General features: G+C 36.9%; 6 protein-coding genes and 2 long non-coding RNA genes across 13 annotated transcripts; 5 read left to right on the top strand and 3 right to left on the bottom strand.

Moving 5' to 3' along the window:
* Window positions 1-3113: 3113 nt before the first annotated feature.
* LOC110925700 lies at window positions 3114-5540 on the bottom strand. The gene is made up of 4 exons (XR_002584673.2): window positions 5174-5540; window positions 4889-5050; window positions 4029-4131; window positions 3114-3949 (listed from the first exon to the last, which is right to left on the bottom strand). It is a non-coding gene; the product is annotated as an uncharacterized LOC110925700 (long non-coding RNA).
* Window positions 5541-6564: 1024 nt separating this feature from the next.
* Window positions 6565-9424, top strand: LOC110922435 (glutathione S-transferase-like). Its single transcript, XM_022166737.2, has 6 exons — window positions 6565-6811; window positions 7206-8133; window positions 8219-8275; window positions 8459-8544; window positions 8623-8694; window positions 9161-9424. Exons 3-6 carry the CDS (start codon window positions 8248-8250, stop codon window positions 9422-9424), a joined length of 450 nt encoding a protein of 149 aa, XP_022022429.1. The 5' UTR covers window positions 6565-6811; window positions 7206-8133; window positions 8219-8247.
* An 11042-nt stretch (window positions 9425-20466) lies between these two features.
* Window positions 20467-21224, top strand: LOC110921697. Its single transcript, XR_002582544.2, has 2 exons — window positions 20467-20711; window positions 21025-21224. It is a non-coding gene; the product is annotated as an uncharacterized LOC110921697 (long non-coding RNA).
* Window positions 21225-24953: 3729 nt separating this feature from the next.
* LOC110922514 (protein P21) lies at window positions 24954-25831 on the top strand. The gene has a single exon (XM_022166805.2). The coding sequence runs from the start codon at window positions 24979-24981 to the stop codon at window positions 25648-25650; it is 672 nt and encodes a 223-aa protein (XP_022022497.1). The 5' UTR covers window positions 24954-24978; the 3' UTR covers window positions 25651-25831.
* Window positions 25832-32347: 6516 nt separating this feature from the next.
* Window positions 32348-35468, top strand: LOC110921886 (beta-xylosidase/alpha-L-arabinofuranosidase 1). Its single transcript, XM_022166208.2, has 3 exons — window positions 32348-33147; window positions 33237-33855; window positions 34374-35468. Exons 1-3 carry the CDS (start codon window positions 32434-32436, stop codon window positions 35354-35356), a joined length of 2316 nt encoding a protein of 771 aa, XP_022021900.1. The 5' UTR covers window positions 32348-32433; the 3' UTR covers window positions 35357-35468.
* An 834-nt stretch (window positions 35469-36302) lies between these two features.
* LOC110921887 (bZIP transcription factor 16) lies at window positions 36303-40401 on the bottom strand. Of its 5 annotated transcripts, none has more exons than XM_035986677.1 (14): window positions 40148-40401; window positions 39782-39883; window positions 39613-39669; window positions 39440-39514; window positions 39048-39134; window positions 38432-38491; window positions 38208-38359; window positions 38076-38130; window positions 37920-37962; window positions 37752-37840; window positions 37577-37639; window positions 36972-37049; window positions 36683-36808; window positions 36303-36600 (listed from the first exon to the last, which is right to left on the bottom strand). In XM_035986677.1, the coding sequence occupies exons 2-14, from the start codon at window positions 39845-39847 to the stop codon at window positions 36511-36513; spliced, it is 1041 nt and encodes a 346-aa protein (XP_035842570.1). In that variant the 5' UTR covers window positions 39848-39883; window positions 40148-40401; the 3' UTR covers window positions 36303-36510. The 5 variants fall into 5 exon arrangements, with proteins under 5 accessions (XP_035842570.1, XP_035842569.1, XP_022021901.1 ...); XM_035986676.1 differs by having other exon boundaries at window positions 37577-37635; window positions 37745-37840; window positions 40148-40354; XM_022166209.2 differs by having other exon boundaries at window positions 37577-37635; window positions 37745-37840; window positions 39782-39894; window positions 40148-40348.
* A 10518-nt stretch (window positions 40402-50919) lies between these two features.
* On the top strand, window positions 50920-52421 carry LOC110926030. Of its 2 annotated transcripts, XM_022169795.2 has the most exons (3): window positions 50920-51222; window positions 51316-51378; window positions 51909-52421. In XM_022169795.2, the coding sequence occupies exons 1-3, from the start codon at window positions 51210-51212 to the stop codon at window positions 52271-52273; spliced, it is 441 nt and encodes a 146-aa protein (XP_022025487.1). In that variant the 5' UTR covers window positions 50920-51209; the 3' UTR covers window positions 52274-52421. The 2 variants fall into 2 exon arrangements, with proteins under 2 accessions (XP_022025487.1, XP_035842568.1); XM_035986675.1 differs by having other exon boundaries at window positions 50920-51378.
* A 4341-nt stretch (window positions 52422-56762) lies between these two features.
* On the bottom strand, window positions 56763-60225 carry LOC110925632 (protein FAR1-RELATED SEQUENCE 5-like). The gene is made up of 5 exons (XM_022169536.2): window positions 60014-60225; window positions 58912-59707; window positions 58558-58816; window positions 57707-58264; window positions 56763-57548 (listed from the first exon to the last, which is right to left on the bottom strand). Exons 1-5 carry the CDS (start codon window positions 60033-60035, stop codon window positions 56919-56921), a joined length of 2265 nt encoding a protein of 754 aa, XP_022025228.2. The 5' UTR covers window positions 60036-60225; the 3' UTR covers window positions 56763-56918.
* Window positions 60226-60948: the final 723 nt, after the last annotated feature.

Raw genomic sequence — 60948 nt, 5'->3', positions numbered from 1 at the left:
CAAAGACTTCACTTATTAAAGATTGATTAACATTCTTAATAGGAAAATCTTTGTCAGAGTATATTTTATCATCACCAACAAGAGTGTACAGCAAGTTCACACCCTCCGACTCTTGTGCAGACGAGGACTCGATTGCAACAGTCTTAGCGGGTTTTGCAGGAGGATCACATAGAATGTAATTCTCGAGAGGTATGTCCTCATCTTTGACTACCGCATCAGACTTTGCTGGGATGGTATCATCAGATTCATCATCAGAAGAATCAGCATCCTCAATAATGGGAGGACTCTGTTCCTTAGCACACGATGAATTGTTCACATTCTCAGACTCAGATTGCCCCGAGGATGATGTACCAGTTGTGAACCCGAGGCCTACTGCAAAGTCATCAAGACAGAGTGGCACTGTAGGTTCAAAACGGGGCATATCCTCGTCATTAGGCAACTTGGAGTAGTTATGATTTATTGGTGGAGGACATGATTTGTATCCTACACCAATGTACTTTTCATCCTTCTTTTTCTTTTGAACATCAATAATGTGATCCAATACATAGCGGGAATTGGAATAGCTTTCCAATTTCTGCTTGATTGTTTCACATTCACACCTGACTGTGGCTAACTCTACCATCTGTTGTTCAATTGTGTCAATTAAATTATTATTAGCATGTTGTTTTCTCAAAACAGCCTTTTGAAGTTCAGAAACATCATGTTTTAATGACGCAATTGTTGCTTTAAACTCTTTTTCATTTCTTGTTAAAAACAAGTTAGCCTCAGTTTCTTTAGACAGATCAACAATCAATTCTTGATTGTGTTTGTGTGTGATGTCAAAAAGACTTTCCTTTTCTGCATATTCTAGACATTTAGCACATTCAACAACAGCAGAAATAGAATCAGGTTTAGAATCACATACCTGACTGGAATCACTCTCAGGTGTTGGCCTTTCTGCATCAGAATTAATAACCTCCCTTGATGATTCACATTTAGATCCATCCTCGCTCGAACTTGAACTTGAAGTTGTATCACCCTCAACTGAAGTTGAGACATCTTCATCTGAACTTCTGTCATGTTCAGAACTGTCATCATTTCCCGAGGATTCACCATTGCTTGCATCTTTGACAATTTCAGCATACAACGCCGATTTTGTCTGACTACTGTTCTTTGGATCAAGAGATGATGGTTCTACAGTAGAACGATGGTGTTGTAAACCAACTGGGGGTAATGGATTTCCATACAAGTCTGTGGTTGGAGCCGGCTTTACAGGAACTCGTATTGGATTGCCAAACCAATCTGTTGTTATTTCCGGTTCACTTTGCCTTTGATTGGTAACTGATGCCCACATTTCTGCAGTAATTCGAGGTGGTGTGGGAGATTCGGCCCATGATGGAGATAAACTTGTACACGTGTATTTTCCACTGTCTGGAGTCGGTGTACCCAAACATAAGGGAGTGAAACCCGAACTTGTATATGTTCGACTGTCTGGAGCCAGAGTTTCCCACCAATTCGGATTATTCATCTTTGATAAGAAAAATAAATTTTATATCAATAGCTTGAAAGATGATTGACGAAGGATTAAATTATCGAAGGATCAACCGAAGGATCACACGAAAGACAAACACCAAACCGGTCTCGAAGGATGATCTTTCGTAAGTTGATACAAACGAAAAACCGTTTGTAGATCTTGGGCTATTGATATAGAAATTATTGGGCTTTATGATTTTCTAAACGTGGGCGGAGCACAACAAATAATCAAAATTTATTGGTCACTTTGATGGTGGAAATGACGGTGCTATGGGCCGACACGTGGGCAACAAAATACGAAAGATCGGCGAGTTGGCAACAAAATAATCTGATATGATCAATTTGGGCGGTGCACAAAAATCAATAAAATGGCGGTGTACAACAAACAACCAAAAGGCGGTGCTTTGGGAAGTGAACACACTGATTTAATTGAAGCACATGGGCTGTTGGCCTGTTTTAATTGATAACACAAAGATTTAATTGAAGCACTTGGGCTGTGAAAGGAAATAAAACAACAATGATCCCTTTTGGAATGTGGAATCTGAAACACAATGATCTTTCGTTGACTTTGTTGGAAATTATTTATTTTCTTGTGGGGCGGTGCCTTGGGCCGAGAACACAGACAACAAACAACAAAGTTATTTGTTACTTGGGTGGTGAACACAAACAATAACCAACAACATTAATTGGTCACTTGGGCGGTGCATTGGGCCGTGAACACATTGATTTAATTTAAGCACATGGGCGGTGAACAACAATCAACAAACAACAAATTTATTGGTCTATTGGGGCGGTGAAAAGGTTGATGATTATTGGTCACCTAGGCGGTGCACTACAATCAACAAGATAAAATTCGAATTGTTTATCAAATATCTTTCGAACGTGGGCGGTGAAAAAATATTTGATCCTTCGAATTTGTAGAGGTTTCCCACAAAATATCTTGATCCTTCGAATTTGTAGAGGTTTCCCACAAAATATCTTGATCCTTCGAAAACAACAAGTTGACCTTTCTATTCAAACAAATGACCTTTCGAAAAAGAATGATCTTTCGAATAATAAAAGGATGACCTTTCGAAATCAGGTTTGACCTTTCGAAAACAGGTTTGACCTTTCGAAAACAGGTTTGACCTTTCGAAACAGTTGACTGGAAAAGATGATCCTTCGAAATACGATTTTGATCTTTCGAGGTTCTTAATGATCCTTCGAAGTATGGAGAAAAAGATGAACTTTATCTTTCGAAATATGAAGACGATAAGATCATCAAGAACACAGCGACTGTTAGTTTTCCAGATTTGAAGAAAACTAACCCAAGACTTGAACAAAAACCCGGTTTTAAACAAGGTAAAGAGCCTTGGCTCTGATACCACTTGTAGGTCCCTCTTCGGAGGATGACGAACCTAAACCTTGTTATACAAACCCACTAGCGAGTGCGGAATCCAAGCTAGCAAGCAAACCGGGATGAGACAAGTATAAACACCAACACACAAGGATTCACCGATTAACACCACTGTATTAATACGAATGAAGGTTCCGGTTACAAGCACAATGTTTACAAATCTAACTTGCAAACTCTCTAGTGTGTGTGTGTGTTTTGATAGAATGCTCTCAAACTCTCTCTATGTGTGCATCTATCTAACAAGTCTCTCAAGTCTCTCTAACACATACACTGCATAGGTATTTATATACCCAGCTCCACATGTCCTGTCCGAAGGATCCGATAGATGATCGAAGGATCATCTATCGATGACAAAGTGTTCGAAAGATCTACATATACTTCGAGGGATTGCATATCCTTCGAAGTCCAACATTATCCTTTGTACATATCTTTCGAGGCCATCGAAGGATCTACATTATCCTTCGATGTGCTATCCTTCGACACAGAACATTCACAAACATTTCTAACTGTTGGTCAAGTCAAACCAGGAGGACGGTTGACTTGGTCAACTTACAGGACTGACAAGGACATCGTTTTACATATAGACCGAATACAGACAAAGTACAGACACAAGTGCATCAACAATATGGCGCCCCTCGGGGCGGTGTTGCACAGCGCCATAGGGCGCTATGTGCACAAATGGCGCAATACCCCGTTCAACTACTATGGACTAAGAACAAAGATGCACTTAGCACCTTTTGTTTGACCCATTGTATCGATCAACACCCCGTTTTTTGTGTAAAGAAAATATATTTTTTGTTTGAAAGAGTTTCTCATTTTCGATCACTGCTTCATAAGATGTCCTTTCCATCTACAAAAAATATAAAACTTAAAATCTAAAAAAACTTGGTAAGAACTTTTGTTAGAATGTAATGAAAATGGAAAATCAAGAAAACGGTAAAGACATCTACGGTGTCGAGATATTTGATGCATTGTTGTTGAAGTCTTCATCTTGGACACTCTTAGACAAGATTCGCTTCTTTACCTTCTCCTACATCCATCCTGACTTTTCAAAAAAAAAATTGAAATTCGGTACATAATTCATAATGCTAAACGCTTAAGCTTTGTAACATGTTCTTACCAGTAAAAAAGCTTCTTAGTAAAAAAGCTTCTTTGCTTGGAGAGTGCAACCATTTAAGGTAATAAAAGTGAAGATTATGCCCATAATGATGCCTTGGATTGATCTGCATAAATGCAAGATATATATAATATAAGAAAATTTCGAATCTGCATAATTAGGATGTTGAAGATATCAACTAAGATCCATGTGACCATTTAATAATAAAGATCTTTCTGTGTTTCTCCCTAGTTTTCATAACCTTTTCATAATCTTGCAATTCATCCAACAAATCAATGCATTCATCTATGCAAAGTGACTTTCAAATGCTAATGCTGTCATACTTAAGCAAAACCAAGTATTGAGCTAGTAAGCAAAACCGGACAAAGCAGAATTCTGAGTTTAATATCAGATTTAGTCATGTGAAATGCTATCTATATGATTTTCTTTTAGTTTCCACAACAACATATTCATGTTTTCTCAAATAAGACAAATATGATTTGTGGTCAAATCATAACATTAATCTAAAACTTTTGGGATTTAAAAATGATTGTTTAAAGTCCTTGTTTATTTGTTGGATGACATTCTCTAGCACATCCTCAAACTCATACTCCCTTTGTCTCACGAACAACAATAATTTACCTTACATGTGGGTAAGTAACGATTATTGACTAAAAGCTAGCTTGTCTCTGTGTAATTTACTACAAATTGTGGCCAAATTATTTTCAGGTTTGGAAGTCATGGCTCTCTTTTAGGTATTTCATCAAACAAATTATATCCATGTAAAATTGTAAAACTACTTGTTCAAATGGATAAATCGTATACATATTAATAAACTGAAGTTATGTGCTGATAAAGAAAAGTGAAGTGAAAAAAAGGCATACCTATGACTTAAAATTGGTTTAGATTGCCAATGATATTAAAATAACCAATGAAGAAAGCGCTCTCCTAACAACCCTTGCCAATAACCAAGCATGTCTCGTACGTCTCTGTTTTAGTCCTGCGATGAACATATCTACATCTGGGGCTTCCCTTCAATTTGAGCCCTATAGAAACATTGCAGTTCTAATTGATAAAATTTAGGCACGCAACGAATCCAAATCAAACAAATTAACATCAATGACTAACGATAATCAAACAAAAAATTAGGGAAAATCAAAGGTACGTACCAATCAGCTTCAGATTTGAAGAGAGCGTAGGTGTTGGTAGGGTTTATAGTGGTTGAGGAGCGATGGAGACCTGGAATCATGGGGCAGTGGAATGGGGAAGAAACTATCCACCAAATCCAAAACTGTTATCCTTGATAAACTGCCAATTTTATGTTGTAGGTTTGAAGGAGGGATATAGTGGAGGTGGGGGTTTATAATGGATGGCGGCAGTTGGTTGAAAGATGTGAGCAGAGACGTGGGTGTAAAACCGCTAAGGCTGAAATTACGGGGAGAGTGGGGATGAGGAAGAAACTACATTGAATTGCGAGAACAGTTTTCTCATAATAATAACCAGACGTGGGCAGAAAAACGGGAAGATGCTGGAAACTGTAAACTTCCATGACAGTAGTTATTTTTGGGAGTTTAAGTGGCTGAGATTTAATTTCAGCCAAATCCAATGGTGGATATTGATTCAAGAGTTGGTTAGACTTAATGGGAACCATATATATATAATATATAATACCAACTCTAATATTTAATTAACCAATTAATAAAATAACTAAATAACCATATTACTAATAATTTTCTTTAACAATTAAATATTCATTCCTATATCAAAATTGATCCTTCATGACTCACCGTTGGTAGGTAGCAAATGAAAAGTAAAAACTAAGACGATAGAGTAATATTATACTTAAAACATACTTGGCCTTAGGCAGGATAAAAGAAAGTTTATACCAAATCTAATATGTTTAGCAAAGTTTTGAACATATGTAAGATTTGTTTTTAATGTAAATGTATCGTCTTCACTTGTCTGAAAATATCTTATTTGTTCTATAAAAAACCCTCAAACCAAAAGAAACCTATATATATATTTTAAACATCTTTTGAAAACTAAAGAAACAATTGTTTGCAGCACTAACTTCACCAACCATGAATTCCTAACTTAGAAAACTCATGCTTTGACTATTGGAAGTATTATAACACAGGTGCAGAAAATATTTTCTACATCATTTCTAGATGACTAGATTGGAAATGGAAGGGGCACTAAAATTGGAAAATTTGGAACCATTTTCTACAACTGATTTTTAATAAAAATACAACACAAGATAGATGCATTTGATTTGGTATAATCGATCTTACAAAGATATATGTTTTTTTTGTCCAGGCTATATTTAACATCTGGTTCTAGTAGTAATAATCTATAATCTATAATCTATAATACTATATAAAGCATCTTCCATATACATAATATACATAATGGTAATTTCAAGCACTTTTTTTAAGATGGCATATGAAAAGCCAGTTAAAATCCCTAATTTTTTTTTTTTTACCATTTTCTCCCATTATTGCCCCTCCCCTCTAACACACCGGCCTCCTTCTTTTCCCCATAAAAACTCTTCAATTGCAGATGAAGCGTATGGACTTCCAGCAGTTTCCATTGCCCCCTCTGCTCTATAATAACTATACAGACTATAGAGAAAATAGAGAGGTGGAGAGACAGAGAGATGGAGCCACAGATGGAGAACAGGAGAATATGAGGGATCCAGTCAGTGGTTCCGGCGACCGTTCTACGGCGGCGGCATAGCCACCACCACCACGACAACATCAGCAGCCGATTCTGTTGTTTTTTCCATTCTCTGGGTGCTCCGATTTCAGGTCAGTAGGGTTCCACCATTTGGTTTTGATTAAGGTTGTTGTTGATCGTTGTTTCCGAATTAATACTGCTTTTATTTATGATAATTGATCTGAAACTGTTTTACAGTTAGGGTTAGGGCTCTTAACTTCTACTCTTTTAGTATGAATTCTTTTTTCTGGCTAATTTCAAATCTGGCCGGATTCAACTTGGTTATATATATGTGTGTCTGCAAATATACTTTTGAAGTAAGTTGTTCTTTAACTGATTTATTTTTTTTATGCAAAATTGGTTTCCAGTTGGTTCTTTTATAATTGGGTGTAAAACATGAGGACACATTAACCCAGCAGTGACTTTGGTTTACTACTAGCAAGAAAACTGTCTTTAACTAGAGCACTATTCTACATGGTGATGCAGTGTCTTGGAGCTATCTATGGTGCAGGTGTGGTGAAGGGGTTCCAGGGCAAGCACCAGTACACAGCTTTGGGGGGTGGAGCCAATGTTGTGGCTCATGGTTACACCAAGGGTGATGGTCTTGGTGCTGAGATTGTTGGGACCTTTGTTCTTGTCTACACTGTTTTCTCAGCCACTGATGCCAAAAGAAGTGCCAGAGACTCACATGTCCCTGAACGTGTACTCTTCTTTTTGTCTATTTAATACTTATGTCTTATGCACAGGGCCAGCCCTGGGGGTGGGCGAGCCGCACCCCTGGCCGAGGCCGAATTTCCCCGGGGGCCAAAAATTTTTAATTTTTTGTTATAACCAAGTATTGAGTATTGAGTGAGCCCATAAATATTTTGAAGTGAACTCTTATAACAAAGTAAATGAATGTTCAATCGGGTTTTGTCTTTAAGTATAGTTAAAGAACTTATAAGGTCACAGGTTCAAGTCCTCCTGCTGACATTTTTTTGGTTAAACATTGTACTGCTGCATTTCATACATGGCCTGGAAGTTCCCACCCAACGGAAAACGATCGTTCACGCAGTGTTTCTTCTCGCTTGTGGGTACTTTGGAAAGCACGAAATGCTAAAGTCTTTAATGGTGTAGCCCCATTTGTTTTCAAAATCATGCAGGAGGTAAAGAAGACATCTTTTGACTGGTTAAAACACAGATCAAGAATGAGTGGGGTTGATTTGAAGTAGGTGGTGATCTGTGCCTGCACAACTTAATTATGTGAGGATTGAACTGTTGGGTATTGGAATAGAGTTTGCTATAATTTTGTTGTATGTTTGTAAGTCCCCTAAAGCAACTTGCTTGGGGATTTTTATTCTTTGATTATTAAAGGAATGATCCATTGATAGGAGCTCCTGCTCTTTCCGTGTTCGCATCGCTTTAAACTTGAAAGGTTTCCATTTCTCTGCGTTTTCTCCATTGATGCTTGCTACTAATCATTAGATTCTAATTCTATTATTATTCATCGTAACCAACAGGATTTGATTACGACTACAAGCCGGTAAATATGCTTAAAGGAGAAAAAAAAACCCCTGGTAATTAACCCCTAATTGATGATAATATTAATTACTTGCATGCTCAATTAACAGATATCCAAGCCCTAACTGATGATGATGATATTAATTCATTTTCCCCAAACTTGTATTGGATTGCATGCTCAATTAAGAGAAAATATATTATGTGAACTTAATAATACCTTTTTTTTGGATTGGATTTAGAGTTTCTAAATGTGAATCCTATTGGATATGTGCCTGCATTGGTGGATGGTGACTTAGTCATGGTTGACTCTTTTGCAATCATCATGGTGGGTTATTCATTTACCTTTTTTCTCCTGAAATGATATGGTGTTTACTGCTTTTTTCCATCATGTTCTTACTTACAGTACCTTGAAGAGAAGTATCCTCAGCATCCTTTGCTGCCTCGAGACCATGCGAAAAAGGCAATCATTTACCAGGTCAACTCATTTCGCCTTTTTTATATTTTCATTCTACAGTTATGCAATATTTGATGACAACATCATATAGTTTTGAGATTACTTCTCAATTTACTTCTTTAGGCCTTTCTAACTGTCCCATATAGACCATAGTGCATTTTAAGGTCAAGCTTTTGGTTTCCTATTAATACATCTCCTCTGTACTAAAAGGTAATTTCTCCTTGATGGGGAAGACTATTTGTTTGCTGATTTCTCATATTTTGATAAAGATGGCAGTGGCTATAGCACCTTTGATGAATTCCAACAAGCCTGCAAAGAAATCAAAGTAAATGATGTTCATTTATAATAAATTATAAAAGAAACTGATTAAAATAATGTATGTTTTCACTACCAATATATCATTTACATGATTTAGTATTCATTTTGTGTTAAAAGACACAGACCTTTGAGAATTTGTGTTGAAATCTTTTGTAATGTTGACTTGCAGAACGGCCGTATAGATTATAATGAATTTGTAGCAATGGTGCACAATGGAAGCGCGACATTGACAAAGAAGCAATTGAAGGATGATTTTAGTGCCGGGTTAAGGGAGCCGGTGCCAGTTTCTTGTTTTTTATTTGTTTTCATTGTTTCATATAAATGGCACACAGTAAAAAGTGGATGTACAGAGTTCACATTCATACACGGGGCGCACACATATACACTTATTCACGAGTTTTATAGAATATTTCATAACATTTCTCACTATTAGCCACGGGTATCGGTTACCAATTATTGGATGGGGTGGGAGTGGGTTGGGGTATGTTTGATATGTTGTGGGCTTTGGGTCTTTTGGTTTAGGCTGGAGATATAAGGGAGTGGCAGGTAGTTGACCCGTATAGAATTTCTGCTTGTTTTTGGTGGTTCGTTCTTCTCATCTTCTTATTTGGTAGCTACATTTTCGGTCCTTCAACCCTTTTTAATTCTTTTTAGCATGTTCAAAATGATACACGACCACATTTTAGTCTTTAGAAGCTGTGATATGTATTTCTTGTTTTAGAGTGCTTATGTGTAATGTTAATATTTTAACTTGAAATTTTAAATCAGTGGTACTGTTTCATTTGGTTCAGGTTACTGGTGAAGAGCTAAATCCTTGCTGGTAGAAGGGGCCCAGGGAAGTGTTTAAATCAGTGGTTGAAAGAATATGATTCAACTTGCCTTCCTTCATTGATACAATCAACTATAAATAATACATGTCCAAATCATCTAAATATGAGAAGATATCTATACAATAAATGATACAATCAATAACTTAATTACACAATATTCTATTACACCCCCGCAGTTGAAGCGTTGGGCGGTCTGATGCTGAGAATGGCATGAAAGTCATCAAATAATACCCGGGGAAGACCTTTGGTGAAGATATCTGCTATTTGATGTCGAGACGGGACATGCAAGACTCGAATGCGACCGCGCTGAACCTGTTCACGAACGAAATGTATGTCGAGTTCGATATGTTTGGTGCGCTGGTGTTGCACAGCATTACCAGAAAGACAGATAGCCTCACATTATCACAATAGACCAGAGTAGCTCGAGTGAGCGGATGATGAAGCTTGAGAAGCAGATTACGCAACCAACATATATCAACGACCACATTCGCCACACCTCTGTATTCGGCTTCTGCACTGGAGCGAGAGATGGTGGACTGACGCTTGGAGGACCAGGAGATAATATTGTCACCCATGTAAACACAGTAGCCGGAGGTTGAGCGACGAGTGTCAGGGCATCCAGCCCAATCAGCATCAGTGTAAGCAACTAACGAAAGACTGGGAACGGGTCCGAGGTGAAGACCGTAATCAGCTGTGCCCTGAATATAACGTATGATGCGCTTCAGTGCGTTCCAGTGTTCGAGACGAGGAGCGTGCATATGCATACATATCTGCTGGACTGCATATGAGATTGGGGTGAGTAAAAGTGAGATACTAAAGAGCTCCCGCTAGACTACGGTAGGTGGACGGGTCATCGTGTAAGGGGACCGGAGACAGCGGACAGCCTGGACTGTGTGTCCACTGGCATAGCAACTGGTTTGCAAGAGTCCATAGATGCACGATGAATAATATCTTTAACATAAGCTTGTTGAGACAAAAACATATTGTTGCCGTCCCTGATCACCTGTATGCCCAAAAAATATGAGAGTGGCCCCAAATCCTTCATAGCGAATTCGCCGGACAATGTAGACAATAACCGTGTGCGAAGAGCCTCAGTCGACGTGGTAAGAATGATATCATCGACATAGATAAGTAGGTAGGCGACGTCGCGACCATGATGATAAACAAACAAGGAGTTGTCGGATTTGCTTTGCCGAAACCCTTGCCGAGTAACAAAATCAGTGAACCGCTGATACCAGGCTCGCAGAGCCTGCTTGAGACCGTATAGAGATTTCCTGAGAAGGCATACATGATCAGGAAAGTCGCGGTGTCGAAAACCCATGGGTTGATGCATGTACACGGTTTCCTCCAGATTGTCGTGTAGGAACGCATTAGTAACATCCAACTGGTGAAACAACCAGGACTTAGACAATGCAAGAGAAAGGACCAGACGAATGGTGGCGGGCTTGACAACGGGACTAAATGTTTCGCCAAAGTCAATACCCGTTTGTTGCTTTCGACCATCACAAACCAACCGAGCTTTGTAACGTTCCAAACTACCGTCAGACCTGTATTTATGGTTAAACAACCACATGCTGCGTATAATATTCATGTCAGGTGTCCCTGGGTACAAGCTCCCAGGTCTTGTTTTTAATAAGAGCACTAAATTCATTGGACGTGGCATTATACCACTCTGGTGAGGACAAGGCAACCTGTAGATTTTTAGGAATAGGAGCAACAGTGGAGGTATGAAGATTAAATAATTGTTTGGGTTTAACGATGCCGCTCATGGAGCGGGTTCGAATGGCCCGATTGGTGGGAGGTGGGGGAGGAGGTGGCGGAACAGTTGGGCTGGGCGACAGAGACGGAATGGGCTGCGGCACGGTTGGGCTGGGTGATGAAGACGGGTTGGGAGTAGAGTGGGCTGGTGAGGTGGGATGGGCTAAGTGGTCTGGGCCGGTGGTAGTAGGAGGTTGTGTTGGGGCGGACGAGGGGAAGGAAGGAGGAGTGAAAGGAGTTGGGCCAGAAGGTGGGCTGTGGTTAGAGATGTTGGTAGAGGGTGGATTGGTGGGGGATCGATTGGGTTTGGGCTGTTGAAGATATTCCCAAACAATGGGATTTATGGTGGGGTTTAGGAAATCGTATGTGGGTGGTTTAGTCGGGGATTGAATGGTATATGGGAAGATAGATTCTTCAAAGTGTACGTGGCGGGAAATGATAAGTTGATGAGAAGTGAGATCGAGACATCGATAGCCTCGGTGATTTGAGGGATACCCAAGAAATATGCAGGGGTGAGAACGAAAATCTAGTTTGTTTATGGTAGTGGGACGCGTTAGCGGGTAGCAAAGGCACCCGAAAACATGAAGGTGGGCATATTCAGGGATGCATTTGTAAAGCATCGTGGTGGGGTTTTTAAATTGGTGAGACTTGTTGGGTAGGATGTTAAGGAGATAGGTGGCGGTTTCGAGAGCGTGATGCCATAAATTGGGCGGTAGAGAAGCTTGGGCCAGAAGGGTACGAACCATGTTATTTATGGTGCGGATTTTGCGTTCCGCCTTACCATTTTGGGAGGAGGTGAAGCGGAATTGCATGCCATTTTGATTGCAAAAATTATAAAAATTTTGGTTTGCATATTCTTTTCCATTGTCGCATTGAAACTGTTTGATTTTACGGTCAAATTGAGTGTGAATCAAATTATGTAGGGTGGAGAAGGTATGAAAAACTTGTGATTTTGTAGCTAGTGGAAAGGACCACCCGTACTAAGTACGGGTGATGTCCAAAGGTCACTGTGAACAATGTCAAACGGTGCACGAGTATAATTAATAGAATCATGAAAAGGCAATTTCACACTTTTACCAAAAACACAAGCTTGACAAAGAGTTTTATTAAATTTTCCATAATCTACAAAAGACGAAAATTTCAAAGACTGTAATAAATCATTGCCAGGGTGGCCCAAGCGTTGATGCCAGCGATCTTGTGAAACAGCAGCAAAAGCGGATGGTTGTGTAGAATTGAGGGGGAGTGGTTGAGTCAGTGGATAAAGATCGCCGGTGCTATTACATCGTAGGATAGGAGCCCGAGTTTTGAGATCTTTCACAAGAAAACCAAAGGGGTCAAATTCAATAGACACTAAGTTATCAGTGGTAAGACGTCGAACAGAAATAAGATTTTTAATAATGTTAGGAGCAAACAAGACATTGTTAAGTTTGAGAGGGGGAAAGGGTGGGGGTAGGACTGACGGGTGGTCCGTAGGACAACCCTTAAATGAGCTAAATACGTGCATATCCCATATTTTACACGGTTATGTATCTTGAATGTGATAACTACGAGTGTTCGCGTGTTTTACAGGTAAATTGCTTAATTCGGTTAAATTGGAACCCGTAGGCTACGGTTGGAAGATCATAGCATCGCATGTGTTATTTTGGAACTTTTATTTTTGGAGGGAATTAAATATATATATATATATATATATGCAGATTTTGGGGGCAGCAAAACAACACACATGTGGGACTAATCTTTTTAATATTATGGCAAACATAAAAGTCAACAAACATCACTCAGGGTATAAGGAGTGGTTAAACACTTTAAAGTGGCAAACCAAAAAACCGACCAATGAGAGCGCGCCATGTCAATTAGGCAAAAGTGTTTAAACTTTGGTGAAAAATGTTGGCAATGGTTTAAACATTTGGTGGAGTGGTAAACTTTTTAAATAAAAAAAAGGAAAAAAGATGTGATTGGTTGAGATTGGAATGGACCCCACCCCACACCCCTCTCTCTCTCTCTCCTCTTCTTCCCTTTGCCGCAGCGGTGTTGGCTCACCGATTTCTCACCATTTTCGGCAAACATGAATGTGGCAAAAGATTGGCAATGGTTTGCCAAAGTTTACCGATCGGTAAACTGGCTTTGCCGAAAGCCACTCCCTATCCCCTCATTCACGTGAATATAGGAAGGAGTCAACATAGAAGACTTTGGAGAACATCATCATATGTCACATGGCTGGAACATTAATTGCTAAAAGGAAGTGGTGACTCATAAATCAATATGAAACATCATCGACACGTGCACATGTGAGGGGGGATTGACTAATTTTGAGGGTGCACGTGAGTTGTTTTTATGTTTTTATAAATCATCGATCAGTAGTGGATTTGAGAGGCACATGACATCAATCACATTAGTTCTTTGATGGCGAACATAAGCAGATCCACACATTCACGCACGCACAGGTGGGCCGGCATCTTCTAGACAAAGTGGGCCGCCATCTTGACTTGGAGTCTTTGGAATGGGCTGCCAATACAAAAGAGGCACACTCACGTGGTTTTGAGGAGCCGACATATACACAAGATAGTGGAAAGGAGATGTAACTTATCACATTTAATGTTTTTTTATGGAATTTTTAAGAGGACATATGAGGGGGTCTCGGTTACGGACTAGGGTCTTGACACACGAATTTGGAGAAAAGATGGGGACTTGGTGGAGGATGGTTGTTCAAGCCATGGATAACTAAACTCTTTATGGTCATCTTTAGTTGAAAGTTTGTAGAGACAATTTTGTGCTTGATTTCATATTTCTAGAATGGTAAATTGAATTTATGTTTTAATTATCATGGTGTGTTCTTATTTGCTTGTAAATTGTTGATGCTTATGATTATTCTATTTTGAAACCATACGTTCTTGGTGCCGTTGGCAATCGAGATATCATGGGTAGAACTAGGATCGGGTAAGGGTCAATTGGTCATCGGGTAACAACCTCACGTTCTAGGAATCTAAGTACTTAGTTCCCTTTCATCACAACAAGTAATTGCACATGAACTATGTCTATGTAGTTCTTTCTAGTGAATGATAGCACAAATGTTGAAGCAAACCGGAAACTAAAGATGGTCATTCGTCTCCAAATTGTTTACAAACTCAACTTTCATTTCACAAATTACTTAGTATTTTTAGTTTTAAAAATCAACCAATCAAACCCACTCTTGAATTCATTTTTCTTTCAATTTAGTTTACTTTAGTGAAGTTAGACATACATCGAGATAGCACATATTCCACAAACTCCCTGTGTTCGATACCCACTTACCGCTATCTATTTAGTTGTTATTGGGATTAAATTTGATTGTGACCACGACATCACGTCAAATTTTGGCGCCGTTGCCGGGGAGTAGTGCGCAACGTGTGTTATCTTGTGTATTAGTTTGAAAAAAAATTAATTAAAAAAAAAACCAAAAAGATTTCTTTTATGTTCATGATTTACACTTGGTAGTTGAGTTGTGTTGTGCAGGATGACAGGGCATTACACAAATTTCAGCTTATTTACGTGTAGATTGTGCGGGGGTCCACGACATCCATGTATTGGTTGCCACGAGGCTCACTACAGGAGGGCACATGGAAAACCGGTGTCTTATGTTTCACAGCTTCCACCTCCATCATACGTTAACGATTATGAATCAGAAATGGAGGATGACTATTATTCATATGGATACGATTGGGATGAGGAAGTTTATTATGAGGCAAGGATGGAGGGTCTATGTTTTTGTTGCGGTCGCGATCACACTTATGATTATGATGTGTGCCCGGTGTATTCGGAAAACCCGAAGTATTGGAATAAAAAGATGATGGAAGCGCGCATCTATAGACCGTATCAGGGATATCGACAATATCATCCCGAAGAATATTCTGAGCCCGAGGGTGTTTATGTTAATGAGACCGATGAGGAGAAAGAGCTTGCTGCATTGGAAGTAACTTTGTCCAAACTCGAGCAATATTTAGCAACACCCAACCTGTCCGATGAAGCCCGAATCAGCTGCTTAGTTTCTAAGTGTCATACTTTAAAATTGAAGATAGAGATAGAAGAACGCCTCTCACCATTACCTGACGATATTAGAGATTATTCTCACATGAAGGAGGAGGTTGTGGAGGATAATACCACACCAATGAGTCCTTTATCTGATGAAGAGTCACTTGTAGATCAGATGATGTGTGCAGATTATGAGGTAGAGCAGGCTGATGGGATGGATATGTGTACCGAACCTCTTCCCATATCAATGATTCAAATTAACAAGTGTGGGGAAGAGGGTTCGAGGAATAAGATGAGAAGGGTGAAACTACCAGACATTAAGGTATATGTCATGAAGTGGACTAGCAAAGTCCGTAGGAGCAGCTTTAACATGCCAAATATACTGACAAATCTATGGAGATGGCATGTAAATTTCCGAGCATTTGTTGGAAATGCTGCAGGTAAGTGTGCATTAAGACCACCATAACGAATATCAGGTATGGTCTGGCTGAAGACCTTTAAACTTAGCGCTCTCGGGAGGCAGCCCGAGGATGTAGAGTATTGTATTTGTGTTTTGTTTTGTTTTGTTTTGCTTTGTTTGGTTTTGTTTTGGTGTTGTGTTTGTGTTTTGGTAGGTTATTACGTTTCAACCCTCGCGGATGCAATAATTCAAGTGTGGGGATGTTTGGCAACATCCCCGTTGAGATATCAGCGAATCCAAGAGATGTTTATGAATCGGTCAGATTACCGCAGCTGCATCACTACCAACACTGCTGATTTACTAATCAGGTTGTGTCTTGTTCTCATTTTGTGCACCTTTGTATATATTCATGTTTAAGTTTACGGTTGGACGGTTGGGTGGTGTTTTGATGTGTTTAGTTTATGGGTTGTGAAGGATTGGTGGTGTTTCTAGTAAAAAAAAAATAATAAAAATAAAAAAAATACAAAAAAAAAAGAAATTTGTGGTTTGAGTGTACAAGCTTGTGGTTGGCGTTAAAGAGTTAAGTGATCAAATCCTCTCAAAACTATACATTGGGGTCAATGTATCCCAAGTGTGGGGATGGGAGGAAATTTTTGAGAAAATTAAAATTTTTGTAAATCCAAGCAAAAAATTGTCAAAAATTTGAAAACTTGATATGGTTCCACTTGACACACCGACACCCATTCCTAGTCTTTTCTTGGTGAGGATTTGAGCCACACATGATTATTATAGATAGTTCCTTGTTTTGAGTGGCGGTGTGTGTATTGTGTTAATAGAACTTGTGTACGAATTTTTGTTGAAACCTAGGATTAGCATGCTTGTGAAAATGATAGGGGACTTTTAGGTAGCCTCGTCTAGATGTGTGAGAGTGTGGGAATTAGGGGTTGGACCTCATACGTTACATATATGAGCTTGGTATTGTGAGGGGTGGGGGTTTGGTCTTTAGAAAGCCATCTTTGAGCCTTATACCATTCGGTTGTGACCCAAACCTACTTCCTACAAAATTTTACCTTTTGAAATGACCCGGTTTAGGAGATTTAGTATGTAGCATTGATGTTCTTGTATATATTGTTGAGTTTGATGTGTTATGAAAAAAAAATGAAAAAAAAAAAGAAAAGAAAAAAAAAAGAGAAAAATATGAGAAAAATACAAAAAGAAGTATTTAGTTGCAATAGTAGCTGAGAACGTTGAAGAAGTTGTGTATATAGTTGATGTTTGCTTTGTTTAGTAGTAGAAATAAAAACCGGGTCAAATCAATTAGCTCTCGCATATATATTCCACCATTTTCCTACCTTTGCACCTAGCCCCGTTACAACCCGTAAGTCCTTTTGATTCATAAGCATGCTAAATACTCAATAGGAGGAGACTTGATTTTTATACAAGCTTATTGTCGCACAAACACACACACGCATTGAGTGGTTTAGCATTATGTGCTAATATTCCTTGTCACCGAGAGTTTTTGTGAGGGGTGTGTCTCGTGGTATGATTGAAGGTTAGTAAAAGGACGATACATTTTAGCTTGGTTTGCATGTTGATCGCTTGTGGTTTTGAAATAGTTTTTGAATGGGTTGCTTGGGACAAGCAACGGGTAAGTGTGGAGATGTGACGGGTGGTCCGTAGGACAACCCTTAAATGAGCTAAATACGTGCATATCCCATATTTTACACGGTTATGTATCTTGAATGTGATAACTACGAGTGTTCGCGTGTTTTACAGGTAAATTGCTTAATTCGGTTAAATTGGAACCCGTAGGCTACGGTTGGAAGATCATAGCATCGCATGTGTTATTTTGGAACTTTTATTTTTGGAGGGAATTAAATATATATATATATATATGCAGATTTTGGGGGCAGCAAAACAACACACATGTGGGACTAATCTTTTTAACATTATGGCAAACATAAAAGTCAACAAACATCACTCATTCACGTGAATATAGGAAGGAGTCAACATAGAAGACTTTGGAGAACATCATCATATGTCACATGGCTGGAACATTAATTGCTAAAAGGAAGTGGTGACTCATAAATCAATATGAAACATCATCGACACGTGCACATGTGAGGGGGGATTGACTAATTTTGAGGGTGCACGTGAGTTGTTTTTATGTTTTTATAAATCATCGATCAGTAGTGGATTTGAGAGGCACATGACATCAATCACATTAGTTCTTTGATGGCGAACATAAGCAGATCCACACATTCACGCACGCACAGGTGGGCCGGCATCTTCTAGACAAAGTGGGCCGCCATCTTGACTTGGAGTCTTTGGAATGGGCTGCCAATACAAAAGAGGCACACTCACGTGGTTTTGAGGAGCCGACATATACACAAGATAGTGGAAAGGAGATGTAACTTATCACATTTAATGTTTTTTTATGGAATTTTTAAGAGGACATATGAGGGGGTCTCGGTTACGGACTAGGGTCTTGACACACGAATTTGGAGAAAAGATGGGGACTTGGTGGAGGATGGTTGTTCAAGCCATGGATAACTAAACTCTTTATGGTCATCTTTAGTTGAAAGTTTGTAGAGACAATTTTGTGCTTGATTTCATATTTCTAGAATGGTAAATTGAATTTATGTTTTAATTATCATGGTGTGTTCTTATTTGCTTGTAAATTGTTGATGCTTATGATTATTCTATTTTGAAACCATACGTTCTTGGTGCCGTTGGCAATCGAGATATCATGGGTAGAACTAGGATCGGGTAAGGGTCAATTGGTCATCGGGTAACAACCTCACGTTCTAGGAATCTAAGTACTTAGTTCCCTTTCATCACAACAAGTAATTGCACATGAACTATGTCTATGTAGTTCTTTCTAGTGAATGATAGCACAAATGTTGAAGCAAACCGGAAACTAAAGATGGTCATTCGTCTCCAAATTGTTTACAAACTCAACTTTCATTTCACAAATTACTTAGTATTTTTAGTTTTAAAAATCAACCAATCAAACCCACTCTTGAATTCATTTTTCTTTCAATTTAGTTTACTTTAGTGAAGTTAGACATACATCGAGATAGCACATATTCCACAAACTCCCTGTGTTCGATACCCACTTACCGCTATCTATTTAGTTGTTATTGGGATTAAATTTGATTGTGACCACGACATCACGTCAAGGACCTGGTTGCCTTGTGCCAAAACAAGGATAGTCATGCCATTACCAACAATAATGTTTTTATTAGTGCACTTATTAAAAGTAGACGGGGAGTATATACGTTGCTCATTAGCCGAGTGAGAGGGGGCTCCAGTATCCATTAAGCCATGATCTGGAGGGTTGAGTGCCAAGGAGTAAAGCGCCTACTCGATGTCGGTTGGAGAGTAACCGGTGTGGTTCGCCTGATCGGGTCGTGGACCAAGGATGCCTTGAGAGGACTGCGAAGTGGGCTTGGAAGGGTATGGGCAAGGGGGTTGGGCTGAATTGTTGTTGTTGAGAAGGCTGGCCCACTTTCTTTACTCTATGGTGTTTAACATAACTTCTTGTTACTCTAAATATTTGAATACATATCATTTTCCTCCGTGTAGATAGGACATCCCTACATATATGCTGAGGAGAACATGGATTGGCAATGAGTTAACCTCCTCATGATACATTATTTCTCCTGGTATGTTATCTATTTGCTGCTCATTAGTTAGGTTGGTGATACTGGTGGACTAGACGATTGAATGACTATATTGGGATGAAAGAAGATCTCCCATGGGTGATAGTGTCTTCATAATTTATTCATATATAAAATGATGATAATTGATGATATTTATAAATGTTTTCCAGTATATGTTTGCGTATATAAAGGTCTTATTTATGATATTTTGTCGGTTGAGACGTGTAGGCCAGTGTTATTTACACTGGGGCAGTGATGAACAGCCATGAAATTTGGTATACCCTTCATACTATCACATGTTATTGTACTTCACAAAGAATCTCAATAATACAAAAGCTACACACACAGTAACATTACACAATATTCCAAATCTATGACACTAAAACAAACAAAAGAACTGCCTTTCAATGGTTTTATCATTTATTTGCAGCATCCAAAGTCACTCAAACTTTTCTCACTCCTACTTCTCAACTAAAACTTCGTCATCTTTGCATTGATCATAAATTTTGACCATTTAAATTTTATCTTCATCTTGGTCGTAATCGCGATTGTCCGTTTCCGTTCCTTGAATTCTTTAATTTTTTTAAAATATCCCATTAAAAATCATGATTTTTGTATGTTCTATGAAAATTTTGACCACTTCTTTGAAGAAAGTTCTGATATGGACTTTCTTTCGGTTTCTTTTTCTTAAGTAACATCCAAGGTATACAAGTTTCAAATATTTATTTATTTATTTTGACTAATTAGAGAGAGACAGAGAGAGACATATATATATATATATATATATATATATATATAGAGAGAGAGAGAGAGAGGGGGAGAAAGAGTGAGAGAGAGAGAGAGAGAGAGAGAGTGAGAATATGAGAGGGTAACCTCCTAAAAAAAGTGGGTCAGCTTCTGATCATGGGTTGATTCTATACCTATTCCCAAAAGGCTAAACCTCATATTCAGTTTTATAGTGTGTTATTCACACATTAAGTATCTCTAAAGGTTGTTGCAGCTATGGAATCTTAAATGTGCAAAGAAGGCATGTTCTCAATAAATTTCTACAATTGAAAGGTAGCTAAATCTAAGAAGCTCGTCTTAACATCAAATGGGCCGTTTGGGTTGTATTCTTTCTTTAACAGGTCAAATGGGCCAAAACAAGATTTAGCTAAAAGGGTAACGGATCTAAGGGGTTGAGAGTAGTCGGATTCAGTTTTTAATCCATGCGACCCCTTAAATTATTTTATTAAACATGTAGGTTACTATTAAAATCAATACATTAACTGAAATGGCCGGTTTCAACTCAACTAATTTTGATCTTGCTACATTTAACAAAGATAATTGATATAGGTGCTGAATATAATTATCTACCTTATTAACATTTCAGGAAATATTCGTGTATTTTGTCGAATCAGGCCCACAATAAACGGCGAGAAATTTAGCCATCAAAGGCCCATTGTTCCGGTAGATTCAAGTGGCATTCTGGTTCATTTTGCCGAGAACAAGAGAAAACTGTATGATTTTGAGATATATGTAGTATGTTCTTTATATTTCAATTGGTGTATCTAATCATGATAATTTGTCCTTGAAAGTTCATTTGTTTTTCTTATATGTTCATGATTTGATCTTTAGTTATGCTATATACTGTAGTGCGTTGTGTATATTACAAACTGGTGCACCTACTCATGTGTATGTTCATGATTAGTACTTATATTATATTGAGTTATGAAAAAGTTAATCAGCTTGTCTTCTAATCCTATGAACTTTTAGCTTTTTTTTTTTTTTTTTTTGACTTTTGGTCTTGATAAATTATAAGGCTAAACAAACAAGAACAGTGTGTTTAATATATTTTTAATGTTTTTTAGGTTTGAATTATGTTTTCGGCCCACATTGTTAACTCCGTCACAACGCGCGGGTTTCCCGCTAGTAATAATATTATATACAAAGTGTCACGTCTATCCTTGAGCATCCATTGTTGTGTTGCAAGTAGCACATGATTGGGCTAGTGAGGGCCAGACGGGTCCCAGGCCTTCCCTTGTTTTTTCGTTTCGTATTGTAAATTTTACCGTTCTTTATACAATATCAAATATTGGATTTTGAGACTCCCTCTTCTAATTTTATCAAAAAACTAAGTTTAAGATCCGCTACATAAACCCATTTATCTGAAGCTGCCTTGATTGTAATAATTCTAAAACATATGGAGATGATGTCAAATATATTATAACACGAATTATAGATATTGATTTCGATGGATGATTAATAGTAACTTTATTTTTATAATAATATATAATTTTTTATTATTTTATTATTTTATTATATAATATATTATAATAGTTTATTATTATATTTACTTTTAATAACATATTTTTTTAAACATATATTTCCTTTACTTTTTTTAATAATTCTTTTTTTTTCTTTTTTGAACATATATTAATTTATCGATTAATTTGATACTTTTTTAATAAGTTACGTTTATAACTTTTTTCTAAAAACTTAAGTACGTAGTTGTGCTTGATTTCTTTGCCTGACATTCCGTTATAAGTTTTGTTAAAACGAGGTTATACTCAAAATAAAGTATTTATTTGGTATCATAAAACGGTAGGATGATAAACTAAATCGTTCTAATGGTTTGACTTTCTAAATAACATGCTTTATTTTCAAATCACGTTTGTTTTATATTATCATTTACTCGATTTCAACACAACGTGCGATATAAAAAAATCAAGTGAAAATTTAAACCTTAACAAATACTCATTTTCAATTACTTTTATTTTATGCAACTCTTCCTTACCAAAATAAAACTCGTAACTTTAAGATACGGAGACTTACTTCACATTTGGAGAGAAGATTTTTTTTATAAGATCATGGGGTATGATGGGGTTTGGGTTGGGGCATTTGTTGACACGTGGAATGGGAGCCCCCCCCCCCTCCACACACACACCGCCTGGTTACGTGTCCCCGGGGTATGGCGGGGCGTGGGTTGGGCTTGGGTTGGGTGTGGCAGATTGTTAAAAAAAATAATACAAAAAGAGCAAGCCAATAAGAGCAAGCCAGCTAGCATGTCCCCCCACTAGGGCTGTAAACGAACCAAACGAACACGAACAAGACATTGTTCGTGTTCGTTTGTTAAAAAATATATGTGTTCGCGAACCGTTTACGAACACTTATCGAACGGGATTTTATGTTTGTGTTCGTTTGTTAAGGAAATGAACTTGTTCGTGTTCGTTTGTGTTTGTTTGTTAATTTTAGGCAACAAATGTTGACGAACACAAATAAGCACGAACTAATGTTCATGAACACAAATGGAAACAAACGAACACAAACAATAGTTCATGAACAGAATATATAATACACTGACACTTATTAGATATTTAATTTGTCAGAATTTGATATATTTAAATAAATATAAAAATTAGAAACACTAATGAACTATCGAACACAAGCGAACACGTTACCGAACGTTCACGAACATAAACGAACGAACGCGACCTCTGTTCATGTTTGTTCATTTAATTAAACGAACAAAATTTCTTGTTCGTGTTCGTTTGATTAATAAACGAACGAACACAAACAAACTTCCCGCCGAACGGTTCACGAACTGTTCACCGGATGTTTGGTTCGTTTACAGCCCTACCCCCCGCCCCACGCCCGGCTTGAAAGCCAAGCCCCAAGGGCCACGCCCCAACCCAAGCCCAACCGGGGTGGTGCCTTGGGCGTTTTCCCCCAACCCACGCCCAAACCCCTGCCCCATACCCCATGGCCTAAAAAGAAAAAGTTTCTTTGTTTCATTTAATATTTGCATTTAATTTTAATGTAAGAGTATATTTGTAAACTTACAAAGATCATTAATTTCTAGTCTTCCTTTTTAATAGCTAACTATATTAAATTTGTAACTCATTTTCAAAATATATATTTTCTCAAAAATAAAAAAAACTATTTAATTTAGAGTACTACAATTTAATTTAGAGTGTAGGACAAATTACTAGACGTATAATAAATTACGAGTTGTGTATGATAAATTTAAATATGTGTAGAATAACTTTTTATGTGTGTAGGCAAAAAAAATTAATGTAGAGAATGATAGTCTTTATGACTAATTAATTAGTTAAAGATAGTAATAAATGAGATAAAGAAAAACTAACTAATATTTTACAATTGTATCATTTGTTCTTTTTATTCTCAATTAAATTTTTTTTTCTCAAATAAACCTCCCGCTGTATAACTAATATGGTTAAGTCATTGTACAAATGAGTCTTAACATACAAAATATTTTTAACATAAATATGCTTCTACAAATAAGTATAATGTATAAACTAATAGGGTTATGTTATTGTACAAATGAAACATATAAAATACTCTTAACGTAAGAAGAATTAAGGAGATATTTTTTTAAAAAAAAATTCTCATCTTACTAAACACGTATTTTAATTTCAAAACTAAAAAAATAAAAAAAATCGTGATTTTACACTAGTAGAGTAATTATGTAATTTTGTAGAGTAATTATAATTACCCTACAATAATTACTCCACTACTGTAAAATCATGATTTTTTTTAACATTTTGCAATTAAACATGATTTATACGTTAAGGGTATTTTGTACGTTAAAACTCATTTGTATTTGATATTTACACAAATCCAATAAACTAAAATGAAACAAGGACCCTTCATTCTTTAATGTAAGTGTACCTAATTGACTCTTTAATATACTTCTAAGGGTGGGCGGGGCGTAATTCGGGGAGTGCCGCGGGGAGGGTTTTCACCGATTAGGTGGGTGGCGCCGTTAAATCGGTGAGGTAGAGAGAGGGTCGAAACCGGTGGGCTGTCACCGATGGAGGAGAGAGGAAAGGTGGTGGGGCCAGCCCACTTTCAACCAATCAAAGCTTTTCTTTGTTTTTTTTTTTTTTAATAAAAAAATAAGGGGAGTTAAGAGGGGAGTGGCGCCATCAAATGGGGGTGTTAGGGGAGTTTAAGAGGGGAGTTGACGTGGCACACGGGGATTGGTTTGGCGTAAGAGAGGGGACTCACCTATTAGGTGAGCACCCCCTTCACCCTAACACTTGTGTAATTGTTTATTATTCATCTGATACTTTTTTTTAAGTATAAAAAGTAATACTGTGCATCAACCAGTTATGTACGACCAAATATTCGTCGGTATATATTGCTTCACGATTAAAGGTTTAACTGATGTTATTTTAGTGCTAATCATTCCTAGTGGGCTAACATATTCCACACAAGTAATTAAATTCTAGATAAACATGATTACATGAAGGCCAAAAATTCTATAACATCTGGGCCTATATAAACCAGGTTTAGTCACACTTAACTCTCACCCAAAACCACAATGACCACCAACACCCTTTCCACTTTCATTCTACTTGCTCTTCTTCTTCTTCACTCCACCAATGCAGCCGTTTTCAATATCCGAAACAACTGTCGGTACACCGTTTGGGCTGGTGCGGTTCCTGGTGGAGGCCGACAACTTAACCCAGGCCAAACATGGTCCTTAAACGTCGCAGCTGGCACAGCAGGAGCACGTATATGGCCCCGAACCGGTTGCAACTTTGATGGCTCAGGGCGTGGCAGGTGCCAAACCGGTGATTGCAACGGTCTCCTCAGATGCCAAAACTATGGAACCCCACCTAACACGTTGGCTGAGTTCGCTCTCAATCAATATCAAAATCTTGATTTCTTTGACATTTCTCTTGTGGACGGATTCAATGTGCCGATGGTATTTAGACCCAACTCTAATGGGTGCAGCCGTGGTATCTCGTGTACCGCGGATATCAATGGGCAGTGCCCGAACCAGTTACGGACTTCTGGTGGGTGCCATAACCCTTGCACCGTGTACAAAACTGATCAGTATTGTTGTAACTCTGGAAATTGTGGACCAACTGATTTATCAAGGTTTTTCAAGACGAGATGTCCTGATGCTTATAGTTATCCTAAGGATGATCAAACTAGCACATTTACATGCCCTGGTGGAACCAACTACGACGTTATATTCTGCCCTTGATCAAAGCCATTTGATAATATAATCAAATTACTGTTCGAGTTATAAGAAACAAGAACCTAAATAAATGTTGTAATGAATAAGTTAAGGTTCCTTATTGTATTACATTGAATGAATCAGTAATACTCTAATGACCTTTTTCTTGTATCTTTCTAATGTAATGTAAAAGTGTGATTTTGTCTTCTAATTGTTCTAATGGGTTGGTGTTAAAAAAAAAAGGATAATGCAAATGCTGGAAGATATCATTTTGGTAATTATCGGACAGCCGCATCCGTTGGTGAGAAACTAAGTTGATAAAAATCGTTGACTAACAATTAAATAGAGGTATGTGACTATATGCCCACTTAAATTGGAATTATAAATGGAGTAATTAAAAATAAGAGAATAGTAATAATGGCTTGAGTAAACAAGTTATTTTTTTAATTTTAACAAGAAATCATAGTAGAAAAAGTAACATTGTCCAAAAAGCTCAAGGTTCAGAGCTCATTCGGATTTAGTTTAATTGGAAAAAGCTCGGTTTGAAATTGAGCCGAGCCAACTCAACTCGGTTAGAAAGAGAGTCTAGCTCGGCTCAGTTCGTATCGAGCTGGATTGGCTCGCTCGTTAGCTCGCCTTGGATTAGTTTACTTTTGGTATATTTTATTTATGTATAAATATAATATATAATAAAAATGGTTATTATTTGTAGGTATTTAGGAGTGCGGTTGAAAATATACGGCATATTTGAGGGTTGATTAAAATGCTAATGAACTTATATCGTATTTTATTGAACTATGAAACATATTTTGTATTTGCTTGTACTTGATTTTTGATATATTCATTTGAACTATTAAATGATATTTTAGACAATTGAATTTTGAAATCTATGTAGTAACTTTTTTTTAAATCGAAGCCAAACCAAGCCAAGATCTAGCTTAGATTTTCAGTTCGGTTTCAAGTCTGAGCTAAGCCCAGCGGACTTGGTGTATAATCGAGCCGAGCCCAAGCTTTCCCTAGCTCGGCTCGGTTCGACTCGTGAACACCCTAGGAAAAAGGTGATTAATTATTGTTATTAATGCTATGAGAAATAACACTAATGATTTAATTTTAAGAGTAAATAACTATTGAGTCCCTAAGTTTTAATCATTTTAACTATATGAGTTTAAATTTAAAATGTTTAACTAACTCAGCTTCTTATTTTTTTAATTGTAACTATTAGAGTCCAATTTGTTATCTCTGTTAGAATTTTTTGTTAAATTTTCATGCAATGGCAAAAATCTACACTATATAATAAAAGAAATCTGTTTTGGACACTTGTCATTCTCTCATTTAATTGATTAAAAGTATTAATAATACTAATAATAATAATAATATTTAATCTAATCTAATACAAATTCTTATTATTAATTCAATAACCTATTGTTAAACTAAAACTTCAATAGAATCTTAAATCCTAGCTAAACAAGTTTCGAAATTCATAATAATATTAATATGTTAGACTAAATATATTATTGATATATATATATATATATATATATATGATATTAGGTGAAGGTTCTTTTTATTGTGAAAACTCGAAAACTAATTAAAAAAAGACAAAAAGACATACAAAAAATTTTTTTTTTATTTTTTTTTGCAAACCAAAATTCGCAGGTTTTTTTTATATAAAAAAAATTTCAAAAAAAAAAAAAAATTGTGTAGTGCACATGTGTAATACTACACATGTGTATGTGTACTAAACATGTGTATTATTACACATGTGCACTACACAAATTTTTTTTTTTTTTTTTTTTTTGAAAAAAAGTTTTTTTTATATATAAAAACCAGCGATTTTTATAAAAAAAATTGAAAAAAAAATTTTTTTTGTGTGTTTTTTAGGCTTTTTTTAATTAGTTTTCGAGTTTTCACAATAAAAGTGGTTTTCATTTGAACCATCCCCTATAATATTATTGATATATATAACTAAAATTATTATCAATAATATTAATAATAGGTTTAGAATCAAATACAAAGATTCAAAAAATAAGAAGTCGTACAAAGGGTATCAAATAGACTCTGATTGACCTCATTCAACCGACATTAGAGCCGTCTTATCGAACTCTACGACATTAATTAATATGTACGAGTTGATAGGTTACATTTATATTAACTCATTTATGTCAATATGGTATGTAAATATCTCTGTCGTTGTTTTGCATTTACAGGAAATATCTATACTATATAGTTTAAATTGTTCAACCCGTGTAATACATGGGGAACTAACCTACTACACCTTTATTAAATAGTGGAAAAGGGTATTTATGTTTTAGTTTTGTAATGGTCAAATGACCGTTTACCAATGTTCACATTCTCACATCACAACCATGGCCATCGGCCATCATCATGGGCCGAGGTTAGCATGGGCCGGGGGTGCCCGGCACTCTAAAAATTTTATATGTATTTAATCGGACAAGATTCGTCCCTGACCACCATCACTAAATTTGATCACATACCGTAATAAAACCACTTGCAGCGATGTTTCACAGTTATCATACAGCTCCCCCTCCACCTAACATATTCCACACAAAGTAACTAAATTCTAGATAGACATGAAGACCAAAAAGTCTATACGACGACTATGCTATCTAAATTGGGACTATATACCACACTTACCATCTCCATCATTTCCACTTTCCTTCTATTTGCTCTTCATCTTCACTCCACCAAGGCAGTCGTTTTATGATAAGTGATAACCAGGTCCTTAAAATAATAAAGATCAAATACTTCCTAATTTGCCTTTGTTAAAGAAGTTCTCAGTGAAAATAAGTTGGTTTCAATTCAACTTAATTAATTAGCATGCAAGCATTAATTACACACTTTAATGTAGACACGTAAGCTTAACACACAAGTGATCTACCATTTTTTTTTTTTTTGAAAAGTGAACTTCATTAAACCACGCATCTGACCCAAACAACGCAAAAGACCAAACAAAATAAAACCCTCGACCCAAACGGGCAAAGAGCAAACACTACAACAATACATATGCATAGGATATTTACTTCATTCCTTCCGACTAATATATTTACAAGACGTGTACTCACAATCTTTGTTAGGGTGATTTATCAAAATAAACCTAATCATCATATACGAGATCTTTACATAGAAATTGAGATGTCATTAAAAGCCATTCCCAAATCATTTGTTTATAATTATAATTAATATAAAATAAAGTATTTCAAAATATTACATAAAAAATTGAGATGTCATTATATCACATTTTCTTTAACCACATATTTTGATATTATATGAATTTTATAAATACATCTATTCCCAATTGATACTATATTGAAGTACAAATTAACCCAACTCATAATTTTGGTAATACCTTCCATTTCAGCAATCATAATCTAATTAATTAAAATATCATAAAGATAAAATAGGAAGTTGGGAATAAATTTAAAATTGTTTTGCAGACGCTATATTAATATTGATGAGAGTTAACTTGTTACAGTATGTAATTTGAGTTTTGTTGGAGATTAATAGAGGGCATAGGGGTAGTGGCGAAACTTGACCCGAATGACAGAGGGGTCGAAAATGTATACCAAAAAATTTCTATAGAACCGGGGGTCGAAAACGTATATACCCAAAAATTTCTGTACGAAAACTACAAATATAACATTACTGAGCGAAAAGTTCGGGGGGTCGGGCGCCCCTCCCACCCCTTCTATAATTCGCCCCTGATAGGGTGTAGGCTGGCACGATAAGAGACGACACGATAAGACACGATACACGAAATCCCATACACGAACATGACACGATAACTTATCGTGTCCTTTTTTCAAACACGAACACGACACGATATACACGAAAATTACCTGTTAACACGACTGTTCGACTGTTATACACGAAAATTACCTGTTAATACGGTAATACCTGTTAACACGAACAAAAACACGAACACGACATGCTATCTGAGAGTTACAGAGGGAGTTTAGGGTTTTATTGTTTTTGAATTGAATGAGGAATGAAAATAGAAAGGAATTAAGGAACCCACACGCACATGGCTGATGAGTTTTATTTAATTTAATTTCTTATCGTGTACTAACGGGTATTAACAGGTAAACATATTAACTTGTTTATACACAAAAATTAACAGGTAATCTCGTGTCTACCTGTTTGGTACACGATACTTGTTAAGGCCATACACGATACCTGTTAACTTCGTGTATTCGTGTAAAATTGACAGTCCTAGGGTGTACTCTAACATCTAGAGTGCTAACAATGACATGGCATGTTAACTAACATTCCAAACCACTCCCTTCTTGTGTTAAAGTGCATTAAATGAGTTATATGTTAACATGCTAACCCAATGTTAAGAGATTGAGTTAATTATTATTTTCTTTTTTAGACAAAAACCCAATGTTAAAGTGCATTAAATGAGTTATGTGTTAACATGTTAAACCATTTCCTTAGAGTGAGACAAAGTGAAATGAGGAAAAAAAAAAGTTGTTGTGTCACTTAGGTGGAGTTAGGTTAAAGTATACCAAAAGGGCTTATATAAACATATCGGCTTAGAAACCCGGGTATTATACGCGTAGAATAAATGAAATATTAAATAAATAGAAGATTTAAAAATTATAAAATAATATTTTAAGATAAAATATGATAAAATAATTAATTGAGAAGTATAATGTTAGTGCATGAAATAGTAGAAGAAGAAAATTTTGTTTTGGACTTAACATAATTATATAATAATAATACATGACGCGAATAGTTAGTTATTTATTATATACAGTTTTTTGATATATAACAAAAAAACTTATATAATCCAACTAAATTGGGTTTGACCCTACATAAACACTGTATTTTGCTTTTAATCATGAAAAGTATTCTCACATATTATATAGTAGTATCTTATATTAGATTACTGTATACTTTATTTTTAAATGGTGGAGATACAATAAGAAGTTTATTTAACTAGGAATGATAGGAAGTGATCTTGATCATCCATTAAGTTAATCAAGTGCTAAGATTAAATCAGGGAAATTGAAAGGAAAAAAAGAGGCGCGTGAGTTTGTTCAAGGGCATTCTAGTCAATCCAAGCCAATAGTTTCTCTCTCCTCCAATCCCCCCCCCCCCAATTTTTTAAACGTTAATAACTCTTTCATACGACATTATTTTTTTATAAAAATTGCACCAAAAAAACGAGCGTTTTTTATCTTTAAAACGAGTATACTATTGCTATATTTTAAAAAAAAATTAAAACCCAGTTGCGTAAAACGCAATAGAAAAACCACCAGTTACGTAAAACGCAATGAAAAAAAAAATCTAAAAAATGACATTTTTCTAAAACGCAATGCACAAAAAACACAAAGAAATGACCTATTTGTAAAACGCAATGGCCAGAAAACACACAAAAATGTCTTATTTGTAAAACGCAATGGCCAGAAAACACATAAAAATGTGTTTTACCTAAAACGCAATGCACCAAAAACACAAAGAAATGACTTATTTGTAAAACGCAATGGCCAGAATACACTTAAAATGTATGTTTTCTAAAACGCAATGGACTGAAAACACATAAAAAAGTGTTTTACCTAAAACGCAATGCACCAAAAACACAAAGAAATGTCTTATATGTAAAACGCAATGGCCAGAAAACACTTAAAAATGACTCATTCTAAAACGCAATGGACTGAAAACACCTAAAAAATGTGTTTTACCTAAAACGCAATGACTAAAAACACTTAAAAATGTGTTTTTTTCTAAAACGCAATAGCCAGAAACCACATAAAACTCTCTTATTTCTAAAACGCAATGGACACATAAAACTGTTTGTCACTGTGAACTGTCTGAATTGTCTACGAATTACTGTCTTCGAAATGAGCAAATTTCTGGAAAATTAATTTTTCTGATGCGTTTTTAGTACAGCAATTTAATCGACCCCAGCCAGGGGCTCTGCCCCTTGGACCCCGCCAGGGGCTGCCGCCCCTGGGACCCCGCTACCGGGGGCTGCCGCCCCCGGACCCCTGCGCGCAAAGATCGTAAAACGCAATGACTAAATCAAAAACCCAGATCGTGAAAATGAAATTAAAGAATTTCTTACATGGATCGAAGCCGATTTCTTCATCAATTGACGAAATTTGAATGATAGAAACACTTATCAACGCTCGAATCGAACGAATCGAGTGATTATCTCCAAAATCACCGGAAAAAACGAGATTTTTTATGAAATTAAACTGGGTTTTCTTCAAAAAAAAAAAGCTGAAGAACACGTTGATCGGGTTCTGAATCATTGATTGGTGATGAAAATCGCACTATAATGTAGTGATTATTGAGAAAGAAAGTGAAGAAATAGTTGAAAATGGTGGGTTTTTGAATTTTCTGGGTTTTGAAAAAGGAAGAAGAAGGAGTTGGATTGACTAAAATACCCTTTCTCTTTATTTTAAAATTTGCCACATGTCATAATCCTATGGCTTCCTATCCTTGCTAGCGAAAATTAACTTTCTATTTGATCTTTTCCCTTATTTTTAATTAATGATTTCCATTAGTTATACAAGTATTTCAAATAATATATGTTTTTATGTCATTTTGGGGTTCCATATAATGTCACTTGTTAAATCTAGTAAACATTAATAAAACGGTTACTAACACTTTGTTCATTTGATTCTTGTGACATGGTTGTTAGGAGGTTTTGCTGCTTTCTGCCTATTTTACGTACACATCTTCTTAGTAAAACGATCATAGATATATCATGTATTATGTATGTTTAAACTTTAAATGAGTTAATCTACTAGATTCAGTATTTAATTACTACTAATTACACTCATGTTTTTTCATCCTCTTCAACACATCTTATCCATGGCCATTGCTCTTCTCCTCTTGATTATATTCTCATGCCAAACCATCGTTTTCGCCGAAAACGAACCCCTTTTCGCATGCAATACCGAAAAAGACCCGAGCTTGAAAAACTACTCATTCTGCAATCCGTCATTGGATGTCAAAACACGAGTAAACGACTTGGTTAAGAGGCTAACATTAGAAGAAAAGATAGGAAACTTGGTGAACAATGCTAGCAGCATCGACCGCCTCGGTATACCAGGATACAAGTGGTGGTCGGAAGCGTTGCATGGCGTTTCTAACGTCGGACCCGCGACTCATTTCTCTAGCTTGGTCCCCGGAGCCACGAGCTTCCCACAAGTCATCCTTACCGCGGCGTCGTTTAATAAAACTTTGTTTAAAGCTATTGGTAAAGTGGTGTCAACTGAAGCTAGAGCTATGTATAATGTTGGGTTAGCGGGGTTAACGTATTGGTCGCCGAATGTGAATATATTTCGTGACCCGCGGTGGGGCCGAGGGCAAGAAACTCCTGGAGAAGATCCGGTTTTAGCGAGTAAATATGTGGCGAATTATGTTCGCGGTTTGCAAGAAAGAGATGATGGAGATAAAGATCGGTTGAAAGTTGCGGCTGCTTGTAAACATTATACGGCGTATGATGTTGATAATTGGGAAGGCATTGATCGATATCACTTCGATGCGAAGGTACGTTTATCGATGCCGAAATTCGTTGCTACGTTCGCCAACTTCCGTCGCTAAAATATATTTTGTTTTTGTGTTTGTTTTGTTAAAAGGTAACAAAGCAAGATATGGAGGATACATATCAACCACCATTCAAGAGTTGTGTTTTGGATGGAAATGTTGCAAGTGTGATGTGTTCGTATAACGAAGTTAACGGCAAACCAACATGTGGGGATCCGGATCTTTTGAAACGGGTTATTCGGGGCGAATGGAAACTAAACGGGTACATAAGTTCCGATTGTGATTCGTTAGACACCATGTTCAACTCGCAGCATTGGGCGAAGACCCCAGAACAAGTCGCGGCAGATGCGTTAAACGCTGGTTTGGACCTTAACTGTGGGAATTGGTTAAGAGACTACACAATGGGTGCTGTACAAGGTGGGCTAGTGGAAGAGTCAGTGGTTGATAAGGCGGTTTCGAACAACTTTGCGACACTTATGAGACTTGGGTTCTTCGATGGTGACCCGAGTAAGCAAATGTATGGGAACCTTGGTCCGAAAGATGTGTGCACCCCGGCTCACCAGGAGCTAGCCCGCGACGCTGCTAGACAAGGAATCGTGTTGCTCAAAAATGTATTTCGCCCTTTGCCACTCTCTCCAACTGCTATTAAATCTCTAGCACTTATTGGCCCTAATGCTAACGCCACAACCACCATGATTGGCAACTATGCAGGTCTATATATATACACATATACATACATATATGCGTCAGAGTGTGTGTTATAACTGAGATCTAGAGTGAATTTCAAGGATTGTCCTTTATCTTTATACCAATTTCAGGCGATGTCCTTTATGTTCAAAATTGACGAGTTTTGTCCTTTATGTTTTCATATCATACACATTTTGTCCTTTAGGCCTAACCCAGTTAGTTTTTTCAGTTAAATTTGGTCATGTGCTTTGCACATGAAGGCATTTTTGTTAATTCAAAGGTAAGTTCAACGACAGATTTACAGCTCAAAGCTTCTGCAACCTTTGAATTGACAAAAATGCCCTCATGTGCAAAGCACATGACCAAATTTAACTGAAAAAACTAACTGGGTTAGGCCTAAAGGACAAAACGTGTATGATATGAAAACATAAAGGACAAAACTCGTCAATTTTGAACATAAAGGACATCGCCTGAAAATGGATATAAAGATAAAGGACAATTCTTGAAATTCACTCTGAGATTTATGATGTTGATTTACTCAGGGGTTCCATGCAAGTATACAACTCCGTTACAAGGGCTATCCGACTCCGTCGTGACTCTCTATCACGCAGGCTGTAGTGACACCAAATGTGCTAATGCGCAACTTAACGAGGCAAGGGAAGTGGCGTCTGCAGCAGACGCTGTGGTTCTAGTGATGGGTACGGATCAATCCATTGAGGCTGAGAGTCGAGATAGAACCAGCATAAGTCTTCCCGGACAACAAAACCGCCTTATTTCAGAAGTGGCGTCTGTATCTAAAGGGCCCGTGATTCTTGTTATAATGTCGGGAGGTGGAATGGATATTCAGTTTGCAAAGGAGAACCCTAAGATCACTAGCATTTTGTGGGTCGGGTTCCCGGGTGAAGCCGGTGGAGCTGCGTTAGCTGATGTCGTTTTCGGACGATATAATCCAGGTGGAAGGCTGCCCATGACATGGTATCCACAGTTTTTCGCAGAAACGGTGAACATGACCAACATGAACATGAGACCAAACCTAACCACTGGCCACCCTGGGTACACCTACCGGTTTTATAAAGGCACAACGGTTTATCCGTTTGAGTACGGGCTAAGCTATTCTATGTTCGCTCAGTGGGTGGTTAGAGCACCAAAGTCGGTCAAACTCTCGCTAGATGAAGATCAAGTTTGTCGTTATCCTGAATGTGAAGTAGTTGAGGTAAGTGATAATAACTGTCGGAATTCGGGATTTGAAGTCGTGATCGGTGTGAAAAACGTCGGGAATATGGCTGGGAGTTACAGTGTGTTGTTGTATTCCTATCCTCGATGGATCCGGAACGTACCTCAAACAGATTTACTGGATTTTGAAAAGGTATTCTTGGCTCCACAACAGGTGACGATGGTTACATTCCATGTGGACGGTTGCAGACATTTGAGCGTCGTTGATGAAGATGGCAACCGGAAGGTTGCTTTGGGGGAGCATCACCTTCAGATTGGCGATGTTACGCACTATTTATACCTTGAGACATGATATGTCTGTTTTGGCATGTTATCTAGTTCAGTAAATGCAAAGTATGCTGATTTCAATCTATTTACCGATAAATAAGTCGATGAATAAAAATCGACCACAATATGAGATTAAGGGGCTGTTTGTTTACCTCTTAATGACGCTCTTAATGGCTCAGACCTCTTACTGGTTCAGCACTTAATGGTTCAGACTGTTTGTTTCACGAGCAAATGTCTGAGTCTTTGTTTCACGAGCAAATGTCTGAATGACTCAGACATTTGCCTTTGAATGGTTAAGATTTATACAGAGTCTGAATGGTTAAGAGCTCTAATCTGAATTGGTCAGACATTTACCTCTTAATGGTTAAGCATTATACAGACTCTTAGTGGTTCAGACCTCTTACTGGTTCAGCACTTAACCATTCAGATGTTGCCAAACAGCCCCTAAAAGTTAAAACCAAGTAAAAATTTACCTTACTAACGAAAACAAAACCATTCGTATTTAACCCGTTGTAACTTGTTACCATAGTTGTCTGACTTGTGCATTTTATCCGGTGTTGGAAAAGTCGGGATTAATCAGCGATTAGTCGCTGGTCGACCGGCTATTGATTGATTTTCAAGTAATCGGTCAATTAATCACTAGTTGGCCCTAGTCAGACAGATATCGGATCTAGTCGGCCGGAAATAGGCAATTCCGACCAGATTCCAGCGAGATTCCGGCGAAAACCTATAAATTCCAGCAATTAATTATATATACCTAAAAAATGGGTCGATGAGGGGTTAAAACTTTTATACTTAAAATATACATACAAAAGCGTATGTGTATATATAAAACTGAAAATAAGATATAAAAATCCCAATACGATTAATCCCGGATCCTAATTAATCGCTAGTCGGTACCCCACAGGCTGACTAGCGACTAGCGATTTTCATAACCATGATTTTATCCAGCTTCGAAAGATCACAAGCAATTCAGAACAATGGACGGCTATAATTAATATAATCTGATTTAAATATCCTGCCATCTAAATAGGAATAATGGTCAGCATCAATGGCTATTCTACTACATACAACCATTTCAAAGCACAGGCTTTTTCGGTTTCACTAAAATTTGGTTCGGTTGGGGTCGGCTAGGTTAATCCCTGGAAAAATGGGAGTGCTAGACAATAATTAACCAGTTTACACAAGTAGGGCTTGCCCATCTTGATGATTTCCGCGGCCCATTTCTTGGTTTGTTTCTTCCTGCCCAGGAGCTTCCGCTAATCTCTCCTGAAAAAAATCAAATCATCGAATTTACTTACCCCTGGAGACGGTCAGTTGTGAACAGGACCGAACCAGAAATGTGTAATACCTTAAGAACTGCATTTTCAGCAAGAAGCTGCTCGTAATCACTCCTAATACGACTCACTTCTGTTTTAAGAGCGGCGTTTTCTTCGGTCAAAGTCTCGGCCCGTTGAGCTAGCTCGTCACATTCTGCCTGATTCCCACGAAACGTTGACAGAAAAAGAAATTGAGATTAATACTAAAATTTTGTTTTGACTTTTAACCATTTTTAACCAACTTTTAATTTTGTTTTGAACATTTTAACCAACTTTTTAAGTTTTTACCCGTCGGAAGCCAAGCATAGCCCAAATCGTTACCTGTTTACGCAATCTGGATCTGCGAGCAGATTCCCTATTGGATTGCTTCCTTCTCTGCCTTTTTAACTCCCTTTCGTCCTGAAATTAATTAATTAATCAATATAAATATAAATATAAATCGAGTAAAATGCCATTTTCGTCCCTGAGGTTTGGACAGTTTTGCGACTTTCGTCCAAAGGTTTGTTTTTTCGCATCTGGATCGAAAACGCTTGAAATAAATCTTGCCATTTTCATCCAGCTCGTTAACTCCATCCATTTTTCTCCGTTAAGTCAGGGGTATTTCCGGCATTTTTGTTAACTCAAAGGGCAATTCGGTCTTTTTCACTTTACGTACAAACATTTAGCATAATGTACAAGTATTCAAAACACCGAATTGCCCTTTAAGTTAACAAAAAAGACAGAAATACCCCTGACTTAACGGAGAAAAATGGATGGAGTTAACGAGCCGGATGAAAATGGCAAGATTTCAAACCTTTTGGATCCAGCTGCGAAAAAACAAACCTTTGGACGAATCACGAAAGTTGCAAAACTGCGCAAACCTCATGGATAAAAATGACCTTTTACTCATAAAGATATAATAAAACATAGAAGCGATGAATTTGCACCTGTAGCCAATGCTGTGGCTGCATGTTCTCCCTTGACCCGACCGCAGCAACCATTCCCCCTGCAAGTAGAGCAGAAATTATTTTTCCATAAATTATAAAAAGATTAAATAAATTTACACAATTACACCACACCAGTAATACTACACATGTTTAAGTTAGTAGCGGGACCTGCTGCTGACATCGGCACAATCATCATTGTTTGATTCACAAGTCCTCCATTCTGATAACCATTTACGGTGGAATTTCCATTTTGCGATGCTTCATCTGTACCCAATAACATGGTTATAGCAATCGCATTAATTACGCAAGACCAACGTTAAGAATTAAGTGCATAGCACCAAACCTTCCATAGAATCTTGTGTGGGTCCCGATTTCATTTGTGAGTTCTGAAATAAATAAAAAAAATAAAAAAAAACCGCAATATTGTTACTGATTCAGTTAAATAGTAATAATCATGTGAAATACTATATGTATCGGTGATATTTTCAAGAATACGTACATTTTCAGAATTTGCATCGCTTCCTTCACTAGAACCTTCACTTCCACTCTCACCGCTGCAAAGCCAGTACGTTAAACCTCGTAAATTTTATATCGAGTTGAACTTCACCATATGATATTTATTAATCTATACCTCTTAGGATAAGATCCATTTTTGCTGGATTCATTGTTGATGCCGGTAATCATATTCAAACTGCCGAGACTACCCTTTGATCTTTTAATCGGAAGTTTTTCCTTCCCCTCTGGCGACTTGCCGTTTACTTCCATACTGCCAGCTGTATTAACCTGCATGCAAATTCAACGCTTGTTTCTAACATCTTTTAACAAAAAATGTAAAAGCGAATTAACGCAACTTACAGAAGCCTCGGCAACACCATTTGGAGAGGGCATTGCGTATGGACTAAACGGATATGACCCCTGGTTACATTTACGGTATCAGGTATGTATTAACTATTAACATCCAATGCCTTCTTTATGGAATTAAAAAAGGAAAAATTACAAGTTTTGTCCTTTATCTTAATACCACTTATCAGGCGGTGTCCTTTTTAACGGATTTTGACAAGTTTTGCTCTTTACAAGAAATTTTGTTGCACGTTTTGTCCTTTAGGCTTAACCCAGTTAGATTTTCTTGTTAAATCTTGTCACCCAAGGGTATTTTAGTCTTTTTACCCATTTATTTCAAGAGTCAACCCTAAAATATTTTGTTTTATTCTTTTAAATAATATTAAATATTTAAATAAATGGGTAAAAAGACTAAAATACCCTTGGGTGACAAGATTTAACAAGAAAATCTAACTGGGTTAAGCCTAAAGGACAAAATGTGCAACAAAATTCCTTGTAAACGGCAAAACTTGTCAAAATTCGTTAAAAAGGACACTGTCTGATAAGTGGTATTAAGATAAAGGACAAAACTTGTAATTTTTCCATTAAAAAATAAATGTAGCATTAATATATAAAATAACAACAAGAATACCGGAGGCATAGATGGATGAGCATATAAGCCACCATGAGGATACATAACATATGGATGAGGTGCGGTACCATAAGGTGGCATAAAATGCTGCAAGTACACACACACACATATATATATATATATATATATATATATATATATTAGAAAATGCAGAATAATTCAATATAGATGAAATAACTGGTCAAAATACATAAAAAAAAAATAATAAATGTCGATGACCAACTTCACATATGAACAGGGTAAGGCACGATAGTTAGAAAGTAATAGTAGTAATAAGAGTTTGAAACAGAAAAAAACACATAAAAGTGGAACATTACCATAAAACTGACTTATATTTCGCTTATATAAATCAACTTTATAGAGCAAAATCCATTATTTAAGAAGCGTAGTACCTGAACCCCCCACATGTAGGGAGGAGGTTGAGGGCTTGATGCTAAGTAACCAGGTGGAGGCATAGGCGAATAAGCCTGTTCAAGACGTCAATACCACCTAAATTTAGTCAAACAACTCACACGACACATGCTCCAATTTGACTATAAGCTTAAAAGTGTTATAGATACGAAACCTGAAAACCGGTCCAATCAGGTGGGACCGCTCCCATGGCATTGCCTGAGGGCTGCTCCTGAGCAAACAAAAACCAATAAACAATATAGATAAGGAATGTAAGTAAAACAGATTAACAGCATCTATATACATCCCATGATGAACAAAGAGTCAAAAGAGAATCAATTCACCTGAGTTTCATTTGCGGAATCGTTCGCCTCCTTAACAGGCGATCCATCGTTCTCCTGACTTGCCATTATTCAGATTTCAAACCGCAACCACTTTAATACAACCTACAACCATCCTATCACTAAACTTCAATACATGCATTTTTACTTAAAATATTGGAAAAATTACAAATAAGATAATAAATAATAAAGGCATATTGAGCATGAAATTTGTGGACTTGAAGCCCTAACAGTTAAAATCAAGAAGCAATTTTTAAAACCCCTAAACATGCCAAGACTATTTATCAAGATAACAACCATTAATCACATTTGCATAACATAAACTGAAACTGAAAAATTTTTATCAAAAGCCCTGAAAGATTAACTTACCGTTAAACCTTGTGAACCAGTGTAATGATGATAAATATCAAACAGAAAACCCTAATGAGTGAAAATTAGGGCAAAAGAAGAAGAAGAAGAAGGAGGAGGGTGGAAACTTGAAATTGTGGGTCAAAATCTTGGATGCAAAGTGGGTGTATATGCAGGAAGAAGATGCATCCTCTGCCCGGTGAGCTGGGTTTAAAATTAATCGTTGATGGGGTCGAACTATTGAAGTGTGTAAGTTTTAGCGGTTGAATTGCGCTGAGTCGCTGACGTATCATAAGAAAAAGGTTATTGGATCCGGTGTGGGACCAATGAAAGGAGGCCTTGTTGGCCGAAGACCAATCTCAACCTTTTTTCTTAACGACAAACTAATCCTTAAATAGGCTATCAGCGAAATTCACCACATTATTATACACTCGTCTTTGAACCAGGGAAAACCCTTATCTAGGGCCGAAGCTCGTGAACACTCGCCCAAAGACAGGACAGTCAGTTTAAGGATCGAATTGGTGATCGCCGCCAACTCGCCTAATCTACCATCATCACCAGATGCCGCCGAAACTAAATAGCTAGGTCACTTGGAACACCATGTCTCTCTTTTACCACTTTACTACCAGCTCATTGGCACTAGCTATGGTATTTTATATGTTGAAGTTTTTAAGCATAAATTGGTCATACTATACCTGAATTGGAGTCCGAACATCATTACTTGGGAATATGACATATTCGGACAACAACTCATACGAATTGTGACATATCTATGGGTTCTAACCTAACACATATGAGGTTGGGATTGGGAGGTGATGTAATGACATTAAAATACATTTTGGACAGCATGTTTAACTTGCATCAATTTGAGGGGAAACATTCGGGGCATGATTTGATGCGTCTTAATTGTCCATATCATGTGTGTCCTACTACTTTATAGTCTAATGTCTTCCAAGTCATTTCATGTAACATACAAGACATGTTTATAATGGCAAGTAAGGGGTGTTCATCGGGTTTTTTCTTCGGGTTTCGGGTTTTTCGGGTCGGGTTGTTCGGGTTTTTCTCTGAGAAAAATTGACCCGATAACCAACCCATTTTAAAGTTCGGGTTAGTCGGGTTTGGGTTATTCGGGTTCGGGTTAGTTCGGGTCGGGTTATTCGGTTTTCGGGTTTAGATGTAAAATGAAAATAAATGTTTTTTTTTACAAAATATCATCAAAATTCATATTGTTACTTTAAAAATATCATCAAAGTATTTAAAAGTCCCAAAACTTTGTGTTCCGTCTATTAAAGACTCCAAATCTAAACACTTTTATAAGAAAAAAAAACAATAAATGTTCGGGTTTTTTTCGGGTTTCGGGTTTCGGGTTTTTCGGGTCGGGTTGTTCGGGTTTTTGGCCTGAAAAAGTGACCCGATAACCGAACCATTTAAAGTTCGGGTTGGTCGGGTTCGGGTTTCTCGGGTTCGGGTTTTTCGGGTATTCGCTAATTCGGGTTTGAGTGGCTTTGAATTCGGGTCGGATTTCGGGTTTTGGATAAAAGTGAACAACCCTAATGGCAAGACAACAAAATCATTATAACAAAGCAACAAACATAAAAGAAAAAAGATATACCCTACATGCCTACATGTCATGTTACTAGTAGCCCTTAAACACTAAAACACGTATGAATCATTACCATCGTGCATTCATACAATTCCATAACAAAAACTATGTAGACTCTAATAACATTTTGGCATTCGCAAACAATATTTTACATCAACCCCTCATTTAAACAAACTCGTAAACTTGAATCATTACATATATTCATTGTAAATGATCTAATGTTTGTCATTTTCATGTATTTGTTAAGCTCGATGGTCCAAATGACGTTGTGTTTGAAACTACAAGTCCTTTCGATTATTCACCAATTACAAACCCTATTTTTAGGTTTCATTCTTCACCCGCAACCGAAGTAATCGGTTAGTCTGTTTTATTAGTCAATCTGTCTTCAGTTAATCAGTTTGATTTATTCTTTTAGACTGACAGTTTTTGTTCAGTTTGTTTATTTTTTATTAATAGCCAAAACCAAAATTGGGCTGAATTTTTTGTTTAGAAATAAATGAAATTGAGGTATATAAAGTCCATGTTATCTTGTATAATGGCCTCTCAGCAATTAAACTACTTTACAATTACTTTAAATACACATAAAAAAAATAACATACAAAGAATGATTTTTTTAAGTTCTATTTTTTTTTTTATGCCTTTCACTTCTTTGTTAACTTTGTTTTAATGATGATTGTGTTATACGTCTTTACTGTTTGAGAAAATTAGTTTAACCTTTGGAATCTTGTTATTATTTTACTATAAACAAAAAGACATCAAATTGTTTATATTTGAGACTAACATAGTTATTGTTTAGGGTATGTTTTATTTGAATTAAGATACGTCATAGTAACTGATAAGTTCGGAACAAAATTAAAGCCTATAATGTGTTGGGTTTTTGGGCCAATGAGGAAGCCCAACAATTATTTTTATGGCCCACTCTTATTTTTCATGTATGGTTAAAAAGGAGTAGTAGGGGTTTCAGTTGTTAACACCCTAACAACACACACAAAAGTCACACAAAAGAAGAAGAAGTAATTTCCGTCATTTTCAAACCTAGCTGCAGAGATCGTCGATTTCCCGGAGATTGAACCGTTGGATCACTCTGATTTTTGGACACAGTCATCACGACATCAGGGCGACCTTATCCAACGGTCAGTTTGTCTTAATCACGCCGGAAGTCTGTCTGCACAGCCTCTGTTCACTGCTGCATATTTTGGTTATATTTCCTTCTTTTGTCTTTGTTCTTGATTCCATATGCTTGAAGTTGTTGATTCCAAGTGTATGATGTTTAGTGTATGCCTCTAGTATACCTAGGGAAGACTTTGTATTGCTCTAATTTGGTGATAGTGGATTTGAAGCGGCTCTAGTAGTCCCGTGGTTTTTACTCTCGTTTTTGAGAGATTTTCCACGCTAAAATTTGGTGTTCTTGTTATTGTTTTCGGATTGTAGTCGATATACCCTATTTGTTTGCATCCTCATAGGTTCATTCAAGTTTGGGAAAATTGTTGGTCAAACGAAGTTTGCTTCCGCGTTTGTGTTTACCGTTTGTGACCGGGTTTCGCGTTTTTCCCAAGATAGTGGTATCAGAGCCATTGGCTCTTGTTATTGGGTTGAAACTTGATTGAACGATGGAAGCTAATACAAGTAGGATTGTGAATTTGAATGGTTCTAATTATCATGTTTGGAAAGGCAAGATGGAAGATCTCCTTTATATTAAGGATTATTATATGCCTGTTTTTAATACCGACAAACCGGGTGATAAAACAGATGAAGAGTGGAATATATTGCACAGAAAGGTTTGTGGTTATATTCACCAATGGGTTGATGATAATGTTTTGAACCATATTAGCGGTGAGACTCACGCTCGTACTTTGTGGAACAAGCTTGAGGAATTGTATGCTCGAAAGACCGGAAACAATAAATTGTTCTTGATTAAACAGTTGATAAACTTGAAGTACAATGATGGAACTCCTGTTACTGATCACTTGAATGTTTTTCAGGGTATTATTAATCAGCTTGCAGGAATGGGTATCAAGTTTGAAGACGAGGTACAAGGCTTATGGCTGCTTGGTACTTTACCGGATTCTTGGGAGACTTTTAGGACATCATTGTCCAACTCTGCAGCAAATGGTATTATTACTATGGAAATGGCTAAAAGCGGTATTTTAAATGAAGAGATGAGAAGAAAATCACAAGGTTCCTCTTCACAATCCGATGTCTTGGCCACAGAGAGCAGGGGGAGAGGTCAAAGTAGAGGTCCGAGTAACAAAGGGAAGCATCGTAGTAAGTCCAGAGGTAAGTTTGCTGATTATGAGTGTCATCATTGTGGTAGGAAAGGACACACAATTAAATTCTGCAGACAATTAAAAAGGGAGAACAAGAAGGCTAATTACAACAATCAAAAGAACAATCACAAAAAGGATGATGGTGGCAATGATATTGCTGAAGTTAATACTGCTACTGAAGAGTTCTTCGTTTGTTGTGATTATGATACGGTGAACATTGCACGTGATGATTCGAGTTGGGTTGTTGACAGTGGTGCTACGTGTCATGTGACATCACAAAGGGAATTTTATTCATCTTACACACCTGGTGACTTTGGGGTTGTTAAGATGGGTAATAACGGGCTATCAAAGATTGTAGGTGTTGGGGATGTTTGCTTGAAGTTTGACACTGGGATGGAGTTAGTTTTACACAATGTAAAACATGTTCCAGATATTAGACTCAATTTGATCTCCGCAGGTTTACTTGATGATGATGGTTACCATAGTACCTTTGGCGATGGTGTTTGGAAACTCACTCGTGGTTCTTTGATTGTGGCAAGAGGTAAAAGAAGTTTAAAGTTATACAGAACGCATCCAAAGATCTCCAAAGACTCGGTCAATTTGTTAGTGAATGCCGATATGACCGACTTGTGGCATAGGAGACTTGCTCACATGAGTGAAAAAGGGATGTCTATTTTGTTGAAGAAGAATGCCTTGCCCGATTTGCACTATGTTCATTTGAAGAAGTGTTCTCATTGTCTGGCAGGTAAACAGAAAAGAGTTTCTTTCAAAAGTCACCCTCCACATAGGAGAGACAATATACTTGATTTAATACATTCGGATGTTTGTGGTCCTATGAAGACTAGAACACTTGGGAGTTGCTTGTACTTTGTCACTTTTATCGATGATCATTCGAGAAAAGTTTGGGCTTATACTTTGAAGTCTAAAGATCAAGTATTAGATGTGTTCAAGCAGTTTCAAGCCTTAGTTGAGAGACAAACTGAGAAGAAGCTCAAGTGTATTCGAACAGATAATGGAGGCGAGTACATTGGTCCTTTTGATGCTTACTGTAGAGAGAAAGGTATTCGGCACCAAAAGACTCCTCCAAAGACACCACAATTGAATGGTCTAGCAGAGCGGATGAATAGAACATTGGCTGAAAGGGTTAGATGTCTGTTGTCACATGCAGGGTTGCCTAATTCCTTTTGGGGTGAAGCTTTGAACACCGTAGTAAATGTTATTAATCGTACTCCTTGTGTTCCTTTGTCTTTTGATGTTCCTGACAGGGTTTGGAGCGGCAAAGATGTTTCATACGATGATTTGCGGGTCTTTGGATGCAAGGCTTTTGTGCATATTCCCAAAGATGAAAGAACAAAGCTTGATGTAAAGACCAAGCCATGTATATTCGTTGGTTATGGGGGAGATGAGTTTGGACACAGGTTTTATGATCCAATCTCAAAGAAACTCATAAGAAGTTTCGATGCTGATTTTATTGAAGATCAAAGTTTGAAAGATATTGAGAAGACAAAGATAGTTCCTCAACATACTGATGATCTTACTGATTTGGATCCAGTTCCTCCACAACACTCTGAGCCACATAATGAAGATGATATTCAACATGATGAACAACACGGTACTGATAATCATGATATTCCATAGCAGCAAGAGTTAGATGAGGGTCCTCATCCAGAGTTACCAGTGCCAGGTATGCCAACATTTATCCCACTCAGACGGTCTACAAGAAACCGTCATCCTTCCACCCGTTATTCTACTGATGAGTATGTCTTGCTCACTGATGGGGGAGAGCCCGGGTGTTATGAAGAGGCGATGGAAGATGAACACAAAAAGGAGTGGGTTGAAGCCATGCAAGATGAGATGAATTCCTTGTATGAGAACAATACCTTTGAGTTAGTAAAGTTGCCCAAGGGCAAAAGAGCTTTGAAGAACAAGTGGGTCTACAAAGTGAAGACTGAAGAACATACCTCGAGGCCTAGGTACAAAGCCAGATTGGTGGTTAAAGGGTTCAGTTAAAGAAAGGGTATTGATTTTGATGAGATTTTCTCTCCAGTCGTGAAGATGTGTTCCATTCGAGTGATTCTTGGTTTGGCAGCTAGTCTTGATCTTGAGGTTGAGCAAATGGATGTCAAGACAGCTTTCCTTCACGGTGACTTGGATAAAGAAATCTATATGGAGCAACCTGAAGGTTGTCAGGTTAAAGGTAAAGAAGACTATGTCTGTAAGCTTCAGAAAAGTCTTTATGGGTTGAAGCAAGCACCAAGACAGTGGTACAAGAAATTTGAGTCTGTTATGGGGAAGCAAGGCTACCGAAAGACTATTTCAGATCACTGTGTTTTCTTTCAGAGATTTGGTGATGATGATTTTATCATTTTATTACTCTATGTTGATGACATGTTGATTGTAGGCAAGAATGCAGAGAGAATTGTTCAGCTGAAGAAAGAATTAAGCAAGTCGTTTTCTATGAAAGACTTGGGCCCAGCAAAACAAATTCTTGGTATACGGATTACTAGAGATAGAGCTTCAAAGAAGTTGCACATGTCACAAGAGCAATACATTGAGAAGGTGCTTCGCAGGTTCAACATGGATAAAGCCAAATCGGTTAGTTCACCTCTTACTCCCAATTTTAAACTAACCGATAAAGATTGCCCTTCTTCGAATGAGGAGATTGAAGACATGGATAAAGTTCCATACGCATCAGCTGTTGGAAGCTTGATGTATGCAATGGTGTGTACAAGACCTGATATTGCCCATGCAGTAGGTGTTGTCAGTCGGTTTCTGTCAAATCCTGGCAAGAAGCATTGGGATGCGGTTAAGTGGATTCTTAGGTATCTACGTGGTACTTCCAAATTGGGTATAACATTTGGGAATGAAGAGCCAATGCTTGTTGGTTATACTGATTCTGATTTGGCGGGAAACAAAGACAACATGAAATCCACTTCTGGATATCTGATGACTTTTGCAGGGGGAGCTGTCTCATGGCAGTCAAGACTGCAAAAGTGTGTTGCTTTGTCTACAACTGAGGCTGAGTATATCGCAGCAACAGAAGCATGCAAAGAACTGTTGTGGTTGAAAAGGTTTATGCAGGAGCTTGGCTTTATGCAACAGCGCTACGTGGTTCTTTGTGATAATCAAAGTGCCATTCACCTTGCTAAGAATTCTACGTTTCACAAGAGAACAAAACATATCGATGTGAAGTATCATTGGATTAGAGATGCTCTTGAAGACAAGTTGTTCGAACTTGATAAAGTTCATACCGACGATAATGGTTCCGATATGTTGACAAAATCTTTGGCAAGGGAAAAGTTGAAGATATGTTGCTCAATCGCCGGGATGGCGAACTCTTCCTCATAGGCCAAAAAGGGGGAGAATTGTTGGGTTTTTGGGCCAATGAGGAAGCCCAACAATTATTTTTATGGCCCACTCTTATTTTTCATGTATGGTTAAAAAGGAGTAGTAGGGGTTTCAGTTGTTAACACCCTAACAACACACACAAAAGTCACACAAAAGAAGAAGAAGTAATTTCCGTCATTTTCAAACCTAGCTGCAGAGATCGTCGATTTCCCGGAGATTGAACCGTTGGATCACTCTGATTTTTGGACACAGTCATCACGACATCAGGGCGACCTTATCCAACGGTCAGTTTGTCTTAATCACGTCCGGAAATCTGTCTGCACAGCCTCTGTTCACTGCTGCAGATTTTGGTTATATTTCCTTCTTTTGTCTTTGTTCTTGATTTCATATGCTTGAAGTTGTTGATTCCAAGTGTATGATGTTTAGTGTATGCCTCTAGTATACCTAGGGAAGACTTTGTATTGCTCTAATTTGGTGATAGTGGATTTGAAGCGGCTCTAGTAGTCCCGTGGTTTTTACTCTCGTTTTTGAGAGGTTTTCCACGCTAAAATTTGGTGTTCTTGTTATTGTTTTCGGATTGTTTAGATTGTAGTCGATATACCCTATTTGTTTGCATCCTCATAGGTTCATTCAAGTTTGGGAAAATTGTTGGTCAAACGAAGTTTGCTTCCGCGTTTGTGTTTACCGTTTGTGACCGGGTTTCGCGTTTTCCCATCATAATGTAAAGGAAGAGAAACGAGTCTGTGTATGTTTTGTGAACCGGGACCGCTTATATAGAAAAGACAAAATCTAAACATGGTTTTGATTTGTGGCATGAACATCTCGGACATGTGGGATATGATAAATTGGTACTTATGATAAAAAAACCTTAGTGGTTGGTTTGCGGAAGGTTGAAGTGAAGAAAGACGTGGTGTATGCAGGGTTCCAGTATGGCAAAGCTCATCAATTGTCATACAACACCTAAAAGTGTAGATCAACAAAGCCATTAGAATTGGTTCATTCTGATGTTTCTGGACCGATTAGGTAGCGTTCACTAAAGGCCATGAGGTATATGATTACGTTTACAGATGATTATCAAGGTTCGTTTGGGTGTATTTTATCCAATGGTAAGATGTGTGTTTTAGTACGTGCATTTCTCTAATCATGGTCATTGTCACACTTTATACTTGAAGTTATTGTATTGATTACGATCATAAAATCACAATGGTGTTTGTAATGAAGGCTTTATTGATATCGACAAAATTATAGAAAATATTCTTGCAATGTGTTTTATGAAAGTGAAATATTTAAACCATATTTATTTTCGTTGTGTTTGATGCAAGAAGTGAAAATACGATCAGCAGTCTCATCGCTCGAACTGCACAACGGACAAGACGCGTCATTAATATCAACATTCCGATCTCTAAGCGCCATACATGTAGGAATTCTTCCCATTTCGGCCCTCCATGCAAGCACATTTAGTCGAGAAGTGTGCTCCTTTCGCTCTTCCTCTCCCGCTTATTCATTAGGGCGGACGGCTTTGCAACTACGGGAGAGCTAGTTAGTTTTCCTTCCTCGCTAGCTAGGTGCTTGCCAGCGAGGGGGACTGCGAGAGGTGTTATGCTTTCCTGGTTCTATTGGGTTATTGTTAAGTAGGTGATTTAGCCCTCTATCGAGAGGGAAGAGGGAAGCAGGGCGACAGCTAGTTGCTTTCTGGTGAGTTGCTATCGCTCCTCTCCTTTCAGTCGAGCTAGGCTAAAGACTTTCTCTTTCTAGCCAAGCAAGCCCCTAAAGGCACGTGTCCATTTGCACCACCTCATAACATAATTGCTACTATTACCCGCCCTTTTATTAAGAAGTTGTCTCACTGTCCCAACCGAGAAGCCGCCTTCAGCCTCACCAATCCAAGTCCATTTATCTTTTCTATCGGCTAACCTAATTGAATCGAGCTCTCTGGTCAACCAATTTAATTCAGAAATTTCCAAGAAGTTAGTTGTGCTTTTCTAGATCAAGGTGTTCTTTTATTTTTGATTGTTACATTATATCTTAATAATAATATTTATTTTACTTGTAACCCAATGATGATGTACATTTTTATGTAATGGTACGTTTTTAGTTTTTTAAATAAAGGAAAGTTTTTAAATATATGTATTTGCCAAAAAAAGAAAGAGATAAATAAAACTTTATTTAAAAAAATCAGGTGCAAACCGGTTTTTAGACTATTCGGTGTGGAGGAGTATGAAACGACATGTGTCTGCCACGCCAGTAGAGAGAAATTCCCCCTTCAAGTAATTTATGTTATACAAGCATCAACTGTAATTATGGAGTTTGCCGCATATGAAATGGCAAAACCTATTAATAGTATACTAAACCCCGCCGTTTCTCCGCGCAGCGACGGATAATAACACTAGTTAGTTATAAAGATTTATAATTAAACTTTTATTATAAATTAGAAGATTAAATAATAATTTAATAACTTTTGATATTCCATAATTTAACGTTATTTTGTTAACCTACCATATACGTAACTAAATCTCATAAATCATTTACCTCATCTACCTAAATCTCATATATTATTTACCTTATCTACATAAACCTATTATTTATACGCATTTTGGATAAGATGTGGAGTGTTGCGCAGACTATAATACTTATGTGATTATTCATAAGTAAAATAAATTATTTTAATTTGTAATTTGAATGTTTGTTAATTACTTGCTAACAAAGTATACTATAGTATTTATCGGATTTATGATTCATAAGTAAAATAAATTATTTGAAATTTTATTACTTGATAACAAAGTAACAAAAATATGGCAACTACCTTTCAGTGTGTATATATAAAAGTGCTTCCAATCAATCACCACTTTTCTTCGTACTTAAAAATTCTATGTCCTACAAGAACAATCTGTAAGTTCCACTTCTTTTTAATCTAGACAATTAATGCTACTACTGTTAGTCATATGAAACCAACCTTAACTGTATTGTTTTTGTCAACTTTGTAGTTTTCACAACAATCATCAACAACACCCCATTAAAGAAGTTGATGTTTTAAATCCGACGGTTGAGTTTAACAAATTCGATTCTAAATCGAAGAGGTTAATGAAGAAGCGCACCGTACCGGAGTTGGCAGTTGATATGGTGAGAGATGATGGTTCAGTTAGTGGTTGTGGAAATAGGAAGAAGTTTTTTAGAGACGGTGGGAATAGTAATAAAAAATTTAAAAGGAGTGGTGATGCTCCAGAAGTGAAGGAGATGTGGGATACTATTGTCGGAGGAGGCGATTCAGAGGTACATTATTAGTTAGTTTTAAACTGCTAGCCTTTATAGTGATTTTCATAGGAATATCTGTTGAACAATTAATTAATTAACCATGTTTTATGATGGTAACTTTGTAAGTTTTTTATGGAGGTTTGTTTAATTACTGGTTCAGGAAGAGAAAAAGGGTATAAAAAAGGAGCTGGATGATGATAACTTCATAGATGATAGTGGTGTCGATCCAGTAAATCGTCATGGAAGCAACCGTTGTGGTTATTCTTCGAGTCGTGCTCCTAAGGTAAAAGAATTAACTAGGCATATACATGGGGGGCGGTTCCCCTAAGAAGCCTATTTTGCCTAAGTTGCCTAAGAAGCAATCTACACCATTTGTTTAAACAACCAATGGACCAGATTAGATCCCTAATATTAAACTAGATAAATAAACAAAATACAACGCGCGGGGGTATTTTCGCCATAAACAAACAAATAGTACTGGCAGTTATCAACGATTCAAAAAAACTTCTTCTTCACTCTCTCTCAAAACTTCCCAATCGCTAACAAACTTCACCTAAAATCGACAATCAGAGAGACGAAAATCGAACAAACAACAACAAAAACAGCATCAACGATGGATTCAGAGAGTACGTTCCATTTTTTTTTTTTGCATTTTGGTGTATTCGTTTCAATTTTGTACGGTTTTTCTAAGTTTCTTCGAAATCAAATCGATTACACAGGTTCTAAGAGATCTACAAGAAGCCAGAAGCATAAAGAAACAAAACATGATGACGATTTCGAAGGTTTGTTAAGGATCTGCAAACGAACAGATTTCTAGGGTTTTAATATGTCTAAACTGATTCATGTTCTGCATTTTATTAAACAGATCGATCGTTGTGTTTTTTATGAAATAATGCTGGTTTATTTTTTGTGCTGGTTTATTTTCTGTGCTGGTTTAACCTATGTGCTAGTTTAGTGATTTAGAAATATCTAGCACAAAGTTGTGGTTGGTTTTCTGGTTTTGAAATCGGTGCTGGTTTAACTTCCGTGCTAGTTTAGTGTTTTTTAAGAAACTAGCACAATGTTCTAGTTGGTTTACCGTCTGTGCTAGTTTATTGATTTAGAAGAAACCAGCACAAAGGGTTTAGTGTTTTCTAGTAAACTATCACAAATTCTAGTTGGTTTACCGTCTGTGCTACTTTAGTGTTTTATAAGAAACTAGCACAAGTGCTACTTTAGTGTTCCAAATCTGTGCTGGTTTACCGACTGTGCTACTTTTAAATTCAGGAGATAAGTAATATAAGTTTCAGTTGTTTTTTGTGTGTGAAAACAGAGCTGTACAATCCCAAACCACTACAAATTGTACAACCAGGAGAACCAATCCCTACTTTTGATAATGAAACTTTGCATCCCATTCCACTAAAAGTTGTAAGACCAACAAAAAAGGAATATTATATGAGTCCGAAATTTTGGAATGAAGTAGCAATCTGGTGGCCAAGCTATACCAATCATCCTACTTCTGGTGGTGAACCTTCAGATCCCATAAAAGAAGAGATTGATGAGAAACCTGAAATCTCAGTTGTACAACCCAAAAAAGAAGAAGATGATGAAAAACAAAAGATCCCAATCCTACAACCTAAACATGAAGAAGATGAGGAAAAACCTATAATCTCAGTCAAGAATTTTGGAAGGAAGTAGCAATCTAGCCAGCTCCTGCTATGATCATCATGTTTATGTTGTTTGTTTTAGTTTTCTAATGTTATCAATGCTGTTATGTATTATGATCATGTTTTTCTGAACCTTATGTAACAATGATGTTTTGAATTATAAAAATCATGGTTTATTATGTATTAAATGATCAAAATGGTACTGGTTATTGTTTTTTAATATATAGTACACTTTATAACTTGTGCTGGTTACTATGTTTCTTCTGAAATTACTTGCAGGCTCATCAGACAGTGACTTCGAACACCCGGAAAAGAAACAAAAAACAGCACTAAAAGCTGTTGCCACAAACCCTGAACCTATACGATCAACACTTTTCAAGGAATTTGATAAGAAAAAAAGAATTAGAATCAGGAACAGCCCAAAAAACCTTGCTGAATTCATGCAAGTGTTATCTGACGAACAGAAAGCAGAAGTAGATAACATGGGATTTGAAAGCATGAAGAACTTTGATATAACAAATATACCAACTGATCTGGGATACTGGCTCACTAACAATTATGAACCTACAATCAACACACTGAATCTAGGTACACATAATGTAGTGATAACACCTAACCTTGTACAAGAAGTTCTTGGCATACCAATGGGTAAAGTGAAGGTTACGGAGTTGAGTAAACCAAAAATGAGTGATCCAGTTGTTGCAGAGTTTAGAAATCAATTTGAAATTGATGATGAACTGCCAAAAATGCATCATATTATTCATGTTGTGGAAGAACAGAAGGAGAGTGGAAGGCTATTTCAACTGAACTTTCTTGTAATGTTCAACTCAATAATGGCAGAGCTCACACACGGTGGCAACGTCAACATGAAATTCCTTACAACATTGCAACCTGATGTAGATATTAAGGATGTTGACTGGTGCAGCTACGTGATCGACTGCTTGAACAGAAAGACAACAAGCTGGTTCCAATCTAAAGCAGCACATTACATCGGGCCGATAACATTTCTAGTGGTATGTTGTAGTTATCTAAAAATGATCTATATTTATTGTTTTTTATCAAACATAATAACAAAAACTAACTTGTAAATCAATCAGTTGGTTTATGCTCATGATACATACCAAAGAACAAATCCAAAACAGAAGATGATACCAGCTGTAATGTATCATAAAAATGATACAATTAAAAAGCTTGGTCCGGTGGTGGAAAGCAATAAAAGAAAGAGAAGTGAAAATGTGGTGAAGAGTAAGAAGAAAACAAGTTTGAAACCAGCACAGAAACTCGCCTTGACAACACAAACACCTACTCAAATGGTGGTGAAGAGTATGAAGAAAACAAGTTTGAAAGCAGCAACAACTGGTGAAACAGAAGAAAATGAAAAACGAAAGAATTTGAAGGTAAAACTGAAGATGAAGAAAAAAGCACCAGCTGAACAACCTCTATCCACATATCAAGAAATCTCGAAGGAAACTGATGAAGCTAGAAATCGTTACTTTAGTGACTTCCCAGAATCTCTAAACATTACACAAAGTTTGGACATTCCACAATCCCAGGAAAAACTCTCACAAATTCCACCTACAAATCCAACAAGTGGAGTGGTAAATTCTATTTTATTGTGTTTATCTGTAGTATTACTGAAAAAATGTGCTACTTTTATGACATTTGTTGAAAAATTATGCTGATTTATATGCTAAAGTGTGCTGGTTTAAATGGATTGTAAAACTGTGCTAGTTTGAAATGTGCTACTTTATAAAAAGAATGTGCTGGTTATCTTTTCAGGAATGGAATGTTAAATTGTGCTAGTTTAATGGAATGTTAAATTGTGCTAGTTTATATGCTAAAGTGTGCTGGTTTAAATGGATTGTAAAACTGTGCTAGTTTGAAATGTGCTACTTTATAAAAAGAATGTGCTGGTTATCTTTTCAGGAATGGAATGTTAAATTGTGCTAGTTTAATGGAATGTTAAATTGTGCTAGTTTATATGCTAAAGTGTGCTGGTTTAAATGGATTGTAAAACTGTGCTAGTTTGAAATGTGCTACTTTTACAATTTGTGCTGGTTATCTTTTCAGGAATGGATTTGTCTGATAAAAACCAAAACAAAAGAGCTGGACATGCATGTCAAAGAAACACACGAAATGATTACAAAATGTTTAACAAAGTACAGAGGTGATGAGGTTGTGGATGCTGTGGATGAGTGGAGAAAAAGATTGGTAGTATATGGTGAAAAGTACAATTTCGAGAAGCAAGAATCAGAAGCAGGGAATGAAGAAAAGAAAAAAGGAGGAAGTGGAGAGAAGACAGAAGGAGGGAATGAAAAGGAAGAAGGAAATGAAGTTAAACTTACCCAATCACAAAAAAAAATGGTGGTCTCACAATTTGATTCAACTCCTTTCAGAATCACCAGTTCAATGTGGCCAGAGGTTATAAAAGAAATAGAAAAGGCAGAACAAGTAGCAAGCAGCAAAAAAGATGGTGCTGATCATGGAGTTGGTGGTGAAGAAGAAAAGGATGCAGGTGGAGAAAAGGCTAAAGATGGTAAACCTGATGGGGAAACAACAAAGAAAGGAGGTGAAGATGCTAATGAACCACCAAAGGGAGAAAGTGACACTGCTGGTCAACCAGCAAAGAAAGAAGGAAATGAGGCTGCTGGTCAACCAGCACGGCAAGGAGAGGTTTTTAAAACACCAGAAAAACAAGAATTCATAGGTGAAGACCTAAATGCCGGAGTCCAGAAGAAAAGCAAACGTACAACTCACCCTGCCGAACCTTTATGTTCACCATATATGCAGCGAGTTGTACAAATAAAAACAAAAACTGAAAAAATTGAAGTAAGGATAGCCGAATGGATGTTCTCGACAGTTGACGACCCCTGGTAAGTATAAAAACCAACAAAATCTTAATTGGATAAAAATAAGTATTTAAACTAATGTGTATTACAACAATGCAGGGTGTTTATATTTGAGACAGCATTTAACACAAACCTTTCAAGGGTATGTCTGGAGTCGCTTCACCCGAACTTATACATACATGTCCAAGTCCTAACAGCTTGGTCATTGGTACTAAACAGTGAAGAGGTCTACAGAAGCAAAGGTTCGCCGGCAAGAGTTTTCTGCCCATGCAACATGCTGGTATGTTTTCTAATATGTGCTGGTTTTAATAACAGATTAGAAAAAGCGCATTTAACAAAATGTGCTGGATTATTACACATTGTGCTGGTTTTGAAAAATTAATGTTTTATTAATATATGAAATGCTATTATTGTGCTGGTTCATAACACATTGTGCTGGTGCTGGTTTATAACACATTGTGCTGGTTTCTGTGCAGGGAGAAAACAACTTCAAACCAAAACTGAAGAAAGAGACCTGCGCACAAAATTTCAGCGAAAACATTGCCGCGACATTGATGACTACCGAGTTTGGAACTATTAGGAAAGTGGACATGTTGTTCATTCCAATACTACAACACAAGCACTACTACATTGTATGTTTTGATTTCAAGGGAGAAGCCATCAAGATTATAGACAACATGAAAGGGAAAGCAAAAGCACAAAAAATGGCACGTGCTAAAAGAGTGGTAATATATTGATGCCCATTAATTCTGTGCTGTTTATTTTAATTATATTTGTGATGCTTAGGGATTTTGATTTTGAAAAATTTTCAAATTACAGAAAGAAATTGTATGTGATTACCTTGAAGTTGAATACCCAACAATGCACAAAAAGATGTCGCCCTTGGAACCAGAAATAATGAACATGTCGTGGCAAACGGAAAAGAACTTTGTAGATTGTGGTGTCTTTGCAATGAGACACATGGAGACATACACAGGGAATCATGTGAGCAAGAAGGAATGGGATAGTGGGCTGTCGAAAGAGTCACCGGAACAAGACAAAGAGTTGGTTGAACTGAGATACAAGTATTTAAGCAAAATACTTTTATCCGACATCAACTTAGCGAAAGGTGAAATGATGGAACTGTTAGAGAAGTATGAGAAGATGGAGCCTGAAAAGAAAGAGGAATGCAAGAAAAATGCGGAAACGAAAATCAATGACAGACTGAACCAGAAATATTGATTGTGTTGGTTGAACAATATAACATTAGTTTGGTAGTTGTCTGTAGTATTTTGTGCTGGTTTAACAATTAATATGGTGCTGGTTTAACAATTACATTGTACTGCTTTAACAGTTATATTAGGAAAGTTAATTTTATGCTGGTTTTACAATTAATATTGTGCTGGTTTCACTATGACAATTTTGTGCTGGTTTAACAATTACATTGTACTGCTTTAACAGTTATATTAGGAAAGTTAATTTTATGCTGGTTTTACAATTAATATTTGTGCTGGTTTCACTATGACAATATGTGATGGTTTCATAGAAGAAGTTTAAAATTGTGCTGGTTTTATAATTGTGCTGGTTTTAAAGAACAGAGTTTAATTATAAAACCAGCACAATTTTATACTTCTTCTATGAAATTGTGCTGGTTTTATAATTCTTGACAAATGTATTTACAAAATCAACAAAAACTAATAATGTGCTGGTTGAATGTTGTAAACATAATAAGAATACAAGAAATCCAAACTGAAATGAAAAAAATAACAAATCCAAATATCATAGAAGAAGTTTAAAATTGTGCTGGTTTCATACAATTAATATTGTGCTGGTTTCCAACACACACAACTAACTGCTCTTCTGGGAATCAGCAACAGTAGTCTTCATCTTACAAGTCCGACTATTATGTCCATGACCTCCACATTTCAAACAACCTCTAGTTTTAGTTTTCTTTGATATTCTTGAAGATGATACCTCACGAAAAGACTTTAAGCGTTTGTTTGAACCACACCCCTTGTTTCTAATACCACTAGGTGGAAGAATGGTAGCAGAAGACGATGAAGATGGCTGATCAGCATGAAGAATATTAGCTAATCTTGCATTCTTGTTAAATGATTCTGCAGGAAGGTCAGCAGAATCAACCTTCAACTTCGACTCGATCACTTGGTCTCTATACGACGATAACAGGTCAATATTTGTAACAAGACGGTTAACAATATGTTCAGTTGCAGTCATTATCTCACGCACAATGCTGGAAGCACGTTCAACTTGATTACCAGCAGCATTTTGATCAAAACTCGAAACTTTTGTCTTTTTTGGAACAACATCTCTTGTCCAACGCCCCATAACATATTTTTTAGGGAACTCCTTTATACCACAAAGACGAAGAACACAAAAGGCATGCCTACATAGCAAACCATACTGCTCATATCGGTTGCAGCTGCATTTAATTACCATATCCTTAGGAGTAAAAAGAACCTACACAAATAACAAATGCTTATATTGTGCTAGTTTATAACAAAAGTGTGCTGGTTTATATATGTAAAATTCTAATTGTAAATATAAATCACTGTGCTACTTAAAAGGTATTGTAAAAAGCAGAACATGTTTGTGCTACTAAAGGTATAAATAAATACCTCATGAAGGCCAGGAAGATTGACCTGTAGAATATAAAACTTAATTGAATCACCAACTTCTTCTTCACGCCTGCACATACAATTCTTGCAAGCAAGTCGAATTTCTTCTTGAACATCAAAAAATATCCCCCGAGTATAAATCTTTGCAGCTTCCAGTTCCAATTCATAATTGGTTTTCATGCGAGGTTGTGTGTATCTGGTATCATGATCACGTTTGCTGCGCTTAAACCTCTGAGATTCCATTGCAGTATCAAAATGGCTCAAAAACTCAACTAATGACAATTTTGTGTTGGTTAATTGACCAAAAAAATGATTTTCACTCTCAGACCTAGATGTTGTACGCATAAGACCGGACATATGTTCATGACGATAGTATGCTGGAATCCAATCTGATCTCAAGTTGTACATATCAGACAGCCAGCTGTTACTAGTAAGGTTGTACTTAATCATTAAATCACACCATTGTGTCTCAAACTGTGCTGGTTCAAGAGCATCAGTCCATACAACATCACATATATCATCTTTAAAAACCTCATCTTGTGATAGCTCAGTACCAACCTATAACAAAAAAAAAAAATTAGTATATTAAAACAGCAAACAAATCCTAAAATGTGCTGGTTTATATGTTAAAGTGTGCTAGTTGATGTATAAACTTAAACTATGATGCTTAAACTATGATGCTTAAACTATGGTTTAAAGAAAGTGTGCTGGTTTAATAGTGTGCTGAGTTATATGCCAAAGTGTGCTGGTTTAAAAGTGTGCTGGTTTATATGCTAAAGTGTGATGGTTTAAATGGATGTTTAAAGTGTGCTGGTTTATATGCTAAAAGTGTGCTGGTTTAAGAAAGTTACCTTTTCAGAAACTTTGATCATTATATGCCACATACACAAACGATGTCTGGTATCTGGGAAAACATCTCGGATGGCAATTTTCATTGCAGCGTCCTGATCAGTCACAACCACCTTAGGTGCAACACCAAAAGCCTTCAAAAAACTTTGAAGAAGCCATTTATATGATTCAGCAGTTTCAGATGCTAACAAAGAACCAGCAAACGTGACATTGTGATGATGATTATCGATTCCAGTGAACGGAACAAATACCAAGTCATACCTAAAAATTGAATTGATTATATTACAACTGCTTGCTGAATTGTGCTAGTTTAATAAAAATATGAATAAATGATCTACAAAAAGTGAATAAAATACCTGTTCGTACGGAACGTAGCATCAAAAGACATAACATCCCCAAAGACCTCATAATTCAGTTTCATTTCTTCATCAGCCCAAAATAATCCAGCAAGAGCACCTTTTTCATCACAATAAAATTCACAAGAAAAATTCGGCAAAAACTGCTTCTTCTTCATAAGACGTTGGACAGCCATATCCACATCAAACTCTCCAATGAACAAATTAATATCTCTTTTAAAATTTTTACAATCAGTAGACGTCACTCCAACCTTATCAAATCCACCACGAATCTTTCTCATAAGGTTGAATGCCCTAACTGGACCAATATTCATCTCAGAAAAATCAGAAAGCAGTTGCTCTTCAGTGAATGTCAACTTTCTAGACGAAGCTAAAAGATGATAATCCTCTTCATCAACAAAAGAATGATTATGCTCCTCAAATACATGAGAAATTCTATAAGTATTTTTTGGAGTTAAAGCCAAACGGATGTGTGCCTTACATCCGGTACGTTTAGAAGGTCTCCTCCTTCGGTCATTTAACTTTTTATCAGCACCAACACTGTCATTTACCGTGTCAACAGCACAGGATGTCGCTGAACCCTCTTTCGCACAAACAAAGTACTTTCTAATCACAACACCATTTTTTGAAGATTGAGTATGCTTTCGACCCTCAAACCCAGATAACTTAGCATACTTCTTATAGAAATTAAAGGCAGAATCAATTGACTGGAAATGCATACCAACGACAGGTTTGGAAGAATCTGGAACAATAGGAGTATAATACTGATTACCAGTAGTTGGACAGATACGAACTCCTGAACAAATAAAAAAACCAGAACAAAAAAAAGATATCAGCACAAACTTTACAATAAACCAGCACAAAAAACAAGCACAACTTTACCAGATAAACTAGCACAAAATAAAGATATCAGCACAACCTTACAAACCTACACTTTAAAATATGATGTAATATAAAAAAACCAGCACAACTTCAAAAACCAGCACAACTTCAAAAAACAAGCACAACTTCAGAACTACACTTTTAAATAAAAACCAGCACAACTTAGATCAAAACTAAAAACCTAAAAAGTAGATGAAATTAAAACTAGAAGGTATTTTACCATCGACAGTAGTAGACATCATTAAAATAGAGGAGGATAAATCAGCAATTCAATGAATGAACAGAGGAGCTAGGGTTCCACCAAATCGATGAAAACGATGAACGATTCAGCAGGATTGATCTCAATCTCGCAGGTACCGGCAAATCGATGAAAACGATCAACGATTCAGCAGGATTGAGATTGAGATTTGCGATTGATTTAGATGAAAACGATCTCGATGAAGCTCAATGAATGGATGAAGGAATGAAAATCGTGTGATTAAACTAAGTACAGATCTGTTTGAAATTTGCATTTTCCAATATTACCCTTTCATCTAAATTAATGAGATTGCCACATGTAAGCTCAAGATTGCTTCTTAGGAAACTTAGGGAAGATTAAATTCTTAGTTGAACCTCTACCCATATACATGTAGGAAGAGAAAAAGGGTATAATAAAGGAAAGTTTTTAAATATATGTATTTCCCAAAAAAACAAAAGAGAGAGATAAATAAAACTTTATTTAAAAAAAATCAGATGCTAACCGGTTTTTAGACTATTCGGTGTGGAGGAGTATGAAGTGACATTCTTTGTGGTTACAACTACACTCACGACCATTATTTAGTCGGAGCTAACACTTGACACCCACCATCTCCGTCGTGAACTCACCATCAAAACCGACTGAAACCATTGATAATAGTGGTTGTTGGTGGTTCACATCTTGAGAAAAAAAAGGAGTTTTAGACAGAGAAAATGAAAGGCGTTCGGGGTGCTGTTGTATGATCCTTTTTGGCTTTTGCTTTTCTAGATTAAGTTTTTTTTTTTTTTTTTTTTTTTTGAAATGTGAACTTCATTAGAACCCGACCAAACCCACGAACAGCGCAGCCAAACAAACAAGCAAACTACATGAATACAAAATTACTCCAGTCGGTCCAAGAGAAGGACCTAACTTTTAATCTA

This window comes from Helianthus annuus, chromosome 17 (genome assembly GCF_002127325.2).
Source record: "Helianthus annuus cultivar XRQ/B chromosome 17, HanXRQr2.0-SUNRISE, whole genome shotgun sequence".
Lineage (NCBI taxonomy): Eukaryota > Viridiplantae > Streptophyta > Magnoliopsida > Asterales > Asteraceae > Helianthus > Helianthus annuus.
This window is presented reverse-complemented; position numbering and strand designations above follow the sequence as displayed.

What these genes read in the sequence shown, in the direction of transcription:
- LOC110921887 (XM_035986676.1), bottom strand. Translation starts at nt 39,847, where the DNA reads ATGGCAAGTCAGGAGAACGATGGATCGCCTGTTAAGGAGGCGAACGAT. An exon ending in CTGATTGGACCGGTTTTCAG is followed by an intron (nt 39,515 to 39,612) that starts GTTTCGTATCTA and finishes CGTCTTGAACAG; the next exon opens with GCTTATTCGCCTATGCCTCC. An exon ending in GCGATGCAAATTCTGAAAAT is followed by an intron (nt 37,963 to 38,075) that starts GTACGTATTCTT and finishes TATTTATTTCAG; the next exon opens with AACTCACAAATGAAATCGGG.
- LOC110926030 (XM_035986675.1), top strand. Translation starts at nt 51,210, where the DNA reads ATGGATTCAGAGAGTACGTTCCATTTTTTTTTTTTGCATTTTGGTGTA. An exon ending in ACATGATGACGATTTCGAAG is followed by an intron (nt 51,379 to 51,908) that starts GTTTGTTAAGGA and finishes GTGTGAAAACAG; the next exon opens with AGCTGTACAATCCCAAACCA.
- LOC110922514 (XM_022166805.2), top strand. Translation starts at nt 24,979, where the DNA reads ATGACCACCAACACCCTTTCCACTTTCATTCTACTTGCTCTTCTTCTT.
- LOC110922435 (XM_022166737.2), top strand. Translation starts at nt 8,248, where the DNA reads ATGCTTAAAGGAGAAAAAAAAACCCCTG. An exon ending in AGGAGAAAAAAAAACCCCTG is followed by an intron (nt 8,276 to 8,458) that starts GTAATTAACCCC and finishes GATTGGATTTAG; the next exon opens with AGTTTCTAAATGTGAATCCT. An exon ending in ACTCTTTTGCAATCATCATG is followed by an intron (nt 8,545 to 8,622) that starts GTGGGTTATTCA and finishes TCTTACTTACAG; the next exon opens with TACCTTGAAGAGAAGTATCC.
- LOC110925632 (XM_022169536.2), bottom strand. Translation starts at nt 60,035, where the DNA reads ATGATGTCTACTACTGTCGATG. An exon ending in GCTACGTTCCGTACGAACAG is followed by an intron (nt 58,817 to 58,911) that starts GTATTTTATTCA and finishes TTCAATTTTTAG; the next exon opens with GTATGACTTGGTATTTGTTC. An exon ending in TGATCAAAGTTTCTGAAAAG is followed by an intron (nt 58,265 to 58,557) that starts GTAACTTTCTTA and finishes TTTTTGTTATAG; the next exon opens with GTTGGTACTGAGCTATCACA.
- LOC110921886 (XM_022166208.2), top strand. Translation starts at nt 32,434, where the DNA reads ATGTTTTTTCATCCTCTTCAACACATCTTATCCATGGCCATTGCTCTT. An exon ending in GATATCACTTCGATGCGAAG is followed by an intron (nt 33,148 to 33,236) that starts GTACGTTTATCG and finishes TTTTGTTAAAAG; the next exon opens with GTAACAAAGCAAGATATGGA. An exon ending in CATGATTGGCAACTATGCAG is followed by an intron (nt 33,856 to 34,373) that starts GTCTATATATAT and finishes TGATTTACTCAG; the next exon opens with GGGTTCCATGCAAGTATACA.